This window comes from Loxodonta africana, chromosome 12 (genome assembly GCF_030014295.1).
Source record: "Loxodonta africana isolate mLoxAfr1 chromosome 12, mLoxAfr1.hap2, whole genome shotgun sequence".
Classification (NCBI taxonomy): domain Eukaryota; kingdom Metazoa; phylum Chordata; class Mammalia; order Proboscidea; family Elephantidae; genus Loxodonta; species Loxodonta africana.
This window is the reverse complement of record NC_087353.1, coordinates 87,154,692-87,226,780: the sequence shown is the minus strand read 5'-3', so window position 1 is coordinate 87,226,780 and position 72,089 is coordinate 87,154,692. Positions and strand designations below refer to the sequence as shown.

At 40.8% G+C, this 72,089-nt stretch overlaps 2 protein-coding genes across 10 annotated transcripts in view; one reads left to right on the top strand and one right to left on the bottom strand.

The window, feature by feature from the left end:
• ZNF394 (zinc finger protein 394) overlaps window positions 1-13,012 on the top strand; it is a 13,618-nt gene extending 606 nt beyond the window's left edge. Inside the window, exons 1-3 of the mRNA XM_010601828.3 lie at window positions 1-67; window positions 3,541-3,667; window positions 8,525-13,012. The exon at window positions 1-67 is cut by the window's left edge and continues 606 nt beyond it. Of these exons, the coding sequence (XP_010600130.1) occupies window positions 1-67; window positions 3,541-3,667; window positions 8,525-9,609 (1,279 nt within the window). The 3' untranslated portion in view covers window positions 9,610-13,012. The remainder of the gene's footprint in view (window positions 68-3,540; window positions 3,668-8,524) is intronic.
• A 10,983-nt stretch (window positions 13,013-23,995) lies between these two features.
• LOC104847180 (zinc finger protein 789-like) lies at window positions 23,996-54,904 on the bottom strand. Of its 9 annotated transcripts, XM_064294874.1 has the most exons (6): window positions 54,473-54,896; window positions 54,181-54,231; window positions 42,820-42,897; window positions 28,738-28,884; window positions 26,303-26,498; window positions 23,996-25,105 (listed from the first exon to the last, which is right to left on the bottom strand). In XM_064294874.1, exons 3-6 carry the CDS (start codon window positions 42,850-42,852, stop codon window positions 24,096-24,098), a joined length of 1,386 nt encoding a protein of 461 aa, XP_064150944.1. In that variant the 5' UTR covers window positions 42,853-42,897; window positions 54,181-54,231; window positions 54,473-54,896; the 3' UTR covers window positions 23,996-24,095. The 9 variants fall into 9 exon arrangements, 8 of the variants coding, with proteins under 8 accessions (XP_064150944.1, XP_064150943.1, XP_064150942.1 ...); XM_064294873.1 differs by lacking the exon at window positions 54,181-54,231 and having other exon boundaries at window positions 54,421-54,896; XM_064294872.1 differs by lacking the exon at window positions 54,181-54,231 and having other exon boundaries at window positions 54,473-54,895.
• Between the last annotated feature and the right edge of the window lie 17,185 nt (window positions 54,905-72,089).

Below are 72,089 nucleotides of genomic sequence, written 5' to 3'. Positions count from 1 at the left end.
GAATTGGCAGGAGGCTGCGGCTGCAGTGCAGGCTTTTCAGAGAGCGCTTGATGGGACCTCACCGCAGGTGAGAAGAAGACATGTTCTGGGTGGTGAGAATGTGGAGACTAGAGGTGTATGGGATGCCGTGAGTTTCAGATGTTCTTTCCTTATTACATTTTTTTTGAATGAGGATGTGCTTGGAAATTTCCTTTCCGTAGAAAACAGTGACAAGTAAATCCATCCAGGAAATGCGCCTTGAGTTATAGAGCTTTCAGGACAAAACCAACTCTGGATTACTGTTTACTCATTGTAAGACAACCTATTGAGTTACTAGAGTATATGGGACAGAAGGATGTCAGGGTATTTGTACTAAGGAAAGTGGACTCATGTCCTTGAATTACTTATTACGCTAAACAGCAATTCCTCACCACTTTGAATGAGGATCTCTTTTACCTTTTTAACAGTTTGGCGACCCCCTCCCTGTATTTAAAATCCATTGCCATGGAGTTAATTGATGTAGTATTAAGACATCAGTAGAAATGCATGATCTTCCTTCCTCGCTGTATGTCAGTTTCCTGGACTTTTCATTGATGATTTCCTATTTCTCCACCTGACTCCATATCACTCCTCCGCTAAAACCAATAAATAAATAAATGGACATTTTGTTGTATGGGAATCAACACCACTGAACAGCTGGTCAGAATTCTCCAATTTTGGTTTTAAAAGTGGGGAGAGGAGTGTCAATTGGGTGAAGTGGTGGATCGACTTTATTAGCTGTAGGGTTTCCATCCTGACACCTGAGGACTCCCAGTACTTTGAAAAGCATTTCTCTGAAGATTCCCTCTGTCTCTCTTATGTCATTTTTGAACACTGACCAAGTTGAAAATACGTGTTCATTTGTGTCACTGCAGCATGTTGTTAGGTTTTATTTTTAATTATACAAGTTCCTGGGCAGCGCAAAGGCTAAGTGCTGTACTACAAACTGAAAGTTGGTGCTGCAAACCCATGCAGAGTCATCTTGGAAGACAGGCCTGACAATCTGCTTCTGAAAGGTCATAGCCATGAAAAGGGCTTGGAGCAGTTCTACTCCGCACAGATGCGGTCGCCATGAGTTGGAAATGACTCGAAGGCAATAACAACAAGAATGAAGCTAACAGTGGTGTGTATACTCCAAAGGTTGCTAATATTTGCCGTATCTGTGGCAACAATTTTAGACCAATAAAATTTGGTAGCTAAAAAATGCCTTAGTGATGTCACCCTCTGTCATTTTAAAGAGGGCTCTGGAAAAGAAACTGTTCCATGTCTCTCTGCTAGCTTCTGGCACCTCCAGGCATTCCATAGCTTGCAGCTGTGGCATCACGTGGTGTCCTTCCTCTGTTTCCATGTATCTATGTATTTTTTCTCCTTTTTATATAGTTGCCAGTCATAGCGTTAGTACCCACTCTGTTAACCTAACTGGTAACATCTTCAAAGATCCTGCTTCCACACAGGGTCACGTTCACAGGTACAGGTGTTAGGACTTCAACGTTATCTTTTTGGGGAACACAATTCAATCCATAATAGGGCCTTTAAGGTAACTTCAGTCTTTCAGTGATTCCTTCTAGCCCTCAAACAGCAGGGCCCATCGCCCACCATCCCTTGCTTACATCACATTAAAATGCACAGAAAACACTCAAAACCCACTCTAATTTGTGAGATATGATACCAGGAATTGTGGAGAGTGCTTATGGGAGTAAAAAGCCCCGCTGGATCCCCCCTTACATAAGAGCAGGAATGAGAAGTTGAGAAGGCCAGCCTCCTCCTTGCATTTCTAGTGGCTTCAGCTCTGTATACCCTTCCTTAGAATTTGGCTTCATGCCACTGCTTCCTAAATTCTAGCTTAAGTTACAGAATGTTAGATGCTACAAGTTAGACTATAACAATAAGAATGAGGTTGGAAACCAAGAGTCAAGCATACCTGAATCTCAAGTGTTTCTTCTCTTAGACTTTTCCCAGCTAGACAGCATGGTATAGTGATTAAGTGCATGAATTCTGAACCCAGTCACCAGGATTTGAATCCTCATTCTCTACTTACTAACTAACTAACCGTAGAACCTTAGACAAGCTGAAAAAGTCTAATTTATTCTGATACTTTACCCTTTCCTTCTTAAACCCACCTCCTTTTACTTTAGAAATGTCAGGACTTCAGAGGAATAGATGGACTGTATATCCTTCAGGAGATTCTCTACAAATACTTCTGTTTCTCCCAACAGGGCTTTTAATAAACTGGCCAGGCGTTAGTTTGTATAGATAAAGGAAGTCCCTGGAAAGGAGAGACACAGTTGCAAAGTAAGTGTAGACATCCTACTTGAAAAGCTTAACCAGAAGGCCTGCTACCTCCACATGGAAGGAAGGTGGCCGACCCAGTGCCTTTAATCAGGGGTAAGACTGTGCCCGCTCCAGTACAAAGACAAGTACAAAGAAGGATCAAAACCTCCAAAAATTCTATGCCTTAGATCAGTGGTTCTCAACCGGGAGTGATTTTCCCCCTAGGGTACACTGGGCAATATTAGAGACATCTTTGGTTATCACAGTTCGGGGGTGTGTCCCGGCATCTAGTAGGTGGAGGCAAGGGATGCTGCCAAACATCTTATTATGCACAGGACAGCCCTCCAGTGAGGTGCAGAAGGCAGAGGCAGGGCAACGTGATGCTGCAGCTGCAAGCCAAGGAGTGCCCGGAAGTACCAGAAGCTAGGAGAGAACCATGAAACAATTTCTCTTGTAGAGCTCTCAGAAAGAGTCAAGATGGCCAATACCGTAATTTGGCCTCCAGAACTGTTAGACAATAAATTATAGTCTCCAGAACTATGAGACAATAAATTTCTGTTCTTGTAAGCCAACTTTGTGATATTTTGTTACAGCAGCCCTAGGGCACCAATACAGACTCCTTTCCTGTCAGTGGGTGAGAGAATCAGCTTGGGCCTGGACAGCTGTCTGCTTCACCAGTTTTAGAACCTTCCTTTTCTAATAACTGTGGCTTTAACTTTAGCGAAAGGTCAACCTACATTTAAATAAGCCATTTCAGAAGATCATCATGTTAGATAATTATTGTGAAGTGGTTAGGGGAAGGGAAAAGAAATAATAATTACTGAACAGATGCTTGTGTGAGTACGTTCATCATCTTTAGATATTTGTGTCTGGTTCAACCATAAGGAAACAGTGTCTCAGGAGCCAGGATTAGAACTCAGGACTTTCTGGTTATATTTTTAATCTATATTAGATTTCCTCTTTGATAAATCACAGCAATATAACTCAGAAAATATTTTGTTCCTACCCCAAATTAGTGTAGATAGTCCACAGAAAGACTTTTTAGGATTGCAAGGGAATGTCAGCCTCTGTCTTTGATCACCTCAAAACTCTCTGGTCAATACAAGACTCACTGGTAAAGATTAAACAGCCAAGATTGTTACTGGATGGTCAGCTCTCTCTCTTTTACCCTCTGGAGTCTGGCCTCATCCTAAGACTAGTAGTGTTATCCTGGGACTGCAGGTACTGAATGGGGATCTTATGTTGTTTCAGGGGTTGGTGACATTCAAGGATGTGGCTATGTCTGTAACCTGGGAGGAATGGGTGCATCTGGACCCAGCTCAGAGGACTTTCTCCAGGGACAGTACACAGAAGGATTATGGGAACACAGTCTTGCTGAGTAAGTACTGTTACTTTGCTTGATTATAACTGTGCATAGTTGGCGAACGGCTTGGTTCAGTATTTTGGGGTTTGATCCTAGAAGCAGTCTGAGGTTTGCAGACAAAGGCTGAGAGCTTTAGAGTCTCTTGTGAGTCAACGAGGACTTTCTGTTCTGTATTGCTAGGTGATATATTCCATTTTTTATTTTGGTTCTTTTGTGTGTGTGTGGTAAATATGTAACAAAACATTTTTCATATCAACATTTTTTACGTGTATAATTCAGTGACATTAATCATATTGATTTTTTCCCAACATTATACAAATGACCAACAAGCACATGAAAGATGCTCAACCTTGTTAGTCATTAGGGAAATGCAAATGGAAACCACGAGCTATCACTTCACGTCCACTAAGATGGCTATGATTATACCACTCTCTGTTTTCAAAATTTTCCATCCTCTAAGTAGAAGCTCAGTGTCCCCTAAGTAATGAGTCACTCATTCCCCCTCCCTTGCTCCTATACCTGGTAACCACTAATAAACTACACAGATGTTTTATATCTTATATTTAGGTCTTTGATCCAATTTGAGTTAGTTTTCCTACATGGTGTGAGTTATGGGTCCAAGGTTATTCTTTTGTTTGTGGAAATCCAGTTGTCCCAGCCCTATTTATTAAAGAGACTATTCTTTTCCCATTGGATGGATTTAGCACCCTTCTCAAAGATCAGTTGACCAGAGATGTACAAGTTTATTTCTGGACTCTCAATTCTATTCTATTTGTTTACATGCCTATCATTATACCAGTACCAGGTTGTTTGATTACAGTAGCTTTCCTTTATTGTATATTTTTCAGATGTTTTCTTTGTGGTTTTCATGGGGATTACATTTGACATCCCAAGTTTATAACAATTTAGTTTAAATTGATACCAACATAAGTTCAGTAATATACAAAAATTCTGTTCCTATATCGCTCCTGCCCCCTTTATGTTGTTTTTATCATAAATTATATCTTTTTACATTGTATGCCTAATACCATAAATTGATAGCTTTAATACATTTGTCTTTTAAATCATGTATGACATAACATGTAGAGTTACAAATGAAAAATACTATAAAGCTCGCCTTTGTATGTGCCCCAAAAATTACCTTTACCAGAAATCTTTTTTCTTCATACAATTTCAAGCTGTATAGTGTCCTTTCCTTTCAATATGAAAGACTCCCTTTAGCATTTTTTATAGGTCAGATGTCTCAGTCATCTAAAGTTGTTGTTACAAATACCACAAGTAGGTGGCTTTAAAGAACAGAAATTTATTTTTTCCATTATTCTGGAGGCTAAAAGTCCAAATCAGAGTCTGAGCAGTGCCAATTCCTTCCTTGTTAGTAGCCCTAGGTGTTCCTTGATTCCTTGGCAATCCTCACATGGGCGTCTATCTTGCACAGTGTGTTCATGCACCTGTGTCTATGCTGCTCTTTTTATAACTCAGAAGTAATTAGGTTCAGGACACACTGTACACTGATATGGTTTCATGAATGTAACAAACAAGACCTTATTTCCAAATAAGATTACATCCACAGTTATAGGGGTCAGGATTCCAACACATATTTTTGGGGAACACAATTCAATCCATAACAGCAGATCTTGTGGTAATGAACTCCCTCAGCTTTTGTTTATGTGGCAATCTGTTAATTTCACTGTCAGTTTTGAAGGACAGTTTTGCTGGTTATATAATTCTTGGTTGACAGTTCTTTTCACACTTTAAATATGTCTTCCCACTGCCTTCTGGCATCCATGGTTTCTGAGAAGAAAAGAGCATTTCATCTAATTGACAATCCCTTGTATGTGGTGACTCACTGCTCTCTTGCTGCTTTCAGGATTCTTTATCTTTGGTTTTTGAGAGCTTGATTATAATGTTCTCAGTGTTGATCTCTTTAGGTTTATCTTGCTAGGAATTTCTTGGCCTTTTAGGATGTGTAGGTTCATGTCTTTTGTCAAATTTTGGAAGTTTTTGCCCATTATTTTTTCATATATCCTGTCTCTTTTTCTTTCTCTCCTCTCCATCTGGGACTCCCGTAACACATATATTGGTGGCTTGATGGTGTCCCACGAGTTCCTTAGGCTCTGTTCACTTTTCCTCATTCATTTTGTTCCTGATGTTGTTGTTATGTTGTTGTGAGGTGCTGTCGAGATGGTTCTGACTCATAGTGACCCTTTGTACAACAGAACGAAAACACTGCCTTGGTCCTGCACAGTGCACACAAGCATTGCTGTCTCATTGAGGGTCTTCCTCTTTTTCACTGACCCTCTACTTTATCAAGCATGATGTCCTTTTCCAGGGACTGGTCCCTCCTGATAACGTGTCCAAAGTATGTGAGACGAAATCTTGTCATCCTCACTTCTAAGGAGCATTTTGGCTGTACTTCTTCCAAGACAGATTTATTCATTCTTCTTGTAGCCCATGGTATATTCAGTATTCTTTGCCAATACCATAATTTTAAAGCATCAGTTCTTCTTTGGTCTTCTTTATATGTTGTCCAGCTTTCACATGCATATGAGGTAATTGAAAATACTATGGCTTGGGTCAGGTGCACCTTAGCCCTCAAAACGACATCTTTGCATTTCAACACTTTAAAGCGGTGTTTTGTAAATTTGTCCAATGCAATACATCATTTGAGTTCTTGACTGCGGCTTCCATGGGTGTTGATTGAGGATCCAAGTAAAATGAAATCCTTGACAACCTTCAATATTTTCTCTGTTTATCATGATGCTGTTTATTAGTTTAGCTGTAAGGGTTTTTGTTTTCTTTATGTGAAGGTGTAATCCATACTCAAGGCTGCAGTCTTTGATCTTCATCTCTAAGTGCTTCAACTCTTCTTCACTTTCAGCAGGCAAGGTTGTGACATCTGCGTATTGTAGGTTAACGAGTCTTCCTCTAATCCTGATGGTGAATTTTTCTTCATATACTCCAGCTTCTCAAATTATTTGCTCATCATACAGATTAAGTGTGGTGAAAAGATATGACCCTTACACACACCCTTTCTGATTTTAAACCTGATTTTGTTCCTAAGACACAATTTTAGTCATCCTGTCTTTATCTTCACTGATTCATTCTGCCAACTCATATCTGCTGTTGAACTCTGAATTTTTCATTTCAGTTATTGTACTTTTCAGTTCCTGTATGTTTGGTTCCTTTTTATAATTTCTGTGTATTAATATTCTTAGATTTTGTTCTTTGTGGTTTTCTTTAGTGCCTTGTGTAAATTTAATACTGTTTTAAAGTTTTTTTCTAGTTAAGTCCAGTTGTTTCGGTCACGTTATTTTGTTCCTTTGAGCGGGCCTCCCTTTCTGGTTTCTTTATGTGTATTGTGATTTTTTTTTGTTATTGTTGAAACTGGAACATTTGAATATTGTTACGTGGTAACTCTGGAAACCGGATTCTTCCCCTTCCCTAGGCTTTGCTTTTTTTGTTTTTATTTTCAATTGTTAAAGGCTGTAGTAGTCCTTTTGTTTAATGACTTCACCTAACTATTTCTGTAAAGCCTGCTTTCCTGGATGTGTGTGAACACTGAAATCACTGTTTCTTAGCTTGTGTTTATGTAGTATTTGAACAGAGATTTCTCTGAATGCAGAGGAGAACAAAACAAAAAATAGACCTCTCCTAGTCTTTGCAAATTGACTCTGTTCTGGGCCCATCTTTCAACACTTAGTGAGGCTTGCACTGAGCCTAGGTATCAGCCTGAGGTGAAAGCATAGGATCTTTCCAGGTAATTTATGAGCATGCATCTTGCCCCCGAAATGTGTGTGGCTTTTTCAGTTTCCCTGTATACATGTTGTTTTTGAAAGCCTTGATTTCCAAAAGAAACTCTCTTCCTGGCTTCTCCTTCCAGTCTTTAGATATGCCTTAAATTGCACTTGTTAGTCCTAGGCAGCTACAGGCGGTTACAGGCTTTGGGCATTCCCTACTGCCTCTCAGCCCTGTGTGAGCTCTGAGAGAGGCTAATATGAGATCAATACTTTGCTTCAGTCCTTCAGACAGTTCTCAGACATGTTAGAACACACACACAATAATTTTCAAATAGAATCTGCTTTGCTCCCTCTAGAGCCATAGACCAGGCTCCCTCTGTGAGCATGTGGGCTGCCACAGCTTTAAGCTGACCATGCTAAGCCAGAGAAGAGTTGAGGTGTAGGCAAGTAGGAAACCAAAGTTTTTCTACAATTTAGATATTACCCTTTTCTTGATTCAGCAGTCATTTAGTTGCTGAAACCCTTTGACTGGTTTCCAGAGTTCTGACAAAGTTGGTTCTGGCAGGTTAGACCCCCTGCGCCCCGGCTTTATAGTGTTTTTGTGGGTGGATAAGATTGTGGAGCTGCTCATAATCTTATCTTACTCCGGACCACACTTACTGGCCTTTTGTATGTCTTCTTTGGAGAAATGTCTATTCACATCCTTTATACCTCCCCAAATTGGGTTATTTGTCATTTTATTATTGAGTTTTAGGAGTTCTTTATATATTCAGGGCACAAGTCCCTTATTAGATACAAACAAGAAAAAAAAAAACCCATTGCCATTGAGTCAATTCTGACTCATAGTGACTGACTTTTTGGTTAGCAGCTGAGCTCTTAACCACTATGCTCCAAAGGACACCATAAAGAAAATTAAAAGACAACCAACTCACAGAATGGGAGAAAATATTTGCAAATCTTGTATTGGATTTGCAAATATTCTCTCCTGTTCTGTGCAAGTTAATTAAAATATTTTAACTTCAGGAGTTGTTGAATGGAAAATGTTAAGTTTTTTTTGTTGTTTTTCTGCTATCAATTGCTTATTTCACTTCTGCAAAAGGATAAAATGTCTGTAATTTTTATTTTACTGTTTCAGGTTTGGAATCCAGAACTGAGAACAAAGAGTTGATTCCAAAGCAAGAAATTTTAGAAGAAGCAGAGCCACAGGGGCAGTTAGAAGAAGGGTCTCAGGGAAAGGCTCCCTTGTTTTCCCAGTGTGGTGATACTCACAAGGACAGGGTAGAAGAGCCATCAAGATACCCCTCAGTGTTGAAACTTGAAAATTCTCCTGGAGAGCAAGGATTCACTAGCCTCTCAGTTTTCAGCAAGAATTGTTCCACAGAAGAGGAAGACTCTAAAAATAGTCAATTTGAGAATAGTACCAAAAGGTCAAACTTTATTTTTCCTCAGCATATTCAGGCAGCAAACAGGCCTGTTAACAGTGATGAACATGGGAATAATTGCAAACAGAGTTTAGATACAGTGCAGTATCAAGTGGTGATACCTCACACATCTATTGACAGTGAGAAAAATTTCCATAGCTCTGGCCTTTTGGCAACCCAGAGGCAGTTCCGTCAAGAAAAACCTTATAAATGTGATGACTGTGGGAAGAGTTTCAAACAGCGTTCTGACCTCTTTAAACACCAGAGAATACACACTGGTGAGAAACCATATGAATGCCAAGAATGTGGGAAAAGCTTCAGTCAGAGCGCTGCCCTAGTTAAACACCAGAGGACTCATACAGGTGAAAAGCCGTACACATGTCCCAAATGTGGGGAAAGCTTCAGACAGAGCTCACATCTAAATCGGCATCAAAGAATCCACACAGGAGATAAATGCTATAAATGTAACGAGTGTGGGAAAACCTGCAATATTTCCAACCTTTTTAGACATCAGAAAATACATAAAGGTGAGAGACCCTATAAATGTGAAGAATGTGAGAAGAGCTTCAAACAGCGCTCTGACCTTTTTAAACATAAGAGGATTCACACTGGAGAGAAACCTTACGGATGTACTGTCTGTGGGAAAAGCTTCAGTCAGAGTGCAACCCTCATTAAACACCAGAGAACTCACACTGGGGAGAAACCTTATAAATGTCTTGAATGTGGGGAGAACTTTAGACAAAGTTCACACCTTATCCGACACCAAAGAATCCATAGACATAAAGCCCCATCATTCTGACATGTTTTTGCATGATGTTTGTTTTCTGTTGTCCAGAAACTACATCCTCTAGCATTTAGTGTATTTCAGTCAGTCATGGATCATATTTCCTTGGGTATTTCACAGAAGATAGATTCAGTCTGACCTAAGTCTCTTGACACATACTTTAATAAACTATTGCCAGTGAAGGAGAAACAAGCAAGGGGCTTCTCCGTAAGTTGAGGTGGTTTTGTGTAAGAGACTTCTGATTATAAGAGGAAGGGGTGACATGAGACAGAATTCTGTCCTTGTCATCCCTTCATTCTTCTTACCTCTGCTTTTGGACCAAGTCTTGCCCACTCCAATTACTTTCCTAAGAATTTTTTTTTAGTCACTTAGAAGTATTTTTTTTAGAAGTATCTTTCTACCTAGGTGGTAGAGTAGATTTCAACTACTTCATAATCCTTACAGCACCTTGTAAGTTCAGTGTATACAAGAAGCACTCTATTTTTTTTTTTTACTTAATTTTGTAGAGTCCTTTCCCATCCTAGCAGTCTAGGAGTTGGTTTTGTAACATTAAAACAAAAAGTTCTTTTAAAACAAGAAAGGCAAAAGAAAATCTCATCTAAACACACAATTCCCATTATTGTATTTTTTTCACAGCTTATCAATTTATGGTACTTTATTCGATAACTTTTGGTTTCTGAAAAAAGTCATCACTAAATTTTCCACCAAAACCTTTGTGTGTGTGGGTCCTTATATCAAATAGCCTAAAACATGTTTTTTATTTTTGTGTTGAGGCTTCTTAATATTTTGGACATGAGAAAGTGCTCCAGCAGTATTTCCTTTAGGGTATTTCAAAAGAGGAGGACACTGAAGACAGAATTTCTGTTCTTGCTTTTTCTGTTAACAGCAGCCATAACTGACGTTATACGATATTCCCTTCATAAGATGCATTCATATACATTTTTCCTTTTGATTTCCAAGCAACCCTATGAGGTAAGTAGGAAACTATGTCATCTCAGTTTACAAAGGAAGAAACTGAGGCTCACATTTGACACTTCATTTCTCAGGTGATCTGATTGCTTAGTGAGTGAAGATAAGCACACTATTTTTCCCCTTTGAATTAGTGAACAGCGCCCACCACGTGATTCACTTACTGCCTTTTGCCCCTTTTCTCTCTCCTCCTGCTTCGTCTGGAGCATCTTTGCAACGGTGAATTATGGACCCAGTAGCAGTGATGGCAGAGTAGTTGGTGCATCCACACACATCATGACAAGAAATACAAGCTCTGAATGGGATTTAAATCTTGATGGTTCGTTAACTTTCCAGAGCTGTCTTTTCCCATCCCTGTAGCCAGATGAAGGGAAGATACGGGATTGGCTTTATTGTCACTGTTGGGTTAAACTGTACGCTAATGACTACTGAGTGAAGTTTACTCAAATTAGAACCTAAATATCCTATTACCTTTCCAGTTCTACATAATAATAGCATGGCTCAAATCCAAATTCTTTTAGGACTTTTTTATGGGGATATAAGCTTATTGGAAATTTGGGAAAATAATTTTTTAAAAACCCATTAAAAGGAAAAATTATCCATAATCCCACTACCCTGACTCAACTGTTACTGGTCTTTTGGTGTATTTCCTTATTTTTTTCTGTGTGTATTTTTTTTACATAATAAAGATCATAATGCATATATTGTACTTTTATCATTGTGTCTTAAGGGTTTTATGCGATCTTCATAACCATTATGCATAATGACTTCATCATTTTCCAGCAACTGGATATAACAATTGAATCATTTTCCTTTAAACGGACATTTCAAGCATTTCTAATTTTTCATGGTTACAGTGCTGTAATGAATGTAATTGTGAGTGTGATTTTAATATAATTTGGATTGTTCCATAGAATCTAAGGCTAGATTCCCAGAAATAAAGTTCTGGATTAGTGTGTGTGGTGCAATGGATCACTTTTGTGTGACCTTTCTCACCAGGGTCTTGTAACTTCCAAGTGACTGTGTGGGACCCTGCAGATAGGGTAATCGTTGCTATGAGTCGGAATCAACAGCAACGGGTATACAGGGTAAGGAGACTGGTCACTTTTGCCATCCCACTAGGCTTAAAAGAGCCAATTTCAGAGTAGGGAGAACATCTCACCACCACCAAGAAAGAGTCAAGAGTGGAGTGTGTCCTTTGGACCTGGATCCCCTGTGCTGAGCTCCTGGAACCAGGAGACCGAGAGAGAGAGAACTGTAACACTGAAGATGGCAAGAAGCAGTGGCAAAGAAATGGTGGCAGGAGATGGCGCAGTGGGCTTCCCGGCCCACGGAGCAAGATGAGTGCCTTTGGGCAGGAGGTTTCCTGGAGGAGTAGGGCCTCCGGGCCCTTGGTGGAGCTAGGTTTGTCAATTCACGGAACTAGAGCTGAGCATCTTCAGGCTGAGGTATAGACAGAGCTAAAGCAGCTTTGTGACACTTGCCTGAGCAAGGAAGGCAGAGGTTGAGGGGCCAGAGAGAGGTGTGCCTGTGGGCATGGCTGAGAAGAGGCTGTCCTCACGGAAGAACTGTATCCTGAACGTTCCTCAACCTGAATTGTAACCTGTTACTTCCCTAATTACCCCATAATTGTTAGTACTATCTGCGAGTTCTCCATGGCCATTGCAATGAATTATAGAACCCAGCAGAGAACTACTGCAGTGGGAGGGATAACTGGTGTCAGAATTAGTAAAGATGGCAGGGAGAATCAGTATTGTCTGTTGATCTTGATTCTCCTTCCCCTATGTGAAGTTAGAGTAGGTCAGATACCTCTGGTATGCCATTCTTAAAGTATGTGAACTATTTCATGGCTCTTAATACACTTTTCCAGTTGCTCTCCCCCAATGTGAAAGCCAAATTACACAATATTAGAATTTCATTATATCCTAGGACCTATTATTGTTTTCCTAAATGGATAAAAAAAAACAAACATTACCTTTCAGAACTCACCTCAGCCTTGGACACAGTAGTAAAGTACATGTTCCATCTTTTGACCCTCCTTATAACCAACAGGAGAGAATTGTGAGAAGGCTGGCTTAGGTACATTAAGGCTTTAGGGTGTCATTCTGAAAATTTAACTTTTTAGGCGATTTAGTATCGAGAGCATTTGGCTAAAGTGAGGAACTGTGAATAAAGTATCAGTTTAAACATGGCCGTGATCTGTATTACTTTGGGAAAGAGTGTAACTGACCAGTTGCTGTGGGGTACATTCCCTGTGCTCACAGGATTTTCAATGGCTGGGATCTTCTGGAAGTAAGATTGCCAGGTAATTCTTCCAAGGGGCCTCTGGGTGGATTCGAACGGCCAACCTTTTGGTTAGTAGCTGAGTGCTTAACCTTTTGCCTATTGTGTATAACCAAATCAAACCCACTGTTCTCAAGTAGATTCCAACTCATAGCAATCCTATTAGGACAGAGTAGAACTGTTCCATAGGGTTTCCAAGGCTGGAAATTTTTTATGGAAGCAGACTGCCACATCTTTCTCCCACTGAGCGGCTGGTGGGTTTGAGCCCCTAACCTTTTGTTTAGAGGCTGAGTGCTTCACCACTGCACCACCAGGGATCCTTCTATTGCATATAGGGACCCAAGATATAGTTATAAGATTTTGCTTCTCTGTATCAATTTCTTTGCTCTACTTCTATCTTACAGCATTTCCGTGTAAAAATCAAAGGAGGTAACAATGTAAAGTATATTAATGTTTTCCTAAGGCTCATCAAGGTTACTTGCCCAAGGTCATACAGATAAGTGATAAGAAACCAGTTACAGGATTCTGATACTAGTGTAATAATTCATTGTAGTACACAAACTCTGCAGTCTTCTCTGCATTTTCAGTTTTTCCTCCACTCTTCCTCTTCTACTTTCTTTTATAGGCATTTACTGCTGTCTAAATGCTACTTGAATCTCTGACCTATTTCCACATACATGCCTTTCTTTGGTTGTGATGCTTTCTCTATTTGGAATCCCAGCTCTCGTTCCCTAGCCCCTAAGCCATCAAATTAACAAAAGCCCCAATTCTGTGAAACAATTTAAAAGAGTCATTTCTCAATTATCCTAATCCAAAATATTTACTGAACTATAACACTATCTGTAGGTTTTGTTTGGCCCTTACCATAAACTGCTATATACAGTAACTGTCATATTTGTGCCCATTCCAAAGAAAGGTGATTCAACAGAATGCAGAAATTATCAAACAATATCATTAGTATCACACACATTTCAGTAAAGTTTTGCTGAAAGAATTAAAAAACTGTTGCAGCAGTACATTGACAGGGAACTGCCAGAAATTCAAGCCAGATTCAGAAGAGGATGTGTGTCATGGATTGAATTATGTCCCCCTAAAAATGTGTGTATCAACTGGGCTGGGCCATGATTCCCAGTATTGTGTGATTTTCTTACATGTTGTTAGTCCTGCCTCTATGATGTTAATGAGGGAGGATGGGCAGCAGTTGTGTTAGTGAGGCAGGACTCAACCTACAGGAATGGATTGTGTCTTGAGACAATCTCTTGAGATACAAAAGAGAGAAGCAAGCAGAGAGATAGGGGGATCTCATACCACCAAGAAAGCAGCACCAGGAGCAGAATGTGTCCTTTGGACGTGGGGTCCCTGTGCCTGAGAAGCTCCTCGACCAGGGAAGACAGATGACAGAAAGCCATCCCCTGGAGCTGACACTCTAAATTTGGACTCGTAACCTACTAGACCACGAGAGAATAAACTTCTCTTTGTTAAAGCCATCCACTTGCGGTATTTCTGTTATAGCAGCACTAGATAACTGAGACAACGTAGAACAAGGGATAGCATTGGTGATGTCAGATGGATCCTGGCTGAAAGCAGAGAATATCAGAAAGATGTTTACCTGTGTTTTATTGACTATGCAAAGGCATTCGATTGTGTAGATCGTAACAAATTATGGATAACATTACAAAGAATGGGAATTCCAGAACACATAACTGTGCACGTGAGGAACCTGTACATAGATCAAGAGGCAGTCATTAGAAAAGAACAAGGGGCTGCATGGTTTAAAGTCAGAAACGGTGTGCATCAGGGCTGTATTCTTTCACTACACTAACTCAACCTGTATGCTGAGCAAATAATCCAAGAAGCTGGACTATACAAAGAAAAACGTGGCATCAGGTTGGAGGAAAACTCATTAAATATCTGTAATGTGCAGATGACACAGCCTTGCTTGCTGAAAGTGAAGAGGATTTGAAGCACTTACTGATGAAGATCAAAGACCACAGCCTTCAGTATGGATTACACCTCAACATAAAAAAAACAAAAATCCTCACAACTGGACCAATAAGCAATACCATGATAAATGGAGAAAAGACTGAAGTTGTCAAGGATTTCATTTTACTTGGATCCACAATCAATGCACATGGAAGCAGTAGCCAACAAATCAAATGACATATTGTATTGGGTAAATCTGCTGCAAAAGACTTCTTTAAAGTGTTAAAAAGTAAAGATGTTACTTTAAGGACTAAGGTTCGCCTGACCCAAGCCATGTGTTTTCAGTCACCTTATATGCATGTGAAAGCTGGACAATGAATAAGAAAGACCAAAGAATTGAAGCCTTTAATTATGGTGTTGGCGAAGAATACTGAATATACTATGGACTGCCAAAAGAATGAACAAATCTGTTGTCTTGGCTATCTAGTGCTGCTGTAACAGAAATACCAAAAGTGGATGGCTTTAACAAAGAGAAATCTATTCCCTTACAGTCTAGTAGGTTAGAAGTCTGAATTTAGGGCATCAGCTCCAGGGGAAGGCTTTCTCTCTCTGCCAGCTTTGGAGAAGGTCCTGGTCATCAATCTTCCTCTGGTCTAGAAGCTTCTCAGCACAGGAACCTCAGGTCCAAAGGACGCACTCTGCTCCTGGTGCTACTTTCTTGGTGGTATGAGGTCTCCTTGTCTCTCTGCTTGCTTCTCTCTTCTATACCTCAAAAGAGATTGGTTTAAGACTATCTAATCTTGCAGATTTTATCAACCTAGCTGCCACTAATCCCATCTCATCAACATCATAGAGATAGGATTAAAACACATAGGGAAATCACATCAGATGACAACATGGTGGACGATCAGACAATACTGGGACTCATGACCTACCCAAGTTGACAGATATTTTGGGGGGACACAACTTGATCCATGACATCTGTCTGGAAAAAAGTACAGCCAGAATGCTCCTTAGAAGTGAGAGTGGGGAGACATCATCTCACATACTTTGGACATGTTATGAGGCGGAACCAGTTCCTGGAGAAGGACATCACGTTTGGTAGAATAGAGGGGTCGGCAAGAAAGAGGAAGACCCTTAATGAGATGGACCGACACAGTGGCTGCAACAACAGGCTCAAGCATACCAACAACTGTGAGGATGGCGAAGGACAAGACAGAGTTTCATTTTGTTGTACATAGAGTCACTATGAGTCAGAACTGACTGGCACATAACAACATTCTTCTGCTGATAAGCATTGGGTAGGCTCTACTTCCGGGATATTATGAATAGCATTGCTGTGATCATTCTAATCCATATATTGTGCTGAACATGTACGTGCATTCTGTTGGGTATATACCCAGAAGTGGATTGCTAGATCATAAGGTATGCATATGTTCACCTCTAGTTAAAAACAAAACAAAAAATCAAACCCATTGCCCTCAAGTCAGATCTGCTCCATGGGACTATTTTGCCTGTAATATTTAGAGACTCAGATCACCAGGTCTTTTCCCTGTGGTACTGCTGAGTGGGACTGAACCACCAACCTGTAGGTTAATGGTCTAGTGCAACCTGTTTGCATCACCCACGTACCTTCACCTCTAGTAGATACATCCAAATAGCTTCCCAAAGTACTTTTAACAATTTGTATTTCCACCAGCAACGAAAGAGACTTCTAGTTGTTCCACATCCTTGCCAAAACTTGGTTTTATCAGTCTTTTTAATTTCACCCATATTGGTAGGTGTGTAGTGGTATCTCATTGTTTTGCCTCTCCACAAGGCTAATGAAATTGAGTACCATTTAGATGGTAGATTTTAAGTTTATTTTACTTTTATTATAAATGTTTATTGTAGAAAACTTTAAAATGCAGAAATAAAACAGAAAATAAAATTCATATATTTTGTATGTTTTTCAAAAATAAAATTTGGATCTACTTATATAATTCATATAGGAATAACTTTTATATTTGAAAACTTAGTGTGTGTGATCTCTTATGTCTTCATTATTTGGATATACTACAATTTTATTTACTCATCCCTCTCTTGGCAATTAGTTTATTTCCAATTTGTCACTGTATCAGTGTCCTATTGCTGTTGTAGCAAATTACCACATACTTTGTGGCTTATAACTACACAAATTTATATTACTGTTCTGGAGGTCAGAAATCTGAAATGGGCCTCACTGGGTGAAAATCAAGGGAAAATGCAGGTCTTATGTTCCTTCTGGAGACTCTAGGGGAGAATCCATTTCTTGGCCTTTGCAAGTTTCTAGAGGCTGCCTGCATTCCTTGGCTCGTGGCCCCCTACCACCTGCAAAGACAGCAATGGCTTTCTCTCATTGTACCATTTTAACTAACACTGACTCTTCTGCCTCCCTTTTTCACATTTAAGGACCCTTGTGATTACTAAGGAGACCTGGTGGCAAAGTGGATAAAGCAATCGACTGCTAACTGAAAGGTTAGAAGTTGGAGACCATCGGTGGCTCTGTGGGAGAAAGATGTGGCGATCTCCTTCAGTAGAGATTTTAAGCCTTGAAAACCTTATGGGGTCGCTATGAGTTGGAACCGACGGCAGTGGATTTTGGGTGATTACTTTAGGCCCACTCAGATAATCCAAAACGATCTCCCAATCTCAAGGGTGGCTGATCAGCAATCTCTCTGTAACTAACTGCCACATCCATTCACTTCCCCATGAGTAGGATTTTAGTTCCCCAAACCTGAGGTGATATCTCAGCTGGAGGACTGGGAAGAGCCATGGATCCTGGATCTACCGAGCGCTGGGAATAGGAAGGCTTCCAGTAGTGCTTGCCCAGGAGGGTGAGGAAGAGACCTAGTCAAGTGCAAATAGTGAAGAGGAAGAGAAGTCACTTTAATGACACCCCTTCTGTGTGCCAGACACAGAGGCAGGTTGGCATGTATTTCACTTATTCATCCCTACTGCCCTGCGAAATTAGTACATATGATCATCATAATGGTATTGAATTCTTGGACTTCAGACTTGCTCCTCTCACTAGACTTCACTCAACAACAGTGATGCTCTGTAATGGTCATAAAAGTAGCAAGTTCCTTCAAAATTTTAAACTTATTCAAGATCAGCATGCTTGTATAGTGAAGAAATAGGACAAATTTGATGAGTATAGGAAACTTCAATTACAGCATATTGTTTTCTAGGCATAAAGAAACTTCTTGTTAAAGCAAAATCTTATATTGAGGCTGGTGAACTTCTCCCCACCATCCTAACCAAAGTGAGAGAATGGCAGAGTTAACCAAACTTCATTAAGTTTAGAAACAGCCAGTTAGGTTAACAGAGAAAGTAGGATTCTTCTCTCTTGGTTCCACGGGAAATGAAGGGAAGCTGGGCATCTGTGCTCAACTTCTGTAGGAGCACCCTCCATCTTGGTCAATAGTCTACTTTCCTCTTGGTTGCAGGTGAGCTGGGGCAGAAATTACAGGTAGGCAGAGGAAGCCTCTGCCTGGAAGACATATCAAGAAGGTGTGATAATGCGGTGTCACACCTGAGAAATACTCTGTGGCTAAACTGGGTGGAGGTGATGTTTGCCCCTGTGCTCCAGAAACTGAAGGGTGCCTGGCCTGGAAAAGTCCCATAGCTTCCTCTAAAGGTTTGAAATCCCATGGCTGGGACATGGACATGGCTGCTCAATTTTTGTGGAAAGGCCTCATTGGACGTGGTATGTCCCTGTGGCTCAAAGGATTAGGAACAGTTCTCCTGTGTTTGTATCTTCTCTGAACAACAGGATTAATCTGACTGATTAATGCCTGGATGCTTTAACTGATCACTGTGGAGAATCATAAATACAAACTCTTTATCAGCTAGGCTACTTCTAATAGTCAAGGAGTTGATTGTTTTTTTTAACTGATATTTTTTAAATGTTTTAAGGCTGTGCTTTATGCTGACCATGTTTTTCTGACACACACAAAGAGATATTCCTGGAGTCGAGATCTTCTCAGGCTTTCTTGGTAAATAAGTTTAGCTGAATGTTCACTACTCGTTTTGGTCATTCAGTATTCTTTTAGCCAATGCATTTTTTAGAAATTTGAGTGAGTACCTTAGCAACTACTTTCACCTATGTGCATATTCATAAAAGTATTAGTCATGGCTCGTGATGATGATGTCCTGTAGGAAAACAAAACTCAGCAAAAATCTGAAAATTGTACCTCTGCATGACAGAGCCTCTGGAGCTGTTGGGGTTGGAATGTCTCCCAAATTCAAGAGGTCTTTGGCCAGGGCTTTGCCTGCTCCACAAGGGAAGGCAGGCTCTGAAGGAAAAAGCAATAAAAGCCATTGCTGTTGATTCCTACTCATGGCGACCACATATATTAGATCAGAACTGCTTCATATGGTTTTCTTGGCTGTATTCTTTATAGAAGATTGACAGGCCTTTCTTCCATGGCACCGCAGGGTGAGCTCAAACTGCTTTTAGGTTAGTAGATGAGTGCAAAGCATTTGCACCTCCCAGGGACTTGGGATATTAGCCTTGTTGTTGTTGTTGTTAGGTGCCATCGAGTCATAGCGACCCTATGCACAGCAGAACGAAACACTGCCCAGTCCTGAGCCATCCTTACAATCATTGTTATGCTTGAGCTCACTGCTGCAGCCACTGTGTCAATCCACCTCGTTGAGGGTCCTCCTCTTTTCTGCTGACCCTGTACTCTGCCAAGCATGATATCCTTCTCCAAGGACTGATTCCTCCTGAAAACATGTCCAAAGTACGTAAGACGCAGTCTCGCCATCCTTACTGCTAAGGAGCATTCTGGTTGTACTTCTTCCAAGACAGACTTGTTTGTTCTTTTGGCAGTTCATGGTATATTCAATATTCTTTGCCAACGCCACAATTCAAAGGTGTCAATTCTTCGGTCTTCCTTATTCATTCATTGTCCAGCTTTCACATGCATATGATGCGATTGAAAATACCACGGCTTGGGTCAGGCGCACTTCAGTCTTCAAGATGACATCTTTGCTCTTCAACACGCGGAAAATACCCATTCATAATTGTGGCACAAATAATTAGCAATAAACAAAAATATCAAAGGACTTGACTTGAAAAATATATTTTGCCAACAAATCAGCTATTTCTACTCTGTTTAAAACTTAATTTGCAGTTTCATGTAATATTTTTGCTTTATAATCTCTTGCATCCTATTTCCTCTTCTTCATTTCTACTAGCTGGGAAACGGTGACAAATGGAGTGGCTGTATTTGTGTTTGAGATGAAAGGTACAGTTGAGAATGAACTTGAAGGTACAAGGTGTTTAGGTGTTGTCAAAGCTCCCACGGTGGGTTGAATATGGTGGAAGGTGGCATTTTATTTTACAGTCAGTCTAATATAAACCAAGTGTATAAAAATGTGAAAATGAAAGCATCGATCAATTTTTGTATCTTATTTTATGTCATTTTAATTTTTAACCCAGCCAGCTTTTATAGTTTTAACATTATCAGCTAAAGTAGGGAAATAACATTTTATTAATTTTTCACTCTGATTTAAATATGGTGAAAAAAAAAAAAAGCTTTGCTAGTCTTGTCAAGGCAACCTTTTGGGGTCAGTGGAATTCTACACTGCAGATGCCAGTCTCCTCCAAAGAGGGATAGACACCTTCGCTGAGTGAGCTGATGACTACTCTCTTTCCAGGCATGAAGGACAATAGATCTAGTCCATTAGCCAAGTGAGAACTACTGGAGACCGATCATCACCTGCCATTATACCCCTTCAGGAAAGCCAAAACGTGAGCATCTCTTCCCCACTGCCTTCTTTTGAAGGTGTTTGGAACTCTTGCCATTCTAAATGTTAATAAACATGAACATATTTTTGATATTGAAGCTGGCATTGCTAATTTGAGCTCTTGACCTGGCATCTGTCTAACCTCTTGGGGAAGGCAGTAAGACTAACCTGGCACTCTTCGGGTACTCTTTTGAGGTGGGGGCTCCTTACTAGCATTGGTGCTGTTGACACCCTTTCTCTCAAATCATTTCAGCAAAGCTTCCAAATCAACTTGTTTCCTTGCATGCCAGCATCCCCCATTCCTCTTCCTTTTGGGTCCTAGGAATGCTACTGAAATATTTTCGATGAGTCAGACATTTTCTAGGGGACCTTTTATAAAATGAAAAGAGGTCTACTTAATTTAGTTGTAAACAGAGGAACACGTGGCACCAAATAAATTTTTCTACCCATTTCTCAATAGAAAGTTCTTAGGGTCTATCTACCAGTGCTGTCCAAAGGACCTTTCTATGATGATGGGAAACTCTATCTGTGCTGATCTTGAATGTGGCTTTTGACTGGGGAAATTAATTTTAAATTTTAATTAATTTAAATAGCCTCTTGTGGCTAGAGATAACCATATTGAACAACTGAACTCTATGTATTCTCATGGCAGCTGTGACTGATGGTTGGTATCATGTTACTTCTGGTTCCTAACGTAGTAGTGTTGCAGTAGTTATGCACTCAGCCGTGGACCAAAAGGTCAGCAGTTTGAACCTGCCAGCCACTCCGTGGGAGAAAGATATGGCAGTTTGTTTTGGTAAAGAGTTACAGCCTGGGAAACCCTATGGGGCAGTTCTACTCTGTCCTATAGGGTCGCTATGAGTCAGAATTGATGTGACAGCAATAGTTTGGATTTTTAACTTAGTTATGCCCCTCTGTCTTTCTAGAGAGCTGGTGGTTGGGAATTATCTAAATAGATTTAATGGCTTCAGACTGACTTCTGTGCACTCAGGCCTGGACCTGTTTTTCACAGGTTCCCATGTCCCAAGGCTTAAGTGGGTTTATTTCTCATACTCACATTCCCTCACTGGCTTATATCCTCCTAAGCCAAAAGTATCAACTTCTTAGTTTTGCTTAGGGAAAAAGAATTTGACAGTCTTTTTTTTCTAGCCAGTTCATGCTAACCACTACAAAAATACTGATTATGTATTTTGAACCCAATTTATAGTCAAACCCTTATTTCCCTGCCAGGGTTAAGACCCCTCAAGTACATATACTGCCACTTGCTTTCTTTTCAATAGGACTTTAATTAAAAAAAAATATGTCATATATTTTTGAATTAAATTAAAAAATACGTTTTTTAATTAAAAATATACATGCTGATTAAGAACGTACGAAATTGGTAAGGGCAAGAAAATAATGAAATCAAGAGGAAACTAGTGGGATTTGAGAGGATCTAAATAGCAGCAACAGAGTAAGTCAATCATAACAAATTACGGGTAATATTGTGAAGAATGGGAATTTTAGAACACTTAATTGTGCTCATGTGGAACTTGTACATAAATCAAGAAGCAGTAGTTTGAACAGAACAAGGGGATTCCGTATAGTTCAAAATTAGAAAAGGCGTGCAGCAGGGTTGTGTCCTTTCACCTTATTCAATCTGTATGCTGAACAAACAACCCAAGAAGCCAAATACATGAAGACGAACACAGCATCAGGATTTAAGGAAGACACATTAACAATGTGCAATATTAAGAAGACACAACCTTGCTCGCTGAAAATGGAGATGACCTGAAGTGCTTACTGGTGAAGTCTAAGACTACAGCCTTCAGTATGGATTACATCTGAACATGAAAAAAACAAAAAACCTCACAACTGGACTGATAAACTACATCATGATAAAAAGAGAATTTGACATTGTCAACAATTTTTTCTACTTGCATCAACAATCAATGTCCGTGGAAGCAGGAGTCAAGAAATCAAACGATGTATTGAATTGGGCAAATCTGCTACAAAAAACCACTTCAAGTTTTCAGAAGCAAAGATGACATTTCGATGACGAAGGTGTGTCTAACCCAAGCCATAGTCTTTTTGATCACCTCATATGCATGTGAAAGCTGGATAAAGAAAAAGGAGGAAAGAAGAATTGATGTGCTCAAAATGTGGTGCTGATGAAGAATACTGATTATTCTGTGGACTGCCAAGAGAATGAATAAGCCAGTCTTAAAAGAAACACAACCAGGGTGTTCCTTAGACAAAGATCGTGAGACTTCAACTCGCTCACTTTGGACACATCATCAGGAAAGCCCAACTGCTAGAAAAAAAACATCATGTTTGGCGGAAGGTCAATCAAAACAAGGGAACTCCTTCATGAGATGGATTGACACAATGGCTGCAGCATGGAACTCAACACACCTTCGATCCTGAAAACAGTGCAGGACCAGGCACTGTTTCAATCTGTTATACATAAGGTTGCCACAAGCTGGAACCGACTCGATGGCAACTAACAAGAACAACAACAACAAATAGCAGGAATTCATAAATGCAGACCTAGGATGAGGTTAGGACATGCAAATAATTTCAAACAGATTTCTTGTTTTGGTAAGCTGTAGGGAGAGTACCGCAATCAGCTTAATTTATTTAACCTGAATATAATGTGCTCCGCATACAAAAGGAATATGGTTCCTCAAGGACTGTAACTGATATCTCTTGAATACAAGTAGTTTATTTGGGGGTGGGTGTGTTGAAGAAACACTGACAGGGAAGTGGAGAAGAGACATAGAGAAGGGAAGACAGCTAATAAAGCAGCTTCCATTGTGGGTGAATGTGAGTAAACCCATGAGGAAAACGGGTAAACAGTGTAAAACATACACTTCAGAGATCTTCAACCCAAAGGGAGAGGGAGATCCAGTATTTAAACTGAAATTCCCATCTATCATTGTGTTGAGGGCTGCTCCCAGGATGTGTGATTACCCAGCAGGAGCAGTGGCCATTCATGATTTTAGAAAAAGCCTGCAGGTAAAGATACAGACACTGCAAGTCAGATGAAAAAATGAACGGGTAAGGCAGGGCACCAATAGCATCTGCTACAAATATTGACTTCAACCTAACACTAGGGTCTAGTCTAGGGGCATACTAATTTTAGTTTACGAAAAAATTTTAGTAGTTCTTAATATCTCATTAATTACTAATGAGTAGCCCTTAGTTTGTTTCAAAAGTTTATACAATATTTTTCTATATAAACCACAGAAAGACGCTCTTAAATTGTTCATACTCCATCAAATAGTCCCCTTTTTTTAAGGGGAACCACAGAACCAAGCTACCATGCCTCCCTTCTTCCTTAACTAGACCGGAGGGAATGAAGGTATGGTGAATTCAAGAGAGACTGGAAACAAGAGCTTATTATATTTTCTATAAAGTTAATTCTTGACTACATCAGGAGGTAAACCACAAAAAGAGGGTCCCCACAGAATACCATTTCAGTTCCTTTTTATTACATTTCAGGAAATAATCAAATTATATATGCTTGCAGTAGTGATTAAGTTCTGATCTCTAAATGGTAGCTTTTCCTGTTAACATCGTGTAGATATCTGTCCTCTGTGAGTACCCTGATGCTTAATAAGGCTTGCGCGCCGATTGAAAGATTTTCCGCATTTGTCACACCTATAGGGTCTCTCTCCAGTATGAATGACCTTATGTCGATGAAGATTTGATTTGAAACTAAACGTTTTCCCACAATCTGTACATTGAAAAAACTCCTCCTTGGTGTGGGTTCTTTGATGCTGAATGAGATCTACATTCCGACCAAAGGACTGCCCACATTCACTACATCTATGCGTGTTCTCTCTAGTATGAATTTGTTGATGGCTCATAAGGGTTGACTGCCTACTGAAGGCTTTTCCACATTCAAGGCACTTATGGGGTTTTTCTCCACTATGGGTTAACTGATGTCTAATACGCGTTGAATTCTGACTAAATGTTCTCTCACATTCACTACATTTATAGGGTTTTTCTTTGGTATGAATCCTCTTATGTTCAACAAGATATGAGACCTGACGGAAAAACTTTCCACAGTCATGACATTTGTATGGTTTATCTGGCGGGTGACATTTATGGACAATAAGAGATGACTTCTGTTTGAAGGTTTGTCCACAAATGTTACACTCAAAAGGATTCTCTGAAGTGTGAATTCTTTGATGTCGAACAAAATCTGTCTCATGCCTGATGACCACTCCACATTCACTGCATTCGTAATGTTTTGGTCTTGTAAGAATTTGCTTATGCCTAAAAAGCAATGGCCTCTGATTGAAGGGTTTCCCATATTCGTATCTGCCCTGCTCCTTTGTTCGAGCATTCTGATCTTCAATAAAACTAAGGTTTTCAAGGAAGCCCTCCTCACATTCGTCACCACAAGTAGGGAGTGCAAGTCTGAAATTGTCCACAAATTCATCACATTTATGTAATCTTTCAGAGGTTTTCTTGGCCTTCTCTTGCTGTACTACTGATACCTTATCTGATACTAATTCTTCAGAAACTGTCTGCATTGAAGTTAGCTTTTTCGTCTTGTATCTGGCTTCAGAACCTAGCCAAACAAAAAGAAAATACATAAATGACGTTTGCACTGCAGAAGGAAAAAAAAGGAAAAGCAGCTGATTGTTTGGGATATAAGACAATCAAATGAAATTATCAAGTGCTTACTTGGCTACATCAGTTAATTATTTCATTATTATTAAATTCATAATATTCATAATAAATATTATGAATTTAATAATTGTCTTAGCCTTTGTAACAGAAAGAGCTCTTTATATCAACTGACCAAAAAAAAAAAAATGTACAAGAGTGTGTGCCAGAAAATGTGAGAACAGAACAAGTCTATCACCATTATTGGAAAAACAACTTCCTCTGGTCATCCATCACTGATAAGAACCAGTAGCGTCACGTAAATACAGAAGAAGTAACGTTCTATACTTTCTAGATATGTATGTTTGTAATAATTCTGGGTGAAAAAAATTAAAAATGGAGAAAACATAGGAGAGAGCAGAAAAGGAACCGGGGGGAAATAGGTACAAAATCTAATAGAACACAGCAGCGGATCTCAACCACGGTTGATTTTACTCCACAGGGGACATTTAGCAATGTCAGGAGACATTTCTGTCACAAGTGGGGTAGTGCTACTGGCACCCAGTGGGTAAAGGCAAGGATACTGTTAAACACCCTATGATGCCTAGGGCATCCCTCTACCCCCAAACTAAGCATTTTCCAGCCCAAAATGTCAGCAGTGCTGAGGTTGAGAAACCTGAAGTAGAGGGATGTGAAAAAGGTTAGAAGGGAAATCAGGAAAAAGTAAGTATACCAAAGAATACTGAGGGAATATGAAAAAGAAAATGAAAGTAAGAGAACAAGAGATACTATGGCAAAAGTATAAGCAATAAGAGTAGAATAAAGGAGTATCTGGGGTCTAGGGTGGTTGTCATTTTGAAAACAGCAGACCAGCTACTTCAGAGAAACACTACACGGCAGTGGAAAGAGGATAAGCTTCACACAGACTTCCAACCAATCCCAATTCTATAAACCTGTGACAGATATTCTAATTTTCAGTTTCTTCATCTAGAAAATGGAATGATAATCATACCTACTACCTTCATGCAGCAGTGGGGCCCAGTAAGTGGGATACATGTCAGGCACCTGGCTCAGGGTCTGGTTCACAGAAGGGGCTTCACTAATGTGACTTCCCTTCCTCTTCACCATTTCCATTTGACTGGGTCTCTTCCTCACCCACCTGGGCAGGCACTACTGGAAGCCTTCCTGTTCCCAGCTCTTAGTAGATCCAGGGTCCATGGCTCTTCCCAGTCCTCCAGCTGAGAGATCACCTCAGGTTTGGGGAACTGAAATCCTACTCGTGGGGAAGTAAATGGGATGTGGTGGTTAGTGAGCTGTAGAGAGATGTCCCGGAGCTCAGTCTCAATCCCTTTGGTCTACAGTGGTAAGCAGAGATCAGGACGATGGTTAAAAGGGCTGATGAGAATCGAAATTGGCACAATATTTGTGAAAATTTGGCAATCTTTTTTGAAGGCCTAAACAATATTCATACCCTTCAACCTGGTAAGTTAACCCTTAAAAATACAGCCTAAGGAAAAACTAGGACAAAAATTAATGTACCAGAGATGTTCAACAGTGTTATAACCAGGGCTTCAAACCAGTTTGTTCCAGTTCAAACCCCTTCTGAGAATTTGCATTTCCATCCGATAAACTGAATGCGAATCTACATTTTAACAAGATCCTCAGGTGATTCTTATGTATAATAAATTTTGAGAATCACTGCTCTACTAGTGGTTCTCAGAACTGATCCCTAACCTGCCCGAGAACTTGTTAGAAATGCAAATTCTCAGCAGGGGCCAAGTCTGTTTGAAGTTCTGGTAAAACAGTGCAAAACTGGAAATAGGATGAACGTCAACGGGGGAATGATAACACAAAGCCTATGAAGACACAGTTTATAGGCAGATATTAAAAATCCATGTGTTCAAAGAGTATCCGTGAAATACAAAAACGCTCCCTGTATTTATTAAAGGAGAATACGAAACTCATATACAGCATTTGTGTCGTTTTTAAAAACTTTATATAGGAAAAATAAAAGGTAAACCAAAATGTTATACACTGATTATTTGTGGGCAATGGGCCTGCAGATGCTTTTTATCTTCTACTTTATTTGTTGATGTTCTTTCCAAAATTTCTATTAGGAACATGTATTATTTTTATAACTAGTAAATCTCTAAAGAAGTGCTGTGATACAGTAAAGAAGCACTCTAAAATACTGCTGTTGAATAAACAAGAGTAGAAATTTTCTTGAAAACTCCTTCATCAATGTATTTTAAGAAACTTAAAGTGCCCGTATCCTTTAACTCCAAAATTCTAAGTCTTGGGGAATCATCAGAAATGCATATAAAGTTTTATAGTCAGAGGCATCCTCTGGGACATTGTAACAAAGAAAATGGTACACACAAGCAAACCAACAAAGTCAAAGTGAACATCCCCAAATGAGAAAATAATTAATTATTATTATGTATCATACAGTGGCATTATGTTATGGTCATTTATTATATTTATGGCGGATTTTAATAACATAGGGAAAATGCTGATGTTACAATATTAAGTTTAAAAAGAATTATGCCATTATATACAGAATATGCTCACATACCTTTTTTAAAGCATAGGAAAAAAGACTGGAAAGGAACATTCCAAAACATTAATAGTGTTACCCCTGAACATTTTTCCCTTCCCTTGATACTCTTCTGTACCTTCCACATATTCAGTTATGCCCCTGTAATGATTTTAAAATGAAAATAAATATTACAAAAAACCAGAGGTTGGTGGACAATCCCACTAGAGGTGGTCACAACTGTGCCAAGAGTATCAATGTGGGGGGTCAAATACGTGGCCCCAGGAAGAAAACTATTACCGGCCCCAACACCTCAGAGAAGGCACAGAAAACTCCACCGTAGGAGACTACACGAGAATAAGGCAAGCATAGGCTCTTGGGAAGATGGAAGTAGTGAGGGTTCAGATACAAAGTGAGTTAGAAATGATTTCCAGGGCACCCACTCGTGTTGCAAACAAGGAAGTTGCCCATTCCAGAGAGAGGAAAGAAATAAACTTTGCAAGAGATAAATTCCAAAGCTAAACTTTTCAAGAGATAAACTCCACAGCTGAGCTTTGGAATCCAAATTGGCCGTAATTTTTTTCCACTCCTAGAGGTCTAATACATGTGGATGTGAACGGTGGGTGTGGGTGGGGATGCAGAGTGGATTAAGTGCGCCTGAGCTCTAAACAAAAAGCAACTATTCATCAGCCAGGTCCGCAATCCCTTATTGGATACCACAGATGTATTTCAGAATTTTTCCAGATTTAAGAAAGGTGAGTTGGCATATATACTTATATTATGTAATGCTCCCAAAAGGCTTGGTGCTGCATCCCAAATCAAACACATTGATATTTCTTAGGCTAACTACACAGATATGCACACCAAGTGGGAAAAATAGAGACTATAAATAGCTTCATGTAGTAAAATCAAGCTTTGCCACCTGAACATTTCAGGTCAGATTTCTGTAGCCAAATAAATCATGAAAACTTCTGGCTTTCAGCTTTTTCTGATTCTGGAATTCAGATAAGGGACTGAAGACCTGGGCAAACACTGAAAATACACAAACAAAGCCAAACCTTAAAGCCCAAGTCATTACCCAAGAAGATCAGGTTTCTGTAATTCTCCAGCATAACGTCTCTGTAGAGGTACTTCTGGGCTGAGTTTAGGTTTTCCCACTCCTCTCTGGTGAAGGACATAGCCACGTCCTCAAATGACAGCAACTCCTGAAAAAACAGCTAATAATTAAAACTTCATTCTTACAGTAACTGTGTAGGTTGTTATTATTATTCTACAGGTGAGGAAACAGATTTGATGAGGTAAAGCTACTTGGCCAAGGGCCCTCATTAAATAGTGGATTTAGGGTTCAACTCAGGTCTTCTGAGACTCAGGCCAGGCAGGTTCATTCTTCTATACCATGGGTCAACACAGGGGCCAGATGATAAATATTTGAGGCTTTACAGGAGATTTGATCTCTGCTGCAACTATTCAACTCTGCTGGTATAGCACAAAAACAGCCATAGACAACTGGTAAGTGAATGGGCATGGCTGTGTTCTGATAAAACTTTACTAACAGATCCAGGCCTGTTTGCCTATCCCTGCTCTATACAATGCCAGTTTTTACAAATAATAAGCTCTCTAGGTGGCGTAAACAGTTTGCACTCGACTACCAACCTAAAGACTGGTGGTTCGAACCCATCCAGCGGTAGGTATTATGGAAGAAAAGGCCTGGTGAGCTTCTTCTGTAAAGATTATTTCCAAAAAAATCCTATGGAACATATCTATTCTGTAACACATGGGTTCTCCATGAGTTGGAATCACCTCGATGGCAACTAACAAGAACAACATACTTCTCCAGCTCCTAGTTCATTCCTACTGGTCAATTGTGACAACTACATTAGATATAGGGGTGATGGGAAATGGATTGAGAGTGATACAATCTGTAATTGGATGGGCTTATATTGCATGTATTAATCCGGTTACCCTTAAGAAAGAGATGGTGTTTCCAAATGAGGTAACTGAGGATAGGTTAACGTGCAGAGTACTTACAAAGGATTGGACTGGTTTAATGGTGTTTACAACGAGGTATGGTGAAGTATTCAGGAGCTAGCTATCATGGGGAAGTTCACACACTAGGTCTGATGGGGTAAGGTAGGAGGGGTTATGGGAATCCAGAAAGTTACTGGTGAGGGCGCAAGATTGGAGCAAGGCCCTAAGCTAAAGGAATATAACCACCACATCCTGAAGCCCAGCAGGGAGGGAGCTATGTGAATAAACACACAATCTCTCGGTTTCCTCCAGCCCTCTGTTTCTCTGTCCCCATTCCATCCAGTTGCCAGAGGCCAACCAGAAGCCAGAGGGTAAGGGAGCCCATTATGGTGAATAAAAAAGTCAGCACCCTGAGGTTCGGGTCAAAGTAGGGAAGAGTGGAGGGTAAAGCCAGAGGGGACAAACAGAGCCAATTCACTACAATGTGCAAGGCAGAAGTTCACATTTGCATTGTGTGTTCACTTCATGTATGCTGAGAGAGAAGGTGCCTCCCTCCTGTGTTGCAACCCTTGCAGCAGAGCCCTGGTGTCTGTCTACCACACTCACCTCTCTTACAATACATTATTTGGGTTCAAAGGTTATTTGTATGGGAAAGGCCAAAAATTCTCTCATTTAACTCATCGGTAATAAGAAATACCCATCCCTATCCTGAGAAGCTTCAACTAGCTCCCCTCTGGAGACAGAAACCAAACTCCCTCAAACTTTACCACCTTTCTTTCCCTCATATCAAACCTGTTTCAAACCTTCTCTCCCCACTACCCTGAATGTCTCTTTTTTTTAATCAGAATTTCCCTGCAATCTCCTTAATCTAACCTCTCCAACCATCTGCATTCTCTGACCTACACGAAGATTAACAAATTGAGAGGATATAATCCAATCTACTTTTCACTTGTCTGCCACTTCTGTTCTGACACCAGCAGCACATGCGTGCTTCTGACCCTAACAACCTGGAGCTAGGTCAGATCTGTGTGAGAACTCCAAAACGGAGGCACTTATCTGTCAAAGTGAACGGCCTGTGTCTGAGCCCGACTCCATTTTAGCCCTCCCTTACCCTCAGCAACCGCTAACCTTTCTACAGACTTAATCCTGCAACTAAGGAAATGTGTTTCTCTGTTTTCCCTGTGGAAACAATGTTTCTAAAAGGAGGGTGTAGACCAAACCCCTTGTCAGAAATCTCCTACACAAGCAACTCCCAGGGATTGTTTGCTAAAAGACCCTCTCCTGGCAAAATGTTCTCAAAAAGGAATCCCTTCCCACTTTAGTCATGAACTTCTATAACTATATGAAATAACCAATCTAAGAAACCTACATGTACAGTTTGAACCAACCCCTATTAATTCCCCGCTTTGAGTTATCCTGCCTTCTGCCTCTTTACATCACTGAGCACCAATCAGAATTTCAAGCATGCAGATACAGCTTTGTAATCTCACCAGCTTGGAGCACTCTAGTTTCACTTTGTGAGTTGAATGCCTTCCCTGGTTCGAACTGTATCAAACCTTCAATAAATCTTTTATTTTAACAGAGTACGCATTTTTAGGCTTTGACAATTTAACGTGGGATTCAAAGGCACCTCACCTCTTGTAGCCCCCAGGACAAGGACTGAGAGCTTTCAGTACTGGCTTGGGCCCTTTGAGCCCTTCAGTCTCCCCGGATTCCTGGGAGTCGTCCCAGGTAAGCCCTCTCAAACTGAACTCTGCCCTCTTTGCGTAGAGTTCTTGGAAATTTATTGTTGGATTCCCTTTTCTTTTGTACTTCCGTTTTCAGTTCACGCTGAACATTCTGATGAGTTTGCTGTCAAATCAGTTTTGGTGAGGCTGACACCTAGTGGCAAATCCCTGATAAGATCCTAGTCTGACCTTGGGAAAACCAGGTTTCAGCCCATTAAATCTGAACTGATTTTTCCTTCAGTGTACAGTGCACATTCAGGTCTTGGTGCCCATTTAGGCTTTAGTGCACATTCAAGTTTTCTAGTACATGCAATTCACTATTTTGGTAAGTGGAAGAATGCTAGTTTTAAGGATTTGGCAGGACCATTTTCAGGCACACTGGCTACTCATGTGGACAAATGTTTCGACCCCCATACCTGCCAGTTTCTGAGCACTTGCTTGACAAAAATCTCATAACTGGACCAATAAGCAACATCATGATAAACGGAGAAAATACTGAAATTGTCAAGGATTTCATTTAACTTGGATCTACAATCAATGCCCATGGAAGCAGCGGTCAAGAAATCAAATGATGTATTACACTGGGCAAATGTCCTGCAAAAGACCTCTTTAAAGTCTTAAAAAGCAAAGATGTCACTTTGAGAATTAAGCTGTGCCTGACCCAAGCGACTGTATTTTCAACTGCCTCATACGCATGGACAATAAGGAAAACTAAAGAAGAATTCATGTCCTTGAACTATGGTGTTGGTGAAGAATATTGAATACACCATGGACTGCCAGAAGAACAAACAAATCTGTCTAGAAGGAAGTACAGCCAGAATGCTCCTTAGAAGCAAGGATGGTAAGACTTCGTCTCATGTACTTTGGACATGTTATCAGGAGGGACCAGTCCCCGAGGACATCATGCTTGGTAAAGTAGAGGGTCAGCAAAAGAGAAGAAGACCCTCAACAAGATGGATTAACACGGTGGGTGCAACGATGGGGTCAAGCATAACAATGATTGTGAAGATGGTGCAGGACGGGGCAGTGTTTGGTTCTGTTGTACACAGAGTTGTTATGAGTTGGAACCAGCTCGGTGGCACCTAATAACAGCATGACTATATTAAGGACAGTTTAGCACATCAATTGCCCATTTGGAGTTCTTTTGACCTAGACAAACTAGTTTTTCTGCACAGTAAATGAGATGTGGCAACTACAAATGAGACACTTATTTTAACTGGTATATGGAAGTTTCAAAAGTCATTAGGAAAGCAGACTAACTTCCACACAAGACACAATTTCTAAATTGACCGAAAGACAAAAGAAGTTAGAATGTCAGGTGCCTGCTCCCATTCCCTTTGCTCCTTTGCAGACTGTATCATCTCTGTATCCATCCCTGCCTTCTTACCCCTCTACTAACACCCTTTCAGAACTCCCTTTCTTTCCTAATGAATATACATACCAAAGACAAAAAACCTGTTCCTGAAACACCGTTTAAAATCCGATCCCCATGATCTGGGTTGAGCATTAGAGAATTCCTAAAGAGCCTAGTGTCTCCTTTGTCCCTTGGACTCACACTGAATTACACAGTATTGTTAAAAGATTTTCCAGATGTGTGAAAGGGCCCTTATAAATTTGCTAAAGAATTCAAAGTTCTCATTGAAACTTCTCAGCCTGGGTTGCCTGATTTATTTCAATTAGTTCACATGTTAACAAGCCCCAGGAATGCTCAATTATGGCTAGAGTATGCTGAATAGAAATACCCCTGAGAAAGTCTGATTTTGGATACTACCAAAACAGCTGATGATTTGCTCCATGAAGCCTGGAAGAAGGGGAAGAATTACTTGATGCCCTGAGCAAAGCCTTTCCTCCTATAAAAGAGTGGACAAAAATCCACTCTTGTATACAAAATAAAGATGAGAATGTTTACGACTACCAGCCTGATCATTTCAGAGATTTGCTGAACATTCAGGGCTTGACCCTTTCACCCTGGGTATCCAGAGCTTTTAATGTATCTGGTCTTCACCATGAACTTTCAGCTTTAGCAAAAAGGCATCGGCTGGATTGGAAAGCTGCTCTGATCGCCAAGCTGAGTGGTTTAGCTAATGAGCTTGCTCAAGCTATAGAAACTAAGCAAGATGTAAAGTAAAATAAATTAACAGCCTTGCAATTACAACAATTACAGTCTCCTAATCAAAAGGGATTCAAGTCCTTTGGAGGCACTAAACCTGGAACTTTCCATTACTATAAAAAACCTGGGCACTTTAAGAAGGACTGCATTAAATTGAAAAATAAAATTGGCAATTTGCTGGTGAACAGAACTCAACCTAAGTCAGAATGAAGGGGTTCCAGGGATACAACACGTGGCTTTACATTCCCAATTTAAACAATTATTAAAGTTAATGGGGAATCTTGTAAATTTTAAATTGACACTAGTACCACCCTCTATGCCATTAACCCTACATATTTACAAAAACCTCTCCCTCAGAATACTAAAACTTCTAAGGTTATGGGGTTGTCTTAAGTCATCTAGTGCTGCTATAACAGAAATACCACAAATGGATGGCTCTAACAAAGAGAAATTTATTCTTTCACAGTCTAGTAAGCTACAAGTCCAAATTCAGGGCATCAGCTCCAGGGGAAGGCTTTCTCTGTTGGCTCTGGAGGAAGGTCTGTATCAACAATCTTCTTGCAGTCTAGGAGCTTCTCTGCACACTCAGGTCCAAAGGATGCACTCTGCTCCCGGCACTGCTTTCTTGGTGGTATGAGGTCCCCATGTCTCTCTGCTTGCTTCTCTCTTTTATATCTCAAAAGAGACTGGTTTAAGACCCTATCTAATCTTGTAGATCTCATCAATGTAACTGCTGCTAATCCATCTTAACAACATCAGTGATAGGATTTACAACACACGAAAATCTCATCAAATGACAAAATGGTGGACAACCACACAATACTCGAAATCATAGCCTAACCAAGTTAACACATATTTTGGGGGGAGACAATTCACTCCATGACAGGGGATTACTAATAAAGAACAGAGTTTAATCCACTCTAAACCTGTCCCCATATCCCTTGGTTCTATAAAGTGTTTACATACCTTTTTACTCAATAATGATATCCTAGTTAATTTAGGGTTTGGAAACCCTGGTGGTGTAGTGGTTAAGCACTATGGCTGCTAACCAAAAGGTCGGCAGTTCAAATCCACCAGGTACTCCCCGGAAACTCCATGGGGCAGCTCTACCCTGTCCTATAGGTTCACTATGAGTTGGAGCAGACTCAACAGAACAGGTTTGGCTTTTTTTTAAGTTAATTTAACAGGAAAAGAGTCGTTATCTAAATGGAATTGTTATATACAATTCGATCAACAAGGAGAGACGCTGCCTGATGGCCACCACGAGGCTGAAGGGACTTCATCAGAAGCTTTATGCTATTTACAGGCACTTAGCATGTCTTCAGAAGAGAACAGTCCTTCCACTTCTTCTATTTCTTTAGATGATCTTTCCTCTATGGAAACTCTGGTGGCACAGTGGTTAAGAGCTACAGCTGTTAACCAAAAGGTCAGCAGTTTGAATCCACCAGGCACTCCCCGGAAACCCTATGAGGCAGTTCTACTCTGTTCTTTAGGGTCGCTATGAGTCGGAATCGACTCGACGGCAACGACAACAGGTACGAGGGCTTGCAAATCAGCATCTGGATGATCAGTATATATTTACACAGACTCACGGTATGGTTTTAGGCTTATCCATGATTTTGCGATGTTATAGAACCAAAGGGGGCTCCTAACCTCTTCAGGGTCCCAAATTAAGAATGGCCCCTTAGTGGGTGACCTCTTAGAAGCCTTTTGTGTTTCTGTGATATCCAAGCCCATCAACCTAAATACCCCAACAGGAAATTAAGGGAAACAACTTAGCTGATAGCACAGAAAAACAGGCTGCTTCACAACATCTTGTTTTAAAGGTACCCCACAATGTCTTCATCTATAATTGAGACAGTTCTAATCTCAATCATGGTAAAAAGGAGGAATATAATTCACAACAAACGAATGGATATAATCATGACATTTATGCGGCTTTACAGCTGTTTTCAGACACCAGCAAGTGGAGACTCGGGAAAAAGCTGATTGCTATTAATAGCCACTAAGTTATGAGTCTCCCCAGTGGCACAGAGATTAAAAGCTACAGCTGCTAACTCAAAAGGTCAGCAGTTGGAGGCCACCAGGCACTCCCTGGAAACCTTATGGGGCAGTTCTACTCCATGCAATAGGGTTGCTATGAGTCAGAATCAACTCGACAGCAATGGATTTTGTTTTTTAAGTTATCAGGAGGCCCTACTAATACCACTGTCCCACTGAAATTTTTGCATGTTCCCATGATTCCAAGCTTACGTGAACAAGCACATTCAAGACAAGATGAGATGACTGCTATATTACAAAAACATTGGGGGCGAGATTTTTCTGGAGCTGCAGAACATGTTTCTCATTGTCCTACTTGTTCTCAACATAGTATTTTAGCTCCTGTAATTAGAGATATCCTTAGCCGTGATCATGTTAACAAAGATCCTTCTTATCCTTCTGAGCTACTTATAGAAGATGACTGTACTTCTGATACAATTTCATTTGAACACCTTTTTGTAAATCAAAGGTTAGCTTCAAAGGACGAAACTGAGATGTGGAAAAAACATGACTGTTCCAAGGAATCTACTTCCAGGGTATGGATGGGACCTAACCAGTTGCCTGCTCTTCCTAAATCTCTCCAAATCCCCATAATGAAGGCTTACAAATGAACTCCCATTTGGGAAGGAATAAAATGATGGTTATGTCAAAGAAATATTGGTGGGGACACTTTCTTGAGGCCACTGATTATACTACCTCTCACTGCTCTACATGTTCACAATTTAATTCAGGCAAACCATATTAAGTCCCGCCTACGACATACCCCTTGCCTTCAAGGCCCATGCTCGAATGTCAGATTGATTTTATCCAACTTTCACCAGCCAATGGATACAAATTTATGTTGCTAATGATGTGTAGACTTTCTCACTGGATGAAAGGCTTTTTGAGCCACTGAGCTACTGCAAACTTTGTAGCTAAGCAACTCCTTGAAAATATTATCTCTACCTGTGGAGCCCCAAAAACTCTTTGCAGTAATCAGGGTACTCATTTTACTGGCCTAGTTATAAGGAGATATGTAAAATTTTCCCAATTCTTCAGAGGCTCCATTGCCCTAACCACCCTCAATCATCGGACGTGGTGGAAAAACTAATGGCATCATAAAAACTCAATTGGCGAAACTCTCTGCATCCTACACCTGGCCTGGACCCAAGTCCTTCCCTCTGTCCTCACTTTAAGATCTACTCCCTTTGGATGACACAAGTTGACTCCCTATGAAATCATTACTGGATGGCCTAGGGCTCTCTCTTATTGGTCAGCCTGGATTGACTCCAATTTAATTCAAACTAGTATAATGAAATACTGTCAGCCTTTAATAGAGTACTCCAAGGAGTACTCTGCCCAGGTAAAAACTGCTTTTGATAACTGAAACCAGACTTGCCATTATCTGCCTCCTGTTAAACCTGGAGATTGTTTATTAGAAAAGACATCAATTGAAAAACTCCCTTGAGCCTCATTGGAAAAGGCCACACTTGGTGTTATGGATTGAACTGTGTCACCCCAAAATGTGTATCAACTTGGCTAGGCCATGATTCCCAGTATTGTATGATTGTTCACCATTTTGTCATCTGGTATGATTTTCCTGTGTGTTGTAAATCCTACCTCTTTGGGGCTTTGGTGGTATGGTGGTTAAGGCTGGCAGTTTCAATCCACCAGCTGCTCCTTGGAAACTCTACAGGGCAGATCTACTCTGCTCTATACGGGCACTATGAATTGGAATCGACTCGACAGCAACAAGTTTGGTTTTTTATGGTGTGATGTTAATGAGGCAGAATTAGAGGCAGTTACGTTAATTGAGGCAGGACTCAGTCTACAAGATTAGGTTGTATCTTGAGTCAATCTCTTTTGAGATATAAAAGAAGTGAGCAATGAGACAGGGGGACCTCGTGCCACCAAGAATGAAGAGCCAGGAGGGGAGCACGTCCTTTGGACCCATGGTCCCCGCACTGAGAAGCTCCTAGACCAGGGGATGATTGATGACAAGGACCTTCCCTCATAACCAACAGAGAGAGAAAGCCTTCCCCTGGAGCTGGTACCCTGAATTCAGACTTCTAGCCTCTTAAACTATGAGAGAATAAATTTCTTTTTGTTAAAGTCATCCACTTGAGGTATTTTTGTTGGATAAGATAAAATTTGGTACTGGGAGAGTGGGGTGCTGTTCTAACAGATGCCTAAAATGTGGAAGTGGTTTTGAAAATGTGATTGCTTAGAAGTTGGAAGAGTTTTAAGGTGCCTAAGCTTGGAGCCCAGGTGGCGCAGTGGTTAAGAGCTATGGCTGCTAACCAAAAGGTCAGCAGTTCAAATCCACCACCCACTCCTTGGAAACACTATGTGCAGTTCTACTCTGTCCAACAGAGTTGCTGTGAGTCAGAATCGACTCGAAGGCAACAGGTTTGGTTTTGGTTTAATAGTAAAAGCCTAGATTGCCTTGAAGAGACCATTGGAGGAATTATGGATGTCAAAGGCAATTCTAGTGAAGACTCAGGAGGAAGTGCGGAGAGCTGTAACATCGGAGACAGAGCAGACAGTGAGAAGCAGCAGCAGAGAAATGGCAGCAGCAGAACCAGGAGACCTGTGTGGGACAGCGCTGGAGCCGATCCATGGAGAAGGGCTGAATGCCTTCAGCCAGGATGCTTCCTGGTAGAGTGGGGTGAGCATCTAGGCATTTATCAGTGGAGCTAGACTTGCTGACCCAGGGAGTAAGAGAGCTGAGTGCCTTTTGGCCAAGGTTACTGGTGGAGTGGGATGCCTCTAGACACTTACCAGTGGAGCTAAAGAGCTATGAAACACTTGCCCAAGCAGGGCAGACTCTGGGCTGGCCCAAGAGCCTGAGGGGCCAAGAGGCCAAGGAACCAGAAGCTGAAGAACACAGGAAGCAGTGCTGCCTCAGTCTCAAAGGGCAGGGCCACGACCTCTGGGGTCTCAAAGGGTGGAGCCATGGCCTCTGGGGTTTCAAAGGGTGGGGCCACGGTCTCCTAGGTTTCAAAGAGCCATATCTTCATCAACTCAGTTCTGGAGTGCAGGGCTGACTTTCATGAGTGCCGGCAGGACGGGGCCAGATCTGTTGTCCAAATCTGAGGGGGCAGGGCTGCTACGCCCAAGGGGCAGAAAATGGAGCCTTCTAGGGCCAAGGGAGCAGGGTAGCCACTCAGATGGACTAGAAGAACGGGGCTGCCCAAATCCAATGGAGCAGAGTTGCCATTCCAGTGGGCCTGGAAGGTGGAGCTGAAGCCCAGGGCTGAGTGGCCTCCACCCAGAATCCAGACACTGTTGCCAACACCCATAGTCTGGAGGGCAGGGCCACTGCCTAAATGGTCTCATAGAACAGAGGATTATTTTCAAGTCTTGAGAGCTAATGTAATTTGTCCTGCTGACTTGCTTGGTGCCTTTTATGCCTTTTTTTCCCTCCAATTACTCCCATTTGTAATGGAAATGTCTACCTTGTGGCTGTTCCACCACTGTACGTTGGAAGCAGATAATTTGTATTCTAGATTTCACAGATGAAGAGAAATTTTTGGATTTTGTAGTGACAGTTGATTTAAGACTTTCACTATGATATGATAGGGCAAATGTGTTTTACATGTGGCAAGGACACGTATTTTTGGGGCCAAACGGTGGAATGGTATGGACTGAACTGTGCCTCCCAAAAATGTGTGTGGTAAATCCTAACCCCTATACCTGTGGTTATGAGTCAGAATCTACACAAGGGGTTTGTTTTGTGGTTTTATACCTAAGCTTAGAATCACCTTTGAGAATTGGTTTTCTCTGTTATGTTAATGAAGCAGTATAAATGTAGGGTGTGCCTTAAGTCAATCTCTTATGAGATTCAAAGAGAGCAAATTAATCAAGCAGCAAGCAAGCAGAGATGGGGGAAGATAGAGGTCATGTTACATGAAAATCACCATGTTTGCCAAGAAATAGAAGCTGAAAAGAGACCTCCCCTCAGAGCCCACAGAGAAAGTCTTCCAACAGAGCTGGGTCTCTGAACACAGACTCCTAGCCTAAACAGTGAGAAAATACATTAAAGCCACTCATTTGTGGTATTTCTGTTATAGTAAAAGGACTAGATAAATAAGATAGGAGGGTTCCCAGCACAGAGCTTCCATGTCACAAAAAAAGATGCACTACCCTCCCATGTGTGATGTCTTTCACCAACTAGGGAGGCATCTGTGTCCACAGGTTTTATTGGGGGGCTCATTAAATAATGCCAACTCCAGACTTTTCCACTGAGGTCAGCTGATATCACAAGGCGATTACGAGATGATTACAAGGTTAATATTACACCTTAAGTGTTTCTGTTCTGGCCAGCCCCTACCCAAAAGTCACCTCATTAGCATAACCTCCTAGGTTAGGTGTGGTCTAGAGCCCTCATCAAAGACATTTATGATTACTGGGGAAATCCCAAGGCTTTTTTTTAGAGGTTTTCTCTCAGGAACCAAGGACAAAGACCAAATTCTTTCCGTAAAGCTAATGTAAACCCCACACAAGTGCTGAAGAATAAAATTACTTAATCACCCATCTAGATATCTCTACAAATTTATAGTTTTATATTTGGGCCCTGAATGTCGCTCAAAAATTCTTGCTCTCGTATTCCTCACAAATGGTATGCTATACCTTTATCACTCTTGTTCCTTCAACAAGCATCTATTGAACACAAATATGTGTCAGCCGTTGTGTTGTATGCCAGGAATAATTAAGTAAGTAAGTAATTAATCAATTAATTAATGTTACAGCTCCTGCTGTGGCCACGGGATATAGCTTCTCAGGTTGTCTATGCCACAACTCTAGAGAACACCATTCACGTCACCGCTGTGTAAGTAGCGTCCCCTGGAGTTGCTAAGCACACAACCTGTACAATCCTAGAGAGGCCCTAGTCCCTGCTTTTGAAAGTGAACTGTCCAAAGGGGGAAGACTGAGACCTAAACATGGGAACAATTCAGTGAACAATTACACAAGGAGGTAATCAGAGGGGCCTGTGAGGACACGGAGAAGTACAAAAATTGTTTACCCCACCTCCTTCCTCTCAGAAGGCACTGCCAATCCCTTCCCAGGAAATAATCCATGGGACATCACGTGCCCTATGCTCTTTAATTTCCCTCTCCACACTCCGCTAGATATCACCTGAATTTTTATCCATCCCTCCCTTTTGTCTCAGAGAAAGATACTGCGCTACTCCTAGTAACCCCTCCTCCCCTGACTTTGAGTCCATTCTCTCATGTCTCCTCCAGAAAAACGATTCTTCCTCTTCTATATTTTTATTCTCCTTCCCCCCTTCATTGGTTCTTTGCCCTTAGCCTGTAAAAATGCTAAAATCTTTTCTATCTTTAAAAAGATGTTCCTTGCTCCTTCTATCCCAACTTGTTACCACTTTCTCCTTCCCTCACTGGACATGCCTCTGTAAAAAGCACTCTACATGCTCACCTCCTAATCATTCCATGACCCATCATCTGGCTTAAACCTTCATCATTTCTCTGAAACTGTTCTTCTAAGCCACCACAGTGACTTCATACTTGGGAACACAGGCAAGAGTGATTTAGTTAATGCTACCTGAGGACGTCAGAAAAGATTTCCAAGAAGATGTTTTTTGACTCTTAAAATATGAGTATGTATTCTCAAGTGGGATTAATCCCAGGAATGCAAGCGTGGTTTAACATCAGAAATTCAATCAATGTTATACATCACATTAACAGAACAAAAGAAAATGATTATCTCAATAGATGCAGAAAAAGTGAGTGACAAAATTCAACACCCTTTCGTGATTAAAACACTCAAAAAGACAGGAATAGAAGGAAAATGCTCAATATAATAAAGGGCATTCATGAAAGACCCACAGCTAACATCATACTCAATGGAGAAAGACTGAGAGCTTTCTCATTAAGGTTACAGGCAAGACAGGAATGCCCACTCTCATCACTGCTATTCAACAAGTTTCTGTAAGTTCTAGCCAGAGCACTTAGGCTGGGAAAAAAAGGAAAAGGAAAAAAAAAGGTATCCAAATTGGGAAGGAGGAAGTACAACTATCCCTCTTCCCAGGTGTCATGATCCTGCATAGAGAAACCTCCCCCCAAAGAATTCATAAGAAAGCTATTAGGATAAATGAATTCAGCAAGGTGAAAAAATCAGTAACACAAAAATCAGTAAGGTTTCTACGTATCAAAAATAAGCAAGTGGAAAAGGAAATTAAGTAACATTACCATTTACAATAGCATCTAAAAGAATAAACCAAAAACCAAACCCACTGCTGACAAGTCAAGTCTGACTCACAGCGGCCCTAAAGGACACAGTAGAACTTTGCCAAAGGGTTTCCAAAGGCTGGCTGGTAGATTTGAACTGTCAGTCTCTTGGCTGGCAGCCAAGCTCTTAACCACTGTGCCACAATGGCTCCCGAAAGAATACAGTACCCAGTAATAAATTTAACACAGAAAACTATAAAATATTACTAAAAGAAATGAAAGAAGACTTAAATAGAAGGACATTTGTTTTCCTGTGTGCAAATTCTTTGGCTGTCAGGGAAAAGCTGGAGATGAAACAGGAAAGGCAGACGGAACTTCATGATGCCTTGGAAAACAGGGACTGGAACAACATGGTCAAATTGTTACAAGTCATACTCTATCCTGTCTAAGACTGTTCCTTCAAAATCCTTGCAATGGCTTCCTAACTTGTCTTACTTCCATGTTTATAATTCAATGACATTTTTTATGTTTGAACTCAAAGTCTTCTAATCACCTCCCATAATGTTACAAATTCAATAATGAGCTTTCCTTGCAGCCTTTAATACTAACAGTTCAGAACTCATTTCCATTTCCATAAACTCCTTCAGGTAAGAGTTTACCTCCCACCTAAAAGGACAGTACCTATTTCCCAGCACAAAGGACAGGCAAGGTGCACAGTAGGTACACAACGATGCTCACCGAGAGAAACAATGAGCAAGGATGGCAATAATAGCTTAAATTTGCAGAGCATCTAAAATGTAACTACATACTATGCAAAGTATTTAACATGACTTATTTCATCTAATCCCCACAACTACTTGTGATAGATACTATCATTTTCATTTCATTTCATAGATAAGGAAATGGTGGCCCAGAGAGCTTATGTAACTGGCAGAAGGTAACACATCTAAAAAGTACCAGAGCCTAGATCTGAACCGGTCTGACTACAGAGTTCAATCTCTTTACATCGTACTTTCCAAGAGGGAAAAAGCCCCAAACTGGTAAAGAAGGTCAACAAAGGAGTTAAAGCTATACCCTGGAAGCAGTGACTACAACCAAGGACACAGAGGAGAAAGCACAGCTCACCTTCCACCTGGCTGTCAGGAGCATAGCTTCCATAGCCTGGTCTTTCAGAATCGACAGGATCCCGGTGTTCAGGCTAAACTGAAGGGTAAGATTAGGGTAAAAAAAAGATAGTGAGTAAGGCCTGCAGTAATTTGAATCTTTCTCACGAGGCAGAACTGAGACAAGGAATTCTAATAGGGCCAACGATGATGCCCTCCCAAATACCTCAGCTAAAATGAAGTCACTGTGTTTGATGCTGGACTGTGTGATGAAATGAAATAAGCTGCTAAAGTAGTCCACCCAGGTATTTCTGAAGGTAGATCAATTTACAAAGCTTTATCCAAGATGTTCTGCAGCACCTCTTATAGACTCATCTGAGAGAGTGCCAAAATGATTTTAGGACAGTTATGGGAAGTTTTAGGCTGCATATCATATACCAGGAGGTTATTATAATAAATTCAATACTGTTACCCTCAGGGCCTCTATGCAAGTGATGGGATACAGGTGATTTCCAGTTTCTTCCTGTGCTTCTATTTTCCAAATTCTACAGTGAACTTATTTTACTCTCATTGAACAAATCCACACACACAGTAAGTAGGTTTTATCTTTCTTCCTTCTGTCATTTGAAAATAAAATTAACCATCAGTTTAGCTTGGCCTGGAGACATTAATCTCCAAACTTGGCTCCCTTCCCCTAAATCTAGCCTTACAGCTCTCCAGAAAGTGAGGTCATTTCAAGTAGTATCACAGAGCTTCATCTTTGTTTTTCTAAGACTTTAAATGCTCACCTATTCCCAACCCTTCTCCTACTAACAGCCCCACTCACTAACAAGCTGACTAGGGAGGTGTTCTGGGGGCCTACAACTACCCTGTAGAAGGTCTCACAATAGCAGACCTGCTTCCTATGCTTCCTTTTCACCTGTGTACCGCAGGCACACTTCTGCAAAGCCCTGTCGGTCTTGGGGTCTGGAGCTATTGTAGAAGTAGATCCCATAGGCTCATTCTGGTACTTAGAAACGCCAACATAAATGCCAGGTGCGTATCATAAATCTTGAAATTTACATCCAACTATTCTGACAAGCTGGTGTTGAATAAAAATTAATGGCCGTTTATGCCAGGTACAAACTTCCCAAGAATAGGGAGTTTTTAAAAATGTTCTAAACAGAAGGACTTTTCCAGAAAAACCACCTGACATTGAAGGATGCTTCTGAGTTACCCTACAGATCACAAACAATCCCGACAAACGAGTACACCTATAAAACCAACCTTATAAGACTCTCCCTTTAATTAAGGAAATACTTAAGACTCGGACATTGTAACATCCCAAACGGAAATCCTCTAGATGCCTTTAAAAACTGTATACTTGGGCAGCCTCAAGGAGCTCCTCTCCACTTGCGGTTCTGACGCTACCTAACTGCAATCAGCTCTTGCTCAGTAAGCCTCACATCACTCATCAACCCTGCTGGCCACTGATTTCCTCTGTCACTGGTCTGTCATCTCCTGGGGTGTACAGGACAGCACCATTAATCATTAATTTTATGAACATTCCAAGGGTTTACTTCTCAGGGTTTGTCCCAGGGTCTGCACCATGACTCCACAAGAAGTTACTTTGAGTAAACTAAGTCCGATGCCTTAATTAACTCTCTCCTTTTGGGAGATTTTTAACTGTACTCAGATCTCTGGGGTTATTGCACTTTAGTTTAAGAAAAATTTTAAAAAGCCGTTTGTTTTCCACTAAAAATGACATGTGTTAAAGAAAAAAAGGTCCCCCTATTTGAACTTAACTTCAACCCTTCTGAGAAACTGGGCATCTCTAGTATGGGCAATTATGAGAAAAATCAGCTAAATGCTTTTTTTTTTTTAAAGGAATATTTTATTATGTTTTTGGTGAAGGTTTACATAGCAGTTTAGGTTTCCATTCAACAATTTCTAAACAACTTGTCCAGCGATACTGGTTACATTCTTCACAATGCTTGAACATTCTCATTATATCTGTTACGATTTTTCCATTAATCTAGTTTCCCCGCCCCCTTACATTCTCACCTTTGTTTTAAACTAATTGTTGACCATTTGGTCTCATACAGATAATTTTTTAAAGGAGCACAGTACTCACAGCTGATATTATTTTGTGAGCCAATCTATTATTTGGCTACAAGGTCACCTCAGGGGATAGTTTCGGTGGAAGGTTTAAAGAGCATCTCAGGGTGATAGTGTTGGGGAATCCTCCAGTCTCAACTGGTCTAGTAAGTCTGTTTTGTTTTTGTTTATTGTTTCTAAAGATTTGAGGTCGTGTTTCACATTTTCCTCCCATTCTATCATGATCCTTCTCTTGTGGCCTGATCAGAATGGTCGGTAGTGGTGGCCCAGGACCACATAGTCTTCCTGGTCTCAGCGAAGATGAAAACCATTGTTTTTGTAGAGTATTGGTCCTGTAGACTAGTTTCTTATCGAGTCTTTCATTTACTACTTTTTCTTTTGCTCTGGATGAGTAGAGTTCAATAGCTGTAACTTGGATGGCCACCTGCAAGCTTTTAAGGGCCCAGACACTACTTACCGAAGGAGGATGTAGAACATAAACCTTACGAACGATATTATGCCAATTGACCGGATGTCCCACGAGACTATGGTCCTAAGCCTTCAAACCCAGAAAACCAATCCTGAAAACTGTTCGGTTATGTCTAAGAAGTCTATGTAACTATGCACCCTATGTGCTTCACTATCCATATGTGAATATATACGAATACATACATACATGCATATATACATATATACGTATACATACATGCATATACATATATATACCAACATAAAAAAAGCCACTGCCTTCGAGTCAATTCTGACTCATAGGGACCCTATAGGACAGAGTAGAACTGCCCCATAGAGTTTCCAAGGAGCACCTGGTGGATTTGAACCGCCAACCTTTCGGTTAGCAGCCGTAGCTCTTAACCACTACCCCATCAGGGTTTCCACATATATATACATACACCTATACCAATATACATATATACCTACAAAATCAAAACCAAACTCATTGCTGTGGAGTTGATTCTGACTCACAACAACGCTACAGGTCAGAGTAGAACTGCCTCGTAGGGTTTCCAAGAAGTGGCTGGTAGATTCCAACTGCCAACCATTTTTTTTTTTGGTCAGCAGCGAAAAAGCTCTTAATAAAAGCACCAGGAGGGCTCCACACAAACACACCTGAACACATGGTTTTTGGCTGTTGTTGTTGCTGTAAAATTATATATATATCACAGCAATTACCAGTCTTTTTTTCTTGCATACACATTAGTGACGTTGTTTACCTTCGTCAAGCCATGAACAGTTTACACTCATTCGGTGTTACCTTTCCCATCACCAAAAATAACAAGGGTCTACTGTCGAGAGACATCTATCTACAACAGAAACAACACCGGAGATTGCATGATAGAATTTTGCAAGACTAATGACTTATTCACTGCAAATATCTTTTTCCAACAACATAAAGAGCGACTATACATGTGCCTCTCATTGGATGGAAAATACAGGAAACAGACTGACTACATCTGAGGAAAGAGACAATAGAAAAGCTCGATATCATCAGTCAGAACAAGGCCAGAGGATGACTACAGAACAGACCATCAGTGCTCATATACGAATTTAAGCTGAAGCTGAAGAAAATTAAAACAAGTCCACAGAGCCAAAGTATGACCTTGAGTATATCCCGCCTGAATTTAGAGACCATCTCAAGAAAATATTTGACACATTGAACACTAATGGCCAAAAAACAGATGAGCTGTGGGATGACACCAAGGACATCATCCATGAAGAAAGCAAAAGGTCATTAAAAAGACAAGCAAGAACTGTTTACAATAGCAAAAAGATGGAAGCAACCAAGGTGCCCATTAACAGATGAATGGATAATAAATTATGCTATATTTACACAATGGAATACTACGCATCGATAAAGAACAGTGAGGAATCTGCGAAACATTTCATAATGTGGAGGAACCTGGAAGGCATTATGCTGAGTGAAATCAGTCAGTTGCAAAAGGACAAATATTGTATAAGACCACTATCATAAGAACTCGAGAAATAGTTTAAACTGAGAAGAAAACATTCTTTTGTGGTCACGAGAGGTGGGAGGAAGGGAGGATGGGAGAGGGGCATTCACTAATTAGATAGTAGATAAGAACTACTTTAGGTGAAGGGAAGACAGCACACAATACATGGGAGGTCAGCACAATTGGACTAAAACAAAAGCAAAGAGGTTTCCTGAATAAACTAAATGCTTCAAAGCCCAGCGTAGCAGGGGCAGGGGGCTGGGGACCACGACTTCAGGGGACATCTAAGTCAATTGGCATAATAAAATCTATTAAGAAAACATTCTGCATCCCACTTTGAAGAGTGGCATCTGGGGTCTTAAAACGCTAGCAAGCAGCCATCTACGATGCATCAATTGGTCCATCAACCCACCTGGATCAAAGGAGAATGAACAACACCAAGGACACAAGGTGATTACGAGCCCAAGAGACAGAAAGGGCCACATGAACCAGAGACTACATCATCCTGAGACCAGAAGAACTAGACAGTACCCGGCTACAACCGATGACTGCCCTGACAGGGAACACAACAGAGAACCTCTGAGGGAACAGGAAAGCAGTGGGATGCAGACCCCAAATTCTCATAAGACCAGACTTAATGGTCTGACTGAGACTAGAGGGACCCCGGTGGTCATGGCCCCCAGACCTTCTGTTGGCCCAGGACAGGAACCATTCCCGAAGCCAACTCTTCAGACATGGATTGGACTGGGCAGTGGGTTGGAGAGGGATGCTGGTGAGGAGTGAGCTTCTTAGATCGGGTGGACACTTGAGACTATGCTGGCATCTCCTGCCCGGAGGGGAGATGAGTGGGTGGAGGGGGTTAGAAGCTGTCGAAACAGACATGAAAGGAGAGAATGGAGGGAGAGAGTGGGCTGTCTCATTAGGGGGAGAGTAATTGGGAGTGTGTAGCAAGGTGTATATGGGTTTTTGTGTGAGAGACTGACTTGATTTGTAAACTTTCACTTAAACCACAATAAAAATTATTTAAAAAAAAAAAGACAGGCAAGAAAGAAAAGACCAAAATGGATGTCAGAACAGACTCTGAAACTTGCTCTTGAACACAAGAGTAGCTAAAGTACATGGAAGAAATGAGGAAGTAAAAGAGGTGAACAGAAGATTTCAAAGGGTGACTCGAGAAGACAGTGAAGTATTGTAACGAAACATGCAAAGACCTGGAGTTACAAAAACCAAAAGGGAAGAACATGCTCAGCATTTCTCAAGCTGAAAGAATTGAAGAAAACATTTAAGCCTAGACTTGTAGTTTTGAAGGATTCTATTGGCAAAATATTGAGGAGTATTGGCAAAATATTGAGGAAGCATCAAAAGGGGATGATGGAAGACATAGAGTCACTGCACCAAAAAGAACTGGCCAATCTGCAACCATTTAGGAGGCAGCATGTGATCAAGAACCAATGTTGTTGAAGGAAGAAGTCCAAGCTGCACTGAAGGCACTAGCAAACAACAAGGCTCCAGGATTTGACAGAAAACCAACTGAGATGTCTCAACAAACGTAGCACTGGAGGTGCTCACTCCTTTATTCAAAAAATATGGAAATTAGGCTAGATAAAGAAATAAAGGGCATCCGGGTTGGTAAGGAAGAAGTAAAAGTATCTCTATTTGGAGATGACATGATCTTATACACAGAAAACCCTAAAGAATCCTTAAGAAAACTACTGAAACTAATAGTAGAGGTCACCAGAATATCAGGGTACAAGATAAACACACAAAAATTAGTTGGATGCCTCTACACCAACAAAAAGAACATCGAAGAGGAAATCACCAAATCAATACCGTTTACAGTAGCCCCCAAGAAGATAAAATACTTACAAATAAATCTTACCAAAGACATAAAAGACCTATACAAAGAAAACTACAAGACACTACTCCAAGAAACCAAAAAAGACCTACATAAGTGGAAAAACATACCTTGCTCATGGATAGAAAACTTAACATTGTAAAAATGTCTATTTTACCAAAAGCCATCTCTAGATACAATGCAATTCCAAGCCAAATTCCAACTGTATTTTTTAATGAGATGGAGAAACAAATCACCTACTTCAAAAGGAAGGGAAAGAGGCCCAGGGTAAGTAAAGCATTACTGAAAAAGAAAAGCAAAGTGGGAAGCCTTGCTCTACCTGATTTTAGAACCTATTATACCGCCATGGTAGTCAAAACAGCCTGGTACTGGTACAACAATAGATACATAGACCAATGGAACAGAATTGAGAACCCCAGACATAAATCCATCCACATATGAGCAACTGATATTTGACAAAGGCCCAAAGTCAGTTAAATGGGGAAAAGACAGTCTCTTTAACACATGGTGCTGGCATAACTGGATATCGATCTGCAAAAAAATGAAACAAGACCCATACCTCAAACCATGCACAAAAACGAACTCAAAATGGATCAAAGACCTAAATGTAAAATCTAAAATGATAAAGATTATAGAAGAAAGATAGGGACAATGCTAGGAGCCCTAATACATGGCATAAACAGTATACAAAACATTACTGACAACACAGAAGAGAAACTAGGTAACTGGGAGCTCCTAAAAATCAAACACCTACGCTCATCCAAAGACTTCACCAAAAGAGTAAAAAGATTACCTACAGACTGGGAAAAACTTTTTAGCTATGACATTTCCGATCAGTAGCTGATCTCTAAAATCACATGATACTGCAAAAACTATAAGAAGACAAATAACCCAATAAAAAAAAGGGCCAAGGATATGAACAGGCACTTCACTAAAGAAGACATTCAGGTAGCTAACATATACACGAGGAAAGGCTCATGATCATTAGCCATTAGAGAAATGCAAATCAAAACTACAATGAGATTCCATCTCACTCCAACAAGGCTAGCATTAATCCAAAAAACACAAAATAATAAATGTTGGAGAGGTTGTGGAGAGACTGGAACACTTACACACTGCTGGTGGGAATGTAAAACAGTACAACTACTTTAGAAATCGATTTGGTGCTTCCTTAAGTCAGAAATAGGAACCATTCCCAAAGCCAACTCTTCAGACAGGGACTGGACTGGACTATGGATAGAAAATGATACTGGTGAGGAGTGAGCTTCTTGGGTAAAGTAGACACATGAGACTATGTGGACAGCTCCTGTCTGGATGGGAGATGAGAGGGAAGAGGGGGTCAGAAGCTGGACAAATGGACATGAAAACACAGAGTGGAAAGGAGGAGTGTGCTGTCTCATTAGGAGGAGAGCAACTAGGAGTATACAGCAAGGTGTATATAAATTTTTGTATGAGAGACTGACGATTTGTAAACTTTCATTTAAAGCACAATAAAAATTTAAAAAATATATGGAAGATAACTATCTGGCTATCCGACTGGAAGAGATCGATGTTTGTGCCCATTCCAAAGAAAGGTGATCTAACAGAACGCAGAAATTATCTAACAATATCATTAATATCACACAGAAGTAAAATTTGGCTGAAGATAATTCAAAAAAGGTTGCAGCAGAGCATCGACAGAGAACTGCCAGAAATTCAATACAGATTCAGAAGAGGATGTGGAACGATACCACTGCTGATGTCATATGGATCTTGGCTGAAGGCAGAAAATACTAGAAAGATGTTCACCTGTGTTTTATTGACTATGCAAAGGCATGTGACTGTGTGGATCATAACAAATTATGGGTAACACTGCAAAGAATGGGAATTCCAGAACACTTAATTGTGCTCATGAGGAACCTGTACGTAGACCATGAGGCAGTCATTCAAACAGAACAACAGGTTATTAAAAAAAGAAGATATTGCATGGTTTAAAATCAGGACGGGTGTGCATCAGGGTTGTATCCTTTCACTATACTTATTCAATCTGTATGCTGAGCAAATAATCCGAGAAGCTGTATTCTATGAAGAAAAACGCAGCAACAGAATTGGTGGAAGACTCATTAACAACTGGCGATATGCAGATGACACAACCTTGCTTGCTGAAAGTGAAGAGGACTGAAGCACTTACTGCTAAGATCAGACTACAGCCTCAACATAAAAAAAAAAAAAAATTTGTTTTTTTAAAGAAAACAAAAATCCTCACAACTGGACCAATAAGCAACATCATGATATACACAGAAATATTGAAGCCATCAAGGATTTCATTTTACTTGAATCCATAATCAACACCCATGGTGGCAGCAGTGAAGGAATCAAAGGACATATTCTATTGGGCAAATCTGCTGCAAATATTTCTTTAAAGTGTTGAAAAGCAAAGATATCACTTTGAAGACTAAGGTATGCCTGACCGAAGCCATGATACTTCTAATCGCCCAGGATGCATGGGAAAGCTGGACAATGAATAAGACCGAAGAACAGCCAGAGCTTCTGAATTACAGCGTTGGTGAAAAATACCAAATATACCATGGACTGCCAAAATACCGAACAAGTCTGTATTCGAAGAAGTACAGCCAGAATGCTCCTCAGAAGCAGGATGATGAGACTTCGTCTCATGTATTTTGGACATGTTATCAGGAGGGACAAGCCCCTGGAGAAGGACATCATGCTTCCTAAAGTTGAGGGTCAGCAATAAAGAGAAAGACCCTCAACGAGATAGACTGACACAGTGCCTGCAACAATGTGTTCTAACACAGCAATGATTTGTGAGGATGGCGCAGGACTAGGTGGTGTTTCGTTCTGTTGTACACAGGGTCATTATAAGTCGGAACTGATTCCACGGCATCAGACAACAACTATCTAGGGAGTAAATCCCCCCCATCCCTGGTAACCAGCAATGAACATTAGTTTCTGTATATTTACCTGTTTGTGTCATTTCATAAAAGTAAAAACATGCAATATGTGTTTTCTTGTAATTGACTTATTTTGCTCAACATAATGTCCTCCAGGTTCATCCATGTTCCAAGATGTTTTGGGAACTTATTTTTCTTTATCGCTGAGTAGTACTCCTTATACGTAGGTAGCACATTTTACTTATCCATTCATCCGTTGCTAGGCACTTACATTGTTTCCAACTTTTTGCTATTGTGAATAGTGTTGCGATGAACACAGGTGTGCATGTGTATGTTCGTGTCACTTCTACTAGATTCCTAAGGTATATATCTAAGAGTGGAATTCCCGGATCATATGCTAGCTCTACCTCTAGTTGAGGAACTGTCTAATGGTTTTCCACAATGGCTGTACCATTTTGCATTCCCACCAGCAGTGGATAAGGGCTTCAATTTCTCTACATCCCCTCAAACACTTGTTATTTTCCTTTTTTTTTTCATCTTAGCCTCTAGTGAGAATGAGATGGTAACTCATTGTGGTTTTGATTTGCATTTCTCGGGTGGCTGCCAATGCTGAGCATCTTCTCATGTATCTGTCTGCATTTTAATATCCTCCGCATTTTAACATCCTCTTCGGTTAAGTGTCTGGTCACGTCCTTTGCCTAGTTTTTGACTGGGTTGTCTTTTTGTTGTTAAGTTGTAGAAGTTTGCTATGTATTGTAGATACGAGGCCTTTATCAGTTATATCATTCCCAAAGATTTTTTCCCAGTCTGTAGGTTGTCTCTTTACTCTTAATAAAGTCTTTTGATGAACATAGTATTTACTTTTATGAAGTCCCAGTTATGTATTTTGATTTCTGTTGCTCGTACATTTTTTGTTGTATCTGATAGTCTATTTCTGAAAAAAACTAGGTCCCAAAGCTTCGATCCTATATTTTCTTCCAAGAACTTTATGGTTTTAGATTTAACATTTAGGTCCTTGATCCATTTTGAATTAGTTTTCGTGTATGCTGTGAGATATGGGTCTTGTATTATTTTCCTGCATGTGGAAATCAACTAAGGACTTTTAAAAAATAACCATGCTAGAAAATACCCAACCACAAATGATTAACTAAACTAACCTATAGATTACAGACCGGCAGGCTTAAGGAACCAATCTGAACTGAAGCCCCACTTTTAGATAGCCCATCTTCTGCCAACTAAGCAAATGTCAACTAGTCACTGTAACCTCTCCTTTAAAAATCCTGTTTGTACTGTGTATACAAATCCAAAAAAAAAAACTCAAACCCATTGCCACTGAGCTGATTCCAATTCATGGCAACCCCTGTGTAACAGAGCAGAGCTACCCTGTAGGATTTTCTTGGCTGCAATCTTTATAGAAGCAGATTGCCAGGCCTTTCTCCCATGGCACCACTGGGCAGGTTCAAACCACCAATCTTTTGGTTAGTAGCCCAGAGCAAACTGTTTTCACCACCCCGGAAGAAGCAGGGTGTCTTACAAACAATTTTTTGTTTGTTTCTATTTTTTATTTTTTGTTATTGAGAATATACACAGAACACGCACCAATTCAACAATTTCTACATGTACACTTCAGCGACATTGATTACACTCTTCGAGTTGCACAAGCATGCAGGGTTTAGCTGAGGCACACGGGATAATTAAAAAAAAAAAAAAAAAACCCTAGGCTGCACATATCAAAAAGAAATTTAACTCAAATTAGATTTTGAGCTGACAGGGTTTACTGAAGAACAACTGTTTGCGAACAGGGGGTCTTCTCTCTGCTTAGGCTAAACCCAGCACTGGATCATAAATTACATGATGAAGTAGGCAGACTAAAGAAAGGGGCTCTCCTTATGTAAATACATTTTAAAGAAAGTCCCTCACATACAGCACAAATTCCCTAAAAATATTGTATGGAAGCCACTCTGCTTCTTAAGCAAGGAGGCACTACAAAATATGTCTTCATCAACAACTACAAGGTTAGAGCAGGGGCTGTATCCCTGTCATTACCTAAGCTATATTTATTGAATATCTACTGTGAACCACAAGGAGCCCTGGTGGTGCAGTAGTTAAGCTCTCGGCTGTTAACCCAAAGGTCATCGGTTAAAATCCACCTGCCAGCTACTCACGTGGGGAAAAAAATGTAACAGTCAGCTGTACTTCCATAAAGATTTACACCTTTGGAAACCCTATGGAGGCAGTCCTACTCTGTCCTATAGGGGCACTATCTACGGCAACGGGTTTTTATTGTGAACCAAACACGGTGCATTTATTCGCAAATCAGCATCGTATCTGTTGCCGTCGAGTCGGTTCCGACTCATACCGCCCCTATAGAACAGAGCAGAACTTCCCCATAGAGTTTCCAAGCAGCGCCTAGTGGGTTTGAACTGCTGACCTTTTGGTTAGCAGCCGCAGCACTTAACCACTACGCTATCAGGGTTTCCAGCATCATAGCATAATCTAAAAACCTACTTCTGAATATTGTGAACATCTCAGATTTATAATCACGTCTTGTTTTTCCCCCTAAAAAAAATACCGAACCAAATAACAGTACTAACCAGTCATTTATTCAACCGACTTTGTTCCTCTTCCATGCTGAAGACCTGACACTGCCGAAAATATCAAAAAGATAGTGCCACAGGTCTCGAAGACCCTCCGTGAATGCCCCGTAATGTTTCCCTAAACCCGGTGGTCTCTCGAGCACCTCGCGTTGCGGAAACCACCGTGGCTTCCCCACGGCACAGACCCCTCCCATCCAACTAGTTCCTTTCTCCCCAAACCTGCTCTGCACTTCCCACCTTCTGCTGCACTGCCACCTCCGGAAAGTCCTGAGTGGTCTTTTGTGTGTACCTGCGGTGGCCACCAGTACCGGACGCCCTTCTCCGGGCGCCCGGGCCGGACTGGAGGTCAGGTCGACCGACCTCTTCTCACCCAGTGGCCAACGTCGATTGGCCTACAGCGCCTCTCGCTCGCCCTACTTCCGTACACCCAGCCGAGCGACCCCACCTCCCGTCCCCTCTAGGATTCGCGGAGGCTTCACAACTCTCTGGTCGGCCACTTGGGCGCGTTGGTGAGTTGAGAGCTTTGGCCGTGGGCTTGAAGCCACTTGACCTCCAGGCCCTGCCTCTGCCATTCCAGCCTATTCTGGCCCTTGGGAAGTCTTGGTAACGTGTGGTTTATAAACCCAGGAGAATCACATTCAAAATTCTTAAAAGTGCTGATGGACATCCACCCCTCCCTTCCGGACCCAACGTATTAAAATGTGGTGCACTGGGTATTTTCAAAAGCTCCTCTTGTGATTCTAATGTAGGTTAACCAACCTATTAGAAAACCAAACCTGGACAGGGCCATAAAAAAAAAAAGGAAAAAAAAATGCGTGTGTGTATGTATACTTATATATACCCCCAAAAATACCCAGTGCCCTCACATTATATATAACATATAATCAGTATATAATATGCCGTTATAAATCATGGAGTATATACCATTTTTTTTACATATCGTTATACATGTGATGGCCCAACAATTAAGGTTTGACTGCTAGCTGAAAACGTGGGTTCTAACCTACCCAGCAACTCTGTGAGAGAAAGACTTGGCAATCCATTCACAAAGATTACAGCCTAGAAAACCTTATATGGCAGTCTACTCTGTCACATGGGGTCGCTATGAAATCAGAAAATCAACTTGATGTCACCTAACAACATTAAAAAAAAAAACCCGAAGTCGTTGTAGGCCAGTCGATTCCAACTCATAGCAACCTATTATATATTATATATAGTGAATTAGTATATACAGGGTATTTAACAAAAATACAAAAAGTATGGGTTTATTTGAAATTATATATTATACTGTATTATTTTTCTGTTACATAAAATGCTATTATTTAAACAAAACAATAGGATTTGTTAACGGTGGCAACTACTTGTAATTAAGAGTAGGACTAATAAACAACTAATATGTGTGAGAAGATATAATAGTTTTATAATATTTTGTTCCACTCATGCAGCAACTGATTTTAACTCTTTTAATCTCTTTATTGGATATCCAAATTTTGTTGGCTGTGTTATTCTGTGTTTTGAAGGTACATAAATGTAAAACTTTTTTTTAAGAACATAAACACAATAGGACTAATGGAACAGAGGAGTCCTGGGTACTTCAAATGTTTAACCAGCTTGGATTTTAACCAAGAAAGGTTGGAGGTTCAAGTCCATGTAAAGGCCCCTAGGAAGAAAGGCCTGCCAAACTACTTCTAAAAATCAGCTATTGAGAACCCTATGGAGAGGAGCTCTATTCCGACACACATGGAATCGCCATGGGTGGGACTCGACAGCCACTGATTTTTTTTTTTTTTTTCGTAAAACTGAATACAGGCAAGAGTAACATCCACATTGACTTGCATCTCTGCCCTTATCAAGCCCTCGTTACACTGATTTGCTGAGTCTGTTCAATGTGATAGTACCAAGCTAAATATCCTCTCAACAAAAATGTTTGGATAGGAGACAGTTTAGGACTTTGCTTACTAGCAACAGCAGGTTTTTAGATTTTTAGGAATTAATTTCAAGTTCTCCCAAATTTTCCATCCACTTTGTATTTTCAGGGTTGTTTTAGTAGACCAGCTGTCAATCGGATCCTTAAGGTCTATAAAATTTATTGTGTAGGTCACCAGTTCAAACTCATGATTACAATGCACTTAAGTTGCATACTTGAGTCACATCCCATGGGTTGACACAACAATGAATGATCCAATATTTTGAACCACAGATCATGGCTGTCAACATCAGCGGTCAAGGCAATAGTGACTGCAGAAGGTGGATAACCTCTGCCGAATCCACTTGACAGAAAAAACTGTGTTGTTTTCAGCCCCTATTTGTTGGGCTGTCCTGTGGGTTTTGTACTCCCTTCCCCCACCCTCCCAGCCTTCCATTTCTTTGCTGATTATTGGGACTGCTCTCAATCTAGGGAGGGGCTTCTAGGGATAGGGATTTTCAGTCCTGGACCCAAGAATTGCTGTTGAGTCTTTTCTGACTCATGGTGACCGCATGTGTGTCAGAGTAGAACTGTGCTCCGTAGGTTTTCAATGACTGTTTTTTTGGAAGTAAATCCCCAGGCCTTTCTTCTGAGGCACTGTAATTTAGCATCTGAGCCTGTTTACTTTAGAAAGGGGGATGAAAATCAAGATCAGCACAAAGCTGATTTCTATGAGGTGGAGCTCAGACACACCTCCACTCCCCAACTTTTTCACCTTTTCTGACATCAGCCATCCAGCCTCCCCCCACCACCACGGCACTCTTTACTTCTCTGCTGGGCTCAATAATTCATTGCAATGTCCACACCGAACTCACAGACCATACTCAATGATTATATGGTTTATTAGGGAAGTAGCAGGCTACAACTTGGGATCAGGATCAACACTGAAGTAACAGGATACAATGCAGGAGACAGAATACGGTTCTTCAATCAGGACAGTTTCCAACCAAGACATCTCTCACCTCTTTAGCTGTGCCTGCAGGCGGGCCATTCTCTCAGCCATATTCGCAGGCAGACAGCCCTTACCTCTGCCGTGGCCAGGTGACAGGACCATCCCTGGGCCTCTGCTATTTGGGCAAGGGTTACAGCACTTCAGCTCTGCTGACAAGTGCCTGGAGGCACCCTACTCCACCAGCAAGCCTACTGCCCAAAGGGTCTCAGCTCTCTCTTGCGCAGTAGGCTGGCAAGCCCACTGCAGTTTCCTCTCCCCAGTCTTCTGTTTCCACTGCTAGTACTGCTGCTGTCATTTCTCTTCTGCTGAGCTCTGCTGTGGTTGCAACTGTTTCTCACTATCCTGTGCCATCTTCAGTGTTACATCTCTCTCCTCCTGGGTCTAGTAAGTTCTCAGCCGAGGGACCGCAGGTCCAAATGACAAGGTACACTCCAGGCTCTTCTTGATGGCAGTGAGTTTCCCCCAACCTCTGCAGCATTGACCCTTATGTAAACCTACTCATTATCAATTTCGAGACACCCAACAGTAACAACATTTGCGTAGTATACTGACCAATCCCTTGCAAGATTGTGGCCCAGCCAATAACTTTTGGCAGAATCATAAACCCTAGGATGGAATGGTCATATAAGGGAAACCCATTACACCGCAGGCACCTATGTGTGTACTAGAACCATCAACTTTTGGCTAGCAGCTGAGTGCTTAACCCAGGGACTCCCAGGCAAAACTTGTTGGTTAGTCACCCTGACGGCCAGGTTCAGAACCATTATAAAGGGCATTTATGCCCTTCCCATATCTATCTCGTGGATCCCAAAAGCACATGCAGTCTCCAGAAGTATAGAATGGGATTATTTTTCTAAACAAAGATATACTAAGACAAAACAGATTTAAATGACTCTACAACTCTCTCTGGGTTCCATCACCCAAATAACAAGCAGGGCACTGTGGTGGGTGCTATGGGAGAATACAAAGAGTAATAACATTGTTCTCCACCATTTACAATCTCATTCTTAGAGGTAACATATCTCAAGAAGAAAGAGTAAAGTATTATGACAACATATGGAAAGACCCAGAGATGGAAAACCAAGGTGAGGAACACATGCTGCATTTCTCAAGCTGAAAGAACTGAAGAAAAAATTCAAGCCTTGAGTTGCAATACTGAAGGATTCTATGGGGAAAATATAAAAAAACTCAGGAAGCATCAAAAGAAGATGGAAGGAATACACAGAGTCACTATACCAAAAAGAATTGGTTGATGTTCAACCATTTCAGGAGGTAGCATATTACCAGGAACCAATGGTACTGAAGGAAGAAGTCCAACCTGCACTGAAGGCATTGGCGAAAAACAAGGCTCCAGGAATTGACGCGACAGCAATTGAGATGTTTCAACAAATAGATGCAGTGCTGGATGTGCTCACTCTTCTATGTCAAGAAATTTGGAAGACAGCTACCTGGCCAATGGACTGGAAGAGATCTATATTTATGCCTATTTCCAAGAAAGGTGATCCCATGGAATGGGGAAATTATCGAATAATACCATTAATATCAAACACAAGTAAAATTTTGCTGAGGATCATTCAAAAGTGGCTGCAGCAGTATATAGACAGGGAACTGCCAGAAATTCAAGCTGGATTCAGAAGAGAATGTGGAACCAGAAATATCATTGCTGATGTCAGATGGATCCTGGCTGAAAGCAGAGAGTACCAAAAACATGTTTACCCATGTTTTATTGGCTATGCAAAGACATTTGACTGTGGTGGATCGTAACAAATGATGGATAACATTGGGGAGGATGGGAATTCCAGAACACTTAATTGTGCTCATGAGGAACCTGTATATAGATGAAGAGGCAGTCATTTGAACAGAACAAGGGGATACTGTGTGGTTTAAAGTCAGGAAAGGCGTGCATCAGGCTTGTATCCTTTCACCATACCCATTCAATCTGTATGCTGAGCAAATAATCTGAGAAGCTGGACTATATGAAGAAGAACAGGGCATCAGGATTGGAGGAAGACTCATTAGCAACCTGGGTTATACAGATGATACAACCTTGCTTGCTGAAAGTGAAGAGGACTTGAAGCAGTAATGAAGATCAAAGACCATAGCCTTCAGTATGGATTACACTTCAGCATAAAGACAACAAAGATCCTCACAACTGGACCAATAAGCAACATCATGATAAATGGAGAAAAGATTGAAGTTGTCAAGGATTTCATTTTACTTGGACCCACAATGAACGCTCATGGAAGCAGCAGTCAAGAAATCAAAAAGATGCATTGAATTGGGCAAATCTGCTGCAAAAGACCTCTTTAAAGTGTTGAAAAGCAAAGATGTCATCTTGAAGACTGAGATGCACCTGACCGAAGCCATTGTATTTTCAGTCGCATCATATGTATGTGAAAGCTGGACAACAAATACAGAAAACCGAAGAATTGACGCCTTTCAATTGTGGTGTTGGAGAAGAATATTGAACATACCATGGACTGCCAAAAAAACAAACAAATCTATCTTGGAAGAAGTACAACCAGAATTCTCCTTAGAAGGAAGAATGGTGAGACTGTGTCTCACATACTTTGGGCATGTTGTCAGGAGGGATCGGTCCTTGGAGAAGGATATGATGCTTAGTAAAGTAGAGGGTCAGCAAAAACAGGAAGACCCTCAATGAGATGGATTGACATAGTGGCTGCAACCATGGGCTTAAGCATAACAACGATTGTGAGGATGGTGCAGGACTGGGCAGTGTTTCGTTCTGTAGTAAATAGGGTTGCTAGGAGTCCAAACTGGCTCAATGGCACCTAACAACAACAGAAAGCATAAGGCATCCAAAAAAAAAACTACAGTTTGCCCAACCCACTGTTAAATACTTAGGACATCTTATTTCAGTTGAAGGTATATCTATAGACTTTGAAGAGAAAGGAAACTATATTTTTTCCTTTGCCTACTACGAAGCAACAGTTAAAGAGTTTTTAGGCCTTTGACGTAATTGGATTCCAAATTTCTCCTTGTTAGCTCAGCCCTATATCACTACCTGAAAAAAGAAGTGATTTATCCTTTTTCCCTTTCTGAAGAAGGTGCAAAAGTGGTAAATGAAGTTCAACGAGCCGTTTTAACCACTCCTGCTTTGGGTTTTCCAAATTATGCTTTGAAATTTTCTCTGTATGTATGTAAATAAACAAAATGGGAATGCTTGTGGTGTTTTAACTCAGGAACACGGAGATCATCAGAGGCCTATAGGATACTATAGTCTTCAGTTAGGTGCAGTTGCTTGTGCTTGTCCTCCATGCGTAAGGGCAGTAGCAGCAACAGCTCAATTAGCAGAAAAGTAACAATATAGTTTTGGGTAATGACTTAGATTTATTTGTTTCACATGCAGTAGCAGCTATTCTCAGATCTACTTTAACACAACATCTATCTGCCAACAGGTTAACCTCTTATGAAGCCTTATTATTGACAGCCAAAACATTCAAATACATGTTGTTAAAGCTTTAAATCCTGCTACTCTTTCCCCTGAGGAAGGAGTACCGCATGACTGCTTTGATTTGACAGATCAGCTTCTGACCCCAAGAGGAGATCTCCAGGAAACTCCTTTGGCTAACCCTTCTTTAGTGTTATTTGTAGATGGTTCTTATTTTAAACCAAATATGACTTCAAGGAAATATCAGGAAGCTCAGAGGTGCTGGAGAGTGGACCTTTGCGTCACGTAATTTCGGCGCAACAAGCTGAGTTAGTGGCCCTTACTCAAGCTTGTAGATTGGCAAAAAATCAATCAGTGACCATATTCATGCATTCGAGGTATTACTGTAGGTGAGTTCATGATTTGGGGATATTGTGGAAACAGTAGGTGTTTTTGACATCAGGAGGATCTCCCTTTAAGAACAGAAAACATGTAGCCGAACTTTTAGATGCTTTTTTGTTACCCTAAGAAAGAGCTGCGGTTAAGATACAAGTGCGCCAGTCAGAGGAGGTAATTGGGAATGAGTTAGCTGTTGATGCAGCTAACAAAGCAGTTGGTAGAGAGACCCAAAAGCCTAGCGCAACTTTATCTGAAAATCCTTTAACAGTAGTTAAAATATAATCCGTCGAGACTATGACCCTTCCTAAGCTCCTACAAAGTCAAAAACTAGATGTACAAAATCCTAAAAAAATCCCTATTTTCAATTCAGAATCCAGATTTAGAGATATTAAAAAGGTACCAAAAATTAGTCCCTGAGGCTGACATAACAGAATGAAGAGCAGGTAAACACATCTTAATAAAGAAACTGAATGTGGCTAGCTCCTGGAAACGAGATTGTTATTCCTAAGAGAATATAGACACCTTTGTTATCAGCCTGCTTATTAGAATTTAAAGAACAATGGAATGAACATTTCATTGCATTCTTAGATAAACATTTTTGAGGAAACTTTGTAGACGCAGCTTATTATTTGTATGACAGACATGGTACAACAGACTTCTACTAATGTATGAAGTAACTCCCAGTGACACTAAAGGACAGAGTAGAACTGCCCCATAGGCTTCCAAGGACCACCTGGTGGATTTGAACTGCCGACCTTTTAGATAGCAGCCATAGCTCTTAACCACTACTCCACCAGGTTTTCCTATGAAAGAGCAGGATTAGACAATTACTATCCTGGATACACCCATTTTGGAAATAGAGAAAAACATAAAATATGTTGGGGATGGAAATCAGGTTTATCTCCACCATTAATAGAGGGTCCAGAGGAAATAACAGACAGTATGCAACACAATTTACCATTACACCAAAAAAGCTACACCTCCTTCAGAACAACAAATACGGGAAAAGGAAGTGTCTTAGTTATCTAGGGCTGCTATAAAAAAAAAAAAATCACAAGTGAATGGGTTTAACAAACAGAAAATTATTCTCTCATGGTTTTGGAGGCTAGAAGTCTGAATTCAGGGTGCCAGATTCAGGGGAAGGCCTCCTCTCTCTATCAGCTCTTGGGGGAAGGTCCATGTCAGCAATCTTTCCCTGGGTCTAGGAGTTTCTCAGACCAGGACCTTGGGTCCAAAGTATGTGATCCACTCCTGGCTCTTCTTTCTTGGTGGGTGGATGTCCCTTTCCTCTCTGCTCGCTTCTCTCTTATATCTCAAAAGAGATTGACTCACGATACAACCTAATCCTGCAGATTGTGTGCTGCCTCATTAACATAAAAAATAACTGCCTCTAATCCTGCCTCATTAACATCACAGAGGTTAGGATTTACAACACATAAAACCAAAACCAAGCCCAGTGCCATTGAGTCGATTCCAACTCATAGTGACCCTATAGGACAGAGTAGAACTGCCCCGTAGAGTTTCCAAGGAGTGCCTGGTGGATTTGAACGGCTGACCCTTTGGTTAGCAGCCATAGCACTTAACCACTACACCACCAGGGTTTCCAAAAATTATATCAGATTATGAAATGGAGGACAACCACACAATACTGGGAATCATGGCATAGCCAAATTGACACACCCACCTTTTTTAGGGTCACAATTCAATCCATAACATTGGAGAGATGTACTGTAAATTCTGACACAGATCTTTGGATTGAACCTGATAAAACTCTGGTCCTGCCAAAAGACTTACATCTTCCTGTAGTTTATGGTTTCTACCAAAAAGATCATTTAGGAAGAGATAAGACCCTAAAAAGAATTAAAAAATATTATTGGGGTCATTCCTGGAAATCTGTGAATGAAGTAGTGAAAAACGGCAGTATTTGCCAAAAATTTAACCCAGGTGAAACTTATTTGACTCCTCAGGGTCGATATCCCCTCTCTACAGGCCCCATGACTGAATGGCAAATGGATTTTATACAACTTGCCCCAGTTCAAAATTATAAGTATGTTTTAGTCATGATATGTAGGTGTTGTGGATTGAATTATATCCCCCTAAAATATGTGTCAACTTGGTTAGGCCACGATTCCCAGTGTTGTGTGGTTGTCTTCCATTTTGTGACTGATATAATTTTTCTATGTGTTGTAAATCCTAATCTCTGCCTGTGGTTAATGAAGCAAGATTAGATTATGTTAAAGGGGATTAGGGTGGGCTATCACATCCTTACTCAGGTCACATCCCTGATTCAATGTAAAAGGAGTTTCCCTAGGGTGTGGCCTGCATTACCTTTTACCTTACAAGAGATGAAAGGAAAAAGAGGAGGGAGTGGGGGACCTCAACCACCAAGAAAACAGCGCCAGGAGTAGAGCATGTCCTTTGGACCTGGAGTTCCTGTGCAGAGAAGCTCCTAGTCTAGGGGAAGATTGATGACAAGCAACTTCCTCCAGAGCCAATAGAGAGAGAAAGCCTTCCCCTGGAGCTGACACCCTGAATTTGGACCTCTAGCCTACTAGACTGTGAGAGAATACATTTCTCTTTGTTAAAGTTACCCACTTGTGTTATTTCTGTTAGAGCAGCACTAGATAACCGAGACAGCAGATATTCTCACTGGGTAGAAATATTTCCCTGTTGGAATGCTACTGCAACTTTGTTGCTAAAAAGTTGTTAGAAAATATTCTTCCTATGTGGGGTACTCCTCATACCTGTGTAGTGGTAGAGGTTTTCACTTTACCAGTAAAATTTTAGCTGCAGTTTGTAACATTTTTCCTGTCTTGCATCAATTACATTGTCTACATCATCTGCAAGCTTTGGGATTAGTTGAAAGAACACAGAATAATAGAAGTTCAGTTAGCTAACTTTGCTGCTTCTTTAAAACTAACACAGCCTCAAGTGCTTCTAATTGTTTTGATAAATCTGCAATCTACTCCTTTTGATCTTACAAGTTAACCCCATTTGAAATAGTCACTGGACGTATCATGCCTCTTCCTTATATAATGCTATAATTCCTGATTAAAATTTGGTCTTTAATAGTTTGTTAAAGTATTGTCAAAGCTTAACACAGGATGTTAAGCCAAAGATGAAGTGATTAAACATGCTTATGTTCAAACTTCTCCTAATTATGTAGGTTTTTGTGCCCCAGAACCTGGTGACTGTGTATATTGGAAGCAGCACCAGATAAAGGACACTTTAGAAACAAAATGGAAAGGTCCCCATTGTTTTACTAACGAATGAATTTGCTGCAAAATTACAGGTTGTAAAATCCTGGGTATATCTTTCCCAATTAAAGAAGACCAAGGTTCCTGATTGGGCAATCGAACTGGCAGGAGGACTGAAGTTGAAATTCAGATGCTTTCCCAAAACAACCACTAACTACCCCCTCCCTTGGATGAGTGACTCAAAAGCACAATTTAAATACTTTTATTTGTTATATTCTTTATTACTTTGCTAATCTGTATTAACTAACTTTGAATTAAAATGATGTTGATCATTTATTTAGTTGCTCTTTTATTTGTTAGAGGAATAGATACTTGGAATGAAACTGCCTTTGTCCGATTATCAGAATCTGTAGCGAGTGCTGGTTATTTGACACAGTGTTGGATTTGGCATCAAAACCTTGTTCTGTTAAAGCAACTCTGACTCTTTGGCAACCCCTGTGTTCAATTATCACTGATTTCCACCTCCCACTCCAAACTCTAGCAAGGTTTTGCCCTGTGCAATTAGAAATAAGTTATGGACCCCTCTGTCTGTAACCCAGACACCTTCAATACCATGCTATACCATCACTCAGATCAGGTTACACGATTACTTCTGTGACACCCAGATATCTCAAAGATATCCTCATTTTCCTTATAATAATGATATGTTTTATAGAATTATAGCAACACCTTCCTAGAGATTTAGGTGGTTGGTATGAAGATTGCAATAACAAGCTAGCTGAAATTGCAACCCATAATTAGTTACCTTGTCCTCATGATTATAATAATGAATGTTGGAAAAAAATTTTACCTATATAGAATTATAACCAGGAAGATTATCTGTCTGTGATAATTCTTTAATGGAAACTTGGTCGTCACTTTTCAATAGATTGTGTGAGAAATGCACAAAAAAAGTTAAAAATATTATTTCTCTGAAAAAACACTATAGTGAGTCTACCTTTTAATTAAGTGAGCAATAAACTCTTTCAAATTTTGCCAGTGTCAAGCACGGAAATTGCTAAACAAATTATTTGACCTGATTAAAAAAAAAAAAAAAAAAACACTATAGGGAATCTCTTTTGCAACTAGGTGATTTAAAAACAATTTACCAAGCTTTGCCAGTAAATAGTGTGTGACAGGCATTGAAGGGTGCTAAACATATTCGTTGAAGGGGGAAAAAAATACTATAGGGAGTCTCCGAAGTAACTAAGTGTCTTAAATAGAGTTTTTCAACTTTTGCTAGTAGTAGATTGCTTGTTAAATGTATTAAAAAATGCTGAACACATTTGATAGGAAAAAAAAAACTCTATAAAGTGCCTCCTTTGAAAGTAGGTGAGATAAACACAATTTTTCAATTTTTCCAGGAGATAGCGATTTAAAAGCACAAAAAGTGCTAAACACATTATTTACCAAAGGGACACTATAGTCCCTCACAACTTGGTGACTTAAACATAATTTTTAGATTATGTCATTAAATACTGTGAGATGAACATATTATTTGACGTAACAAACAAACAAAACAGTATATCAATGTAAAAATGGCATGGCAGGGGCATCTGACCTCCTGTAACTTCAAGAGGAAGAAAGAGAACCCAAGATCAACAGCCCAAGGTTGATTCCTATGAGGTGGAGTTCAAACATATCTCCAGCCCTCAAACCTTTTTTAACCATTTCTGACACCAGTCATCACTCCCATGGCACTCTCTACTTCTCTGCTGGGTTCGATAATTTGTTGCAATGGCCACACAGAAATTCATAGACAATAGTGACAATTATATAGCTTACTAGGGAAGTCACAGGTTACAACTCAGGATCAGGACTTACCCAGGATACAGTTCTTCAATCAGGACAGCTTCTTGGCTGTGACCACAGTCAGACCTCTCCCTAGTGCTCAGCCTCTCAGCCCACAGTCCTTCAGATCCCTCAGACTTCTTGAGCTGCCTGGCCTCTGCCTTGTTTGGGCAAATGTTACAAGGCTCTTTGTCATTGTTAGATGGTGTTGAGTGAGTTCCGACTCATAGTGACCATATGTACCACAGAACAAAACATTGCCTGGTCCTGCACCATTCTTACAATAGTTGTTATGCTTGACCCCACTGTTGCAGCCACTGTGTCAATCCATCTCGTTGAGGGTCCTCTTTTCCACTGACCCTATACTTTACCAAGCATGCTGTCCTTCTCCAAGGACTAATCCCTCCTGAAAACATGTCAAAAGTATGTAACACGCAGTGTCGCCATCCTTGCTTCCAAGGAGCATACAAAGCTCTTTAGCTCCACCAATAAAGGCCCAGAGGCACCTCATTCTCCTCACCTCTCTTGCTGCATGAGTCAGCAAGCCTAGCTCTCACAAGTGCCCAGAGACACTTCATCCTGCCAGCAAGCCTTCTGCCTGAAGGCACTCAGCTTTCTTGCTCCACAGTCCACCACACCATCTCCTGCCAATCTCCTGGTTCTGCTGCCTCTGCTGCTGCTGCTCTGCTGCTGCTTCTCATCCTCTCTTGCCATCTCTGGTGTTACAGCTCTCTGTCTTCTGGATGGAGGATGTTCTCGGTGCAGGGACCCTGGGTTCAAAGGATGCACTCTACTCCAGGCTCTTCTTTTTGCTGGTAGTGAGGTTCCCCCTTTCCTCCTCTGGTATGGCTCATTTTAAGACTAGCAGGATGGCAAAACTGACCAATCCACTCATTACGGTTCTGTACACCTTATTTGCATGGTTCCACCACCACAAGAGTGCCATGCACCTTATTTGTATTATTAGCAAGCTGTCCAATCCCCTTGGTGGGCCACAAGCACCTCATTTTCCCAGTCCCAACCAATCTTTTAGTGGGAGTTACAGGACCATGGCTAGAAAGGCCATATAAAAGTGATCCATCACACTGCTGCTCACCCCCTGGTTTTTCTAGCCATGGTCTTTCGTGCTTGGAGGATAACTTCCCCATCCCAATCATACTACCAGTCCAAAGTAGTCATTAACAATTAGTCCTTCAGTTGGCAAAGAACCCTCAGGGTGAGGTTACTCAGGTACCAACCATTCAGGTCTGCTTCAGGTGTCCTTCTGATCTGGTCAGATTCTCCAAAAGTCATCTTGGCTTCACCCTGTCTGGCCTCTGATAAAATTCAGCTGAAAGAAGATTATTCCCTTGCTCTGAGCCTCATGAGCTTTCAGCATGGCAATACCTTTAAGGGACTTTAGGTTCAGCTACTGTACTCTATCCCTCAGTGCCTCCCCCTTAGTCTACTCTTTTACAGTTACTGCTTCTACAATTACAGGTTTGACAATCACAGTTACCTTGTTAACAACCAACACTCACAAAAGAATCATATAATCCTATCAGCATCTTCCCCATCCCTTTCTTTCCCAGACCCATTAGGAAAAGAGTAATCTATTCAGCGGGATCCTCCCTTGTCCCTCTTATTTTGAGAGTAAGCATACACATGAAAGTATGTAAGTCGTCTACTTCATGCCTTTATCTCCCCCATTTTAGGTAACTAATGTTTAAATTGCACATCCCTATCAAACCAGTACTCTGATGAAACAAGCATGTTCCTTAGCCTTGTCACAGTGAAGCGCCAGACTTACACTTTGCTAGAAATAAAAACAGAGTTTTATTGAAGGATAAAATCATTTTGAGAAATGGGATACACTCAAGTAAGCAGCCAGGCAGGAATGCTGCAGTCTGTTCCAAGTTGCAGGGGTAGCAGTGATGTTTTTATCAAGTGGAACAAACAAAAGACATGGGTTCACAGGCACCAAGGGGAGTTTAAGGGAAGGAAAAGTAAAAAAAATTACAAGGGGTTGTCAAGCTACAAACTTACTTAACATTAATCTCTAACCTAGCATTAATCTCTCATCTCCTGGAAGATGTTTGACCAAAGCATTCTTCTTAACCTCATTAAGTCTATTTGCTACATCCTGAAATTTGTTTGACAAAGCATTCTAGAAAGAATAAATTGAGTCAATTCTCTGTCAACAGCTGTAGTCTGCCTCTCCTATCTTAAGGTAGAAGTCTTATGTCTCCCCCTTAGTTATAAATCTACAAATCCTCAGTGGAAATGGAACAGAAGATCTCAGTGAGAGAAAACGAAATCTGATGACAACTTGGTTAATTTAATTGATGTTTACCTCATCTTCATTATATACTTAAGAGACAGTTGTAGGCCCTATCTCCATCTTCATTTAAAATTATCAACCCTGTTTTCTAAGCCCCTGTTGACCAAAGTATCTTCTCTGAGGTAAGCTGTGTAAACATTCTTAACAAACATTGTTTTAACAAACTACCCTTCACATAAACTAAAGCCCTGATCCTCACTCTCTTTGTGTTACAAGTGGCTAAACTTTTACAGGAAGCGAAATTGTCTTGTCAGAGGAGCAGGAACAGACACTCTAGGCAAAAATGCAGTTTGATTCAAAATGGAGTTTTAATTTAGGCCAGAAGTTACCCATTTCAGTTATGCCAACACCTCTGTGTTAAGGTTTGCATACACAACCTGAAGAATGTTCTTTTCTGGTTGGGACTTTGAGCATCTGCATCCATAAGTAAAGTCTAGACCAGAGTAAGACATCAAATTGTAACACCCTATGCCAGATCACAGTGTCAAACATCTTTCTCTTCATTTGGTCAGGTTCTGGTCAGCTCATGCTGAAGGATAGGAGTCTACATACCTTCCTGCACTTCAGAGAAGGCAGCCCTTATTCTCTCTCTCTCTCTCATCCCTAGCCTCTGTGGGCTTGGTCAATGAGCACCAATGGAACATATCCAAACTCAGCCTGTCTCTTCATTGCTTCATTCCCACTTCCATTTATCAAGTGAACCCAAGTTGTCACTACAGGCGAAAATACCAGGCTGTCTACTCACAGGCTTCCTTGAACTTCCAGTCCTGGAAGGGGGTTCTTCTGATGGGCACTGACTTTTCTTGTCTGGGTGCACCCAACAGTAAACTGCTTGCTCAAAATTCAGAAGTAAAACAGTTAAATGCAAATTTTCTGCTCTCGCAGCAGTTCTGAGTAGGTCTTTTCAAATGCAAATTTGAAGCTCAGGTTTTCTACCTAAGCCCCCAATGCTCTATACACAGGGCTACTGCATTCAAACCAACAGCCTGTATTTCTTTCAGGAAAATCCTAGCTCCCCTTTTAGCATAAACAATCAAATATTGGCTGACGGTGGAGTTACACGCTCTCTGTTATCTATAACACCCAATGTTAATTTCTGCCATGTATTTAGGTCTGTTTGACAACTCTAGGTAGGAGAAACATTCTTCACAGTACATTCAAATAAACACATAAACCTTATATTAACATTCCAGTTTCATCCTCTCCATACCTTGACAATCTTCCCATTCATATGCATATGGCCTCGGGCCTCTGGCTGGGTAGACCCAGAAGACCATGTTCCCCTATCAATCATCATGTTTAACTGGCCTGGCTTTTGCCCCAAACCATTCCAGATGTGGCTTTTCTCCCCTCAGCTGCAGCATAACATTTCTTGCTTTTCCTTCAACCATTAGAGATAACAACAAAGTAACACCCAAGAATCGTAAGTTTTGCTTCCCACACCCCTTCGTTCTTTCTCTTACAGAGTCCATGCTTCCATGAGTCTGGAGCCATTGCATGAATCCCACTTCTGATGCCAACCGTAAAATGGAGGTGTAGAGGCATCTGATCTCTTCTATCTTCACAAGAGGAAGAGAGAATCACCATCAGCATCAGCCCAAGGCTGATTTCTATGAAATGGAGGACAGACATGCCTCCTCTCTCCCACCTTTTTACCAATTCTGACACAGCCATCCCTTCCATGGCACTCTCTACCTCTCTGCTGGGTTCAATAATTCACTGCAATGGCCATACAGAACTCACAGACAATACTCAGGATTATGGGGTTCATTAGGGAAATAGCAGGTTACAACTCAGGATAAGACCCAACTCAGGATACAGTCCTTTGGTCAGGACATCTCAGCCATGCCCACACACAGACCTTTCTCTGTCCTTCAGCCTCTTGGCCACAGTGCCTCGGGCCCCTCAGGGCTCTTGTGCTGGCCTGGCCTCACCTTGTTCTGCAAGTCTTACAAACCTCTTTAGCTGTACCGATAAGTGCCCAGAAGCACCCCGCAGTACCAGTAATTCTTGGAATGAAGGCATTCAGCTCTCTCTGTGGGTTGGCAAGCCTAGTTCTGGAGGCACCCCACTCTGCCAGCAAGCCTCCTGCTTGAAGGCACTCAGCTGTCTTGCTCTGTGGGCTGGGAGGCCCACCACACCTTCTCCTGCCTGTTGCCTTGTTCCACAGCCTCTGGTGCTGCTATTTCTCTGCCGCTGCTTCTCACTGCCTCTTGCTGTCTCCAGTGTTATGCTTTCTGACTCCTGGGTCTAGGAAGTTCTCAGCCCAGGGACCTCGGCTCCAAAGGATGAGATCCACTTTGGCTCTTCTTTTTGCTGTCTTTTTGCTCCCTTTCTGTCTCTGGGATGGTTTATTTTAAGCTTAGCAGAATGGCAAAACTGACCAATCCCCTCATTAGGGTTCTACACACCTTATTTCCATGGTCTCACCCCCACAATGGTGCCATGCCCCTTATTTAGGAAGCTTTCCAATCTCACAGCACCCTATTTGCATAGTTCCACCCTATCTTTTAGTGGGAGTTAAAATCTCATGGCTAGAAAAGCCATATAAAAGTGATCCATCACACTGCAATAGGAAGTCTGCCTCACAACTAGGTTAGTTAAGCACAGTTTTCCAATTTTTCCAGTAGGTATTATGCTAAAAGAATGTAAAAGTGCTATATACATTATCTAAGTAAAAAACCAGTCCCTCTAGTAACTAGCTAACTTAAACACAATATTGTAACTTTTTCCATATGGTACAACAAGAATGAAAGTGTGCTAAACATTTTATTTCACCCAGAAATCAGTATAAGAAATCGGCCTCACATGTAGGTAAGTGGAACACAGTTTTTCAAAAATTTTCAAGTAGGTAGTGTTTTGAAAGCACAAAAAAGTTCTAAAGACATTATTTCACCAAATAAATATTATAGAAAATACATTTCTTGCAACTAGATGAATGAAACACATTTTTTCAATGCTTTAAAGTAGGTAGTGTTTTGAAAGAAAAAAATGCTAAACTGATGATTTGACTGAAAAGACACTACAGGGATTCTTCTTAGGAAATAGAGTAACTTAAACCAAAATTTGCAACACTGGCCTGTAAATAATGTGTGAGAAGCATTAAAAAAAAGTTAAACAGTATGTTAAAATTATGAAAGACTTCTAAACACACTATTTAAACAAACACAGTAGAGAGTCTGTCTCTCAACTAAATGGCTTAAAAACAAATTTTCACCTTGATCAGTAGGTAGTGTGTGACAGGCATAAAAAATGCAATACACATTTTTTTACTGAAAAAAAAAAAAACATTATTAGAGTTTCTTCCTAGCAATTAGGCCCCGATGGGAGGCCCATGACTTGAAATCCGACAGAAAGTAGGCTTATAATAGGGTCAATTCTGCAGAGGTTAGGGCGACCTCGTTACGATCAGGAAGAGGCTGGAGTCCAGCATGTTCTTTGGACTCCAGGTGCCTGGGCTGAGACCTTCCTAGACCTAGGAGAGAGAGAGAGAGCTGTAACACTGAAGATGGAATGAGATGGTGAGAAACGACAGCAACCACAGCAGAGCTCAGCAGCAGAGAAACAACGACTGCAGTTCTAGTAAAAGGGACCAGAATATTGGCTCAAGGAAACTGCCATGGGCTCGCTAGCCTACTGATCTAGAAAGCTGAGAGCGTTTGGGCTGTCAAGTGGATTTGGCAGAGGTTATCCATCTTCCGAAGTCAGTGTCACCTAGACCGCTGATGTTGTCAACTATGATTTGTGGTTTACATATTGAATCATTCATTGTATCAATCCATGTGATGTGACTCTAGTATGCAACTTGAGCGCATTGTAATCATGAGTTTTAACCGCTGACCTATATGATA

What these genes read in the sequence shown, in the direction of transcription:
- LOC104847180 (XM_064294873.1), bottom strand. Translation starts at nt 42,852, where the DNA reads ATGGAAGCTATGCTCCTGACAGCCAGGTGGAAG. An exon ending in TCCTGACAGCCAGGTGGAAG is followed by an intron (nt 28,885 to 42,819) that starts GTGAGCTGTGCT and finishes CTGTTTTTTCAG; the next exon opens with GAGTTGCTGTCATTTGAGGA. An exon ending in GTAATGACTTGGGCTTTAAG is followed by an intron (nt 26,499 to 28,737) that starts GTTTGGCTTTGT and finishes TTACCACTGTAG; the next exon opens with ACCAAAGGGATTGAGACTGA.